The sequence below is a fragment of the Panicum virgatum genome, chromosome 8K (genome assembly GCF_016808335.1).
Source record: "Panicum virgatum strain AP13 chromosome 8K, P.virgatum_v5, whole genome shotgun sequence".
NCBI classification, from domain to species: domain Eukaryota; kingdom Viridiplantae; phylum Streptophyta; class Magnoliopsida; order Poales; family Poaceae; genus Panicum; species Panicum virgatum.
In genome coordinates this window covers 19,560,837-19,632,925 of record NC_053143.1, presented here as the reverse complement: position 1 = coordinate 19,632,925, position 72,089 = coordinate 19,560,837, and the positions used below count along the sequence as shown (strand labels likewise).

Genomic DNA, 72,089 nt, shown 5'->3' with positions numbered 1-72,089 from the left:
ACCCTGAAGCAAGTCGAACCCCCTTTGGTAGTTCCGCCATGAACCTCTAGCCACCATGACTACAAGATCATGCTATGCGATCTATATCGATAATAGATCTAAGATGAAGCAAACCCAAAGAAAAGAACGAAATCGAAAGAGAGAACATGATCGCTAATAGATTCGGAAGACATGATTATCATTACTCACATAATAGATTCGTTTGGATCGTCACCATCGAGTACATACCATTGACGACTCCAACTAGCTCATGAACTCCACCATGGTACAACCACGCAGGGAGGCCATGGCGGCTAGGGGCGGCTTAAGCCATCTCCTAGACAACTTCGAAGACTTGCGGCGGCCGTCGTCTCCCTCCGGTCCTGGCCCTGGGTTTTCGTTGAGTTCTGGGTGGATGGATGCTACGAGTTGAATAAGGTGCGAGCTATTTATAAGCCGAGGAAGCCACCGGTCGAAGGGGAGGCCGAACCGCCTCAGAAACGGGCTAGGCCGGCCGGCCCCATGGGCCTAGGCCGGCCGGCCTACCCCCTTTCGGGCTCGCCTCGGTCTCATCTTTCGCGTGCAGACTCCTCGCATCTTCTAGAGTTTATGCCCTTCACGATTGCACCCCTTTGGACGTCGTTATCTTGGAGATATCTTCGAGGAAAGGATAGGATAGGGAATCCTTCCTCAAATCTTCATTTGCTTTGCTTTATCCCGAAGTATCTTGATCTCATCTTCGTGGATGGATGTGCGTGAATGGGCTTCGAATCAACATGGGCTTTGGTCCTCCCTTTGGGCTTTGGCCTTTGTCTTTCTTCGTGTTAGTGCTCGATCACGGGCCTCATCATTTCATGCTCCAAAATAGGCCAAAAACCTGCAAAAACAAAGTTCCTCCAAAATATATGTGCAAGTGTGAAAATGACCAATATTAGGCCGGGGTTAGGACGGTTAGTGATTTTGATATTAAATTTATGTCATTATCAAGGATAAACAGGGGATAAAATGGGTACTTAAGGAGCGCCAACAACCATGCAGTCAATCGACGCTTGTGCTCTCTCGTGATCCAATCATCCGAGTGGCCATTAGATTCGGCACGAATTATGCTCAAGTGTTCATTGAGTAAAGGTGTCATTATCATGAGATGCTGCAAGATGCTATAATGTGCTTGTTGCACTCCTTTAAAATTCTTGTCAATAAATGTTTTCCTCCCAACTGTCCCAACCCCTTCCAACCTCCCAAAAAAGCGTGGAACGGGCAAACCAATGGATACTTTATCATTTAGGTAACCAAGGCAACACTCGATTACTTCTTTAGTACTGTATCCCTCGATCATGGAACCCTCAAGGTAAGCATGATTTAGTATGTACCGGTTTAGAATGGACATGAAACGCTCGTACGTCCAAATTTCGTGAAGGTAAAGAGAACCAAGTGCACGTATCTGGTCGACCATGTGAATCATTAAGTGCTCCGTTATATCAAAAAAAACCAGGAGGGAAATACATCTCGAGTTGTGCCATAGTCTCCCTAATAAATTCTTGGAGATCATTCAATTCATCTTCGTTGATCACCTTTTGAGAAATTTTGTTGAAGAAGTAACACAGCCGAGTGATTACCATCTTCACGAATACTGGCTTGATCGCTCTTATTGCAATAGGGAGGAACACCATCAGCAAAACATGACAATCGTGATAGTTATAGCCGCATAGCGATAGATCTTTCATCGAGACTAGTTTCTTTATGTTGGATGAAAAACGACTTGGGACTCTGACCCCCCGTAAGCTCTCACACATTGCCTTCTTCTCATCATGTGTCAAGTAGTAGGAAGCCGGGGGAAGTTCATATCTTCCATTTCCTTTATCTATAGGGTGAAGATCCTCCCTTATCTTCATGGCTACTTGGTCTTGACGTGACTTTAAGGTATCCTTTGTTTTTGCTGATGTCTCCAGAAGGAACCCAATCATGTTACCAAACACATTCTTCTTTAGGTGCATACCATCGATTGCATTGCGGACTTCAAGATCACCCCAATATGGCAAGTACTTATAGAAGATGGGCTGTTTCTTGAATGGTACGCCTTCGATTGGTGCTTTATCTCTATTTTTCTTCTTTCCATCTTTTGTCACCTTCCCATAGCTAACCTGGATGGTCCTCACCATTTTGAAAATATAGTGCCCGTCTCTTTTTACTAGAGCAGAATGTAATTCAGCCTTGCCATTAAAAAAGGTGTAGAACTTCTTACTTCGGTATCAATGTCCTTCCACCAAGAAGCGTCTGTGGCCAAGGTAAACTAACTTTCTAGAACATTCCAGGAAAGATGACACAGTCTCATCCACGCAGACCGTGCATCCCGTCCTACCTTTGACCTGTCCCAAAAGGACAAATAGAGCCTGGTAATCATGGATGGTGGCGAAGATAATAGCTCTTAGATTAAAGGTCTGTCGTGTGAAGCCGTCAAACATATCGATACCCTCCTTCCATAGAGTTTCCATCTCTTGCATCAGAGGCTCAAGGAAAACATCAATATCGATGCTAGGATGCTTGGGTTCTTATATAAGGATGGACAACAGAAGATATTTCCTCTTCTGGCACAACCATGTAGGTAGGTTGTACATCGTCAAGATCAACAGCCAAGTGTTGTGAGTGCTAGTCCTGTCACCAAATGGATTCATTCCGTCCGTACTCAATGCAAACCTAACGTTCCTTGGGTCCTTTCCAAATTCCAAATAATACTGCTCATCGAATTTCTTCCATTGCCGAGCATTAGCTAGATGTCGAAGCTTTCCATCGCCCTTCTTGCGCTTATCTGAATCCCACCAGCGCATCAGCTCAGCATCATTTGGGTTGGAGAAGAAACGTCTTAGGCAGTCGGCAACCGGGAGGTACCACATAACCATCGCCGGAATTCGCCTCTGCTTCTCAGAGATGTCTAAAGTAGTATCTGGTGCCTCTACAACACTATTTGTTGCACCCTTCCTCTTTCTTTTGTTCCTGTCTCCTGGACCTTGATTATCGCCGTCACAATAACTAGCATTGTTTTTGTACCTATTTGCAGAACATACAGGGTATTTATCCAAGTCTTTGAATGCATCTCCACGATACAAAATACAATGATTCGGGCATGCATGAATTCTTTCCACACCCATTGTGAACGGGCTGACAAGCTTTTTTGCTCGATATGTGTTCGCAGGCACTTTATTTAGCTTCGGAAGCAACCAGGCCAACATACCCAGGAGATCATCGAAACTACTGTCTGACCAGCTGTGCTTAGTCTTTAGGGTCAACAGCTCAAGAACAAAACGAAGAATGGTCCAGTGTTTCGGACATCCTTTAGACCGCTCATATATATTGTCTTCTGCTGATTTCTTCACCGTCTCGAAGTTTTCTAACCCCTTTGCACTACCAATCAACAGCTCTGCTTTAGTGTGACGCAACAACTGGCTCAGAAAATCACCATCATCAAGTTCATCGCTATCATTATCACTGCCAAGATCGATGGGACTCCCGTCGACACCATCAAAATAACCACCTCCAACACCTTCATCCTCACAACCAGCATCATCAAAATCATCAAACAATATATTAAACTCGGGCTCTTGCATTATTTCATCGATTGAATTCTCTCTCTGATGTTGTTCTTCTTCACCATGTTTATTCCAGATCATGTAGTTGTCTACAAAACCACTCATCAACACATGCGATCTAATTATAGTTGTGTCGCTGAATACTCTCAAATTTTTGCAGGTTCTGCATGGGCAATGTATCATCAATGTCTTCTCAAATCTTCCATGGTTTTCCGCAGCTTGAATGAATTTATTAACTTCTCCACAGAAATATGCATCCGTCCTTCGTGCTTTGTACATCCAAGTTCTATCCATCTCTAAACACCAACAATAGAAAAACAATACATGATTCAAACGAAATAAAACAAGCTCTTAAATAATTTGCGAAATATATGCCAAGTAAATCTACACATAAGCATAAATATTGGAAAAAGTCAATTTACTATGTCATCCGATATAATACAACTTTGAACAAGGGTTAATCCTAGGGTTAAAGTCTTGCATTTTCTGGATGTATTTTGTTATTCTTTCGGATTTCACATAATTTTCAAAAAGGGAAATAATTATTCGTGTGAAAATATAGGATGGAAAAAATATCTTGCATGTGTATAAATATATGAGGGAAATCATATCATTTTCTCTCTCCTCTATATTTTTGGAAATATGTTTACTTCTAAATGAGACTGAAACTTGAAGATTGGGCCCAAATAATTACCTAATCATGTGCTCCAACTAAAATAGCGTAGATTTATCCAAAAAATTAAAGCAATTCGTGGCTTAAATGTTAAATCCACCTAATTTAGATCTACATCTAGCTAGAGGAATGAGAGCATAATTTGAGCATTAAAATTAACCCAAAAGCTTAGGAAAAACATAGAATTAGGTGCTACTTACCTCCTAGAGCCTCCAACTTCAAGGAAATCGAGTTTAAAACCTTCCCTTCCCTATTTATGATGCATGGAATTTTCGAACAGCACCTCCCCCGAGAGAGCACTGTTCTGTCGGGAGGAGGAAGAAGGGGCGTGCTCATATATTTATGGCGCTTTTCAGGGGCGGGTGGCATTACCAACCGCCCCTAGAAATGGTTTTCCAGGGGCGGCTGATGCCACCAGCCGCCCCTGAAAATAGTGCTCATTTCCAGGGACGGCTGGTGGCACCGGCCGCCCCTAGAAATCGGATCTTTAGGGGCGGGTGACGGCACCACCCGCCCCTGAAAATGAGCCCTATTTTCTGGGGGCGGGTGGTGCCGTCACCCGCCCCTGAAGATGCATTTTCAGGGGCGGGCGAAATGCTACAGTACCCAGCTCCTTTTGAAGGAGCGGGGTACATTTGCACCCGCCCCTGGAAAAAAAATGAGGCGTCCCTGGAAATCGTTTCTGTAGTAGAGTCGTCGACGAGAACGTCGCTTACCACTTAAAGCATAATGCCGGAAAATCCTAAAATAAATCCAGGAAAATGCGAGCACCTGTGTCAAGTCGAGGACATGAACCCGGGTGGGTAGGTTCCACCACAAGTGACCTAACCATCTGATCTATGATCAGTTCGCCATTCGGCTGATTTCTGTTTGGGCTTCGATCGATTTTTTCTCGACCAATCATATGATGCCTGCACAAAGTGGAAATAGACAGGAACCCGATAACATGGTTTAGGCCTCGTTCGGGAGCTCTGGATCGTTTCCTACCCCCAGATCCGATCCAGACCAGGATCTAGTGAACCGAGTGGATCCACTCATTCCTGGCCTGGACTGATCCTGCCCCTGAACCAATCCTGCTGGTGCCGTTCGGTTCGACTGCTGGGTCTGGAACCATTCAACAGCAATAGCAGAGTACAACAATGGTTGAGCATTACACATATCCTCTTTTAGGCCTCGTTCGGGAGCTCTGGATCGCTTCCTGCCCCCAGATCCGATCCAGACCAGGATCCAGTGAACCGAGTGGATCCACTCATTCCTGGCCTGGACCGATCCTGCCCCTGAACCAATCCTGCTGGTGCCGTTCGGTTCGAATGCTGGGTCTGGAACCATTCAGCAGCAATAGCAGAGCAGAACAATGGTTGAGCATTACACATATCCTCTTTTACTGTTTCTGAAATTTTGCTGCTGCCATAGTTGATAAATATATATTTTGGATTTGATGCAAGTAAAAACATACATTGAGCACATGGTACAAGCACAAGCAGAACGAGTTTTCGCAGAGCGCCATATTTTCAGAAGTTTTTCCATTGGCTTTGCTCGGAACCAAAAGAAAGGGCAACGCAACAGAGCTAACAAATGAAAAGAAGCAACCAAACTACGAACAAATCATGCCTAGCCATCACAAAATGATAAAAGTCTAGTCTACTGGCTATGCGGGCTTCATCAAATGCGACAAAGCACTATAGCTACTTGATGCAGCATATCATTGCCTTCCTCAACCTGCACGAACAAAGATTACAAAGGTTAAATGTTGTTGCTCCAACAAATTTACTTTTCCAGGCATCCTAGATAGATTAAACAAAGAACAAGATTTCGAGCCTGACACATGCATATGAACATAATTTTTTTGTACTACAACAAGTCAGCTCATTTGTTCTAACACATCACGATATAATTGGCGGTTTTATGCTGCAAGCAGGCTAGCTTGTCACAGTCACAATTACAAAAACTAGAACATAAGAATTTCTAGAAATCTATGCCAAGCATGTGCTAAGGTCTTAGAAGAATGACACTTTAGTTAGTATTTACAAACAATAGGACGTACATGCTCACATAATAGCAACTATGTGCTTCAACCATAAACACAAACAATATACTTAGAGATATTTCAGTATAGCAATAAAAAGTAAGATGCAAGTAAACTGAATACCAGTTTAACTAGGCTAGAGCTCAAATACCATGGATCAAAATAACAGAAATATTCAGGCATCCATGAATACCAGTTTAACTAGGCTAAAGCTCAAATACCAGATCTACACAAGCTCACATAACTTAAACACCAAAGGACGGGCAACCCATAATCAGGATATTAATCTGTAATAATCTAATCCCTTGAACTGACTAGCAGAACTTGAGCCAGCCAACTGGGCCACCTGCAATGATAAATAAAATCCCTTGAATTATGTATAAGTGAACAGAAAACATTAATAACCCATCTGATTAAAAAGTGTGTTTATGTGTGAAGGGATGTATAATAGATTCTAGGTAATGTTGTGGAAACAGTGCAGAGGATGTTATTCTTTCAAAGGGGATCAGAACTCAATTAGTCAGCCAACAATCAATCATTCTCAGAAAAGTAAAAATCACATGTAAAGAAACATAATGTAACGTGGTGAAGCATTCTCAACCCCAACCACTAAACTCCAGTGGCCAGGAGCTGGTTTGCCCATCTTGACATGTGCAGCTGCTAAACTTACTGCCTTGCATAACTAGCGTGAGGCACCTCGGCCAGCTGCAAGAATAATAAAACATTATCGCAACTTACAGGTAAGATTTCAAGTGTTAAGAGCTGCATCCATGTTCCAGACACCGGAACAATCTAATCTACATCTTGCTACTGCATCTTCATGGGGTAATGGGGATTATTCGTCATGGCGGAGAAGGCAAGCCAACAAAGGAAAAGAGGAGGGGAGGAAGGGGAGCGACGGAGGCGGCGGCGGCGGCAGCAGCAAGCAAGCAACGGACCGATCTGAAGGACGGTGGCTAGGACGGCGCCGGCGCCACCCCCGCCGCGCACGAAGGCCCAGGCACTGAGCGCGCTGGCGAGGAGTGCCCCTACGAATCCGGCCCCCGTGGCCAGCGAGGCTGCACTCCCATCACCAGCAGGATCCCATGGCGGAGACGGCGTGGCTTCACAGCAGCGGCAAAATCCAAGAACCCTAGAGGAGGGAGAGAGGAGGAGGGCGAAGGGGAGAGCGAGGGTATCACCGGTGAGAAGGAGGTCGCGCCGTCGTCACCTCACCGCCGCTGTGAAGCCACGCAGTCTCCTCGCCCCGCCTAGCCGTCGCCTCGCACACCACCAGTTGTGCCGGCATCGCCTCCCTCGCGCGTGGAGCCGGATTGGAGCCGGAGGATAGGACTCCTGGCTCCATTCCAGGCCGTTTCCAATGGGGGAGGAGCAAAACCGGGCAGGCTTCCTTCCCGGACCAGGCCGAACCGAACAGCTGTTCCAAGTCAAACCTGACTTTGAGTTGGGCCAGGCCGATCCGGCCGCAACGGGCCTCGTTCCGGGCCATTCCGGCTGCAACCGAACAAGGCCTTAATGGGCGACCCTGGCGCTAATGCTTGCGGCCATACGCGAGCCCGACCATCTCTGCTCCCTTTTCAGCTTGTGGTCGCAGGTGCTCCTGCTGCATGTGGCTGACGCCATGCATGTATGCTGATGCAAGCTGGCACATAGGAAAAAAAAGCAACACGTTTTATTTAAGTTACTATAACTTTTGAATGATACATCCATTTTAAATTTTGTTTGCACCGATATGTTTTACGTGTCGAGGTGAACAAAACTAGACCTCATTTGACTAAGTTTTGAGAAATTTTATTTTACTAGCAATTTATGTGTAAAAATATGTTAGGAGATTAATGAAAAACGTTGCTATAGTGGAATACTAAATTTGTTACTCCAAAAATATACTGAAGTTTTTACATGGTATGCACATCGATTGTTACCGTATAAATATAATAAATTTGTTATATAGTATTTACTAAAGGTACTAAGCCCTAAAAAGAGTGAAACAACACAAGTTCCAACTTAGAGGGACAAATTATTAAAATAAACATTTTATAAGCTACCAATTAGGGGGCATGTTATTATACAACACATTATAAAAGCTAGGAAACAAACATTTTATAAGCTACCAATTAGGGGGCCATGTTATTATACAACACATTAAAAAAGCTAGGAAACAAACATTTTATAAGCTACCAATTAGGGGGCATGTTATTATACAATACATTTAAAAAGCTAGGAAACATGTTGCCAACTAGAGGCACTCATTTAAAAAATAGGGTAGAAATACACAACAAGACAAGATATAACCTGAGGGCAAATTATTAGAACAAACATTGCATAAGCTGCCAACTAGAGGAGCAAGTCATTATAAAACCCACCTTATGAGCCAGAAAATATAGCTGGCTGAAAATTAGAGGGACATTTATTAAAAAGACAAGACTAGGGACCCAAATAAGACAAGCTGGGGCAAAATATCACAAAAAAACATTGCATAAGGTTAAAGCTGCATAACGAGCTGGCTCGGCTCGGCTCGGCTCGTTCTAGCTCGTTAAGATTATCTTAACGAGCCAAAAGTCCAGCTCGGCTCGGCTCATTAAAAGCTCAAGCTGGCTTGTTAAGCTCGCGAGCCAGATATAAAAAATACTTAAAATATAATATTTATATTTATCTAAAGTTTGAAAATAGTAATATTACAAAAAGTAATACATCTGGCCACCTTAAATTGAAAAAAACTTAATATGTGCTAAAATATATAATGCATGACATGAAGTAATACAAAACTAATATAAATTTTGTTGCCTTTTTCCTGAATGTGTGGCTCATTTGGCTCACGAGCTGGCTTGAGTTGGCTCGTTATAGCTAATGCGCTAAAATATTGGCTCGGCTCGGCTCGATTCGGAGCCGAGCCGAGCCAGCCAATAGCCGAGCGAGCTAACAAGGTTCTGAGTTTTTCGTCCAGCTCTGCATAAGGTGCTAACATAGAGGGCAAGCTATTATATAACTAATATATAGAATTTAGGAATGCATTCGAACCTAAAACAAACAAAGCTGAAAAATGAAACTAAAAAAGATTAAAAAATTGACTGAAAATTGAAAAAACTAAAAATGAAATAAAATTATTAAAAAACTTAACTCATTTAACTAAAACTAAAAAAGAATAATGAAACTGAAAAAAAGAATACACAATGAAAAAACTAGTAACTGAAATTGACAAACAAAAAAAAGGCAAGAATACTAACAAACAAATAAAAGAAAAAAATGCGGCACAAAAAGGAAAAAAAGAAAAAAAAAACACAACTTGGCAGGTGCGTGCTAGGGGTCGCTCAGCGTGACCTGGACGCTGTAATTTGTGGCTGCTGCTGCTTAATGATGAAAACACAAAATTAGGCTGAGCCCACAAAAAACATAACAGCCCACAAAAAAATTTGACCGACGTGGGACAAAAAAACAGCCGATAGATTGTTAGAAATTCCGATTTGTGATTATATAACGGTAATTGTTTATGGAGGACGTCCGGACCATCCGGACCGCAGAAACAAATCACCCGTGCCTCGTGCCGAACGAACCCAACAGACCCGCCCCGCCCGACTCGACCCAACTGGCACGCTGCATCGCTTACTCCCACACCCAGCATGCTACCCCATCCGTGCGGCGCGGCCATGGCTGCCTCCCTGGCCGGCGGCATCGCCCCTCATCCACCCCGCTGCCCAACTCTCCCACCCCGGTGTCCTCCTCACCAACCCCAGCAGCCCCTTCCCCCATCCCGCGCGGCCCCTTCTTCCCCGGACCCGGCGATGCCCTTCCCTCTTCCCCGGCATCCTTACCCACCAAGAGTGCGGATCCGGTGGCCCTCTCCCCGACCCCGGTCAGATCCATGGAGCACGAGCGAGATCCATGGAGGTGGCCGAGCTCCCCCTACCCTGCAGGTGGCCATGGTGCTCCCCGTCCCCCATACCTCATCGTCGCCGTAGAGCCAAGCCCAGTTCCATTAGCGGTGGTGGTGGTGCTCACGCGTTGGCCAGAATCAATCGGCCTAGGCCCTCTTCCCCATATGTTGCAAACGTATGTTTCAATTGTTTCAGGTGTTTATATGCATGTTGCAATATTTTCATTTGGATGTTGAAGTATATCGGGGGATGTTGCCTATGTGGCAAGTGTTGGAGATGCATGTTACAAACGTTTGTTTAAACTGTTTCATTTGTTTTCTAGACGTATGTTGCAATCGTTTTAATCTAGATGTTGCATGGTGTTTTTTGCAAGTGTTTCATATGTATGTTTTGAGTGTTTCAGTTGTTTTCGTATGTATGTTGCAAGTGTTTCATCTTGTATTAGAAGTAGATCTGGTGTCGTAGCTAGTGTTTCAGATGCATATTTCAAATGTTTCATCTGCCTTCAGACGTATGTTGTAAGTGTTGCATCCGGATGTTTCAAAAGTGAATCGAGTGTTGCATCTTTGTCTTCGTTTTTCTGCTGCCTTCACCTTTGCCTCGGTGTCTCTTCCTCCTCCCGCCACTGGCTAGGCATCTACCGCGCTCTCCCCCTCTTCTGGATGCGGGCTTAGCCACCCGTTGTAGTCACCTGTAGCTGCTGGCCGCGTGCATGTGAGCGAGCAGCGGATGGCTGTGTGCATGCGAGTGAGCAGCGGAGGGGTGCATGTGGGGAGTCCCCGAGTGCTGTGGGGCGCGCGGGGTGGCTCCGGGCAATGCGGGCCCGCAGGGGCGGGCGCGGGATGCAGGTATCAGGGGGGTGACGGAGTGCAGGCGTTGGCGTCTTGACGCGGGCGTTCGTCCGGACGTCCGGGCGCTAGGACTGCCGATTATATAACTATCCTAAATCAAGTCTTCTTTTTTTCGAAAGATTTATTTAAATCAAGTTTTTCTTCGAATCTAGAATCAAGTCACGGACGTCGATTGAGGGTTTCAACGTGATAAAAAACTGGTCTGCTACAGGTGACGAAACCCTAAATGTCTGAACGTCCTGACGGGAGGTAAAATATATTATTAGCCACAATCACTCACTGGCAAATGTCAGCATAAGAGTGAAGCACACATTTATGGGATCACCAACGTCACTGTCATTTCCCTGTAATACAGCTAACCACCAAAATCAGGGTATCGTAGTAATAAAACACTGTCAAACTCCCTCCCCATGCCCTCGATAGCTACAAGCCTACGATACAGTCATAGACTTGATATCTGCCTACTCAGCTCGTACATGAATGTAGGGTGCCATGTAAGGCTGGACGAAAAATTCGAAGGTCGTTAGCTCGCTCGGCTCATAGCTGGCTCGACTCGACTTGGCTCGGCTCGTTAGCCAAGATTTTAGCTCGTTAGCTATAACGAGTCAACTCGAGCCAGCTCGCGAGTTCGCGAGCCAAACGAGCCACGGTTTCAGGGAAAAAGTTTTCATAACTTATATTAGTTTTGTATTACTTCATGTCTTGTACTTTACAAATGGTTGATATGTTAGCACATATGAATATTTTAATCAATTTAAGACTTTTGGATATATTATTTTCGTATTATTACTATTCTCAAGCTTTAGATAAATACAAATATTATATTTTGTGTACTTTTTATACCTGGCTCGTGAGCTTAACGAGCCAGCCAAGACAGCATTCTGGCTCGATAAGATAATAACGAGCCGAACCGAACTAGCTCGCTATCCTAACGAGCCAGAACGAGCCGAGCCGAGCCAAACAGGCAGCCTTAGTGTCATGGCATGTACTTTTCATCCTATGGGTATGTCCAGCTCTATAAGACTACCCACAATGTGCTCGATGCCAAAAATATTAAGGACCTGTTTGGAATAGAGGATTAAAAAAGGAAACGAAGGAAAGAAAGGAAATACAGGAATAGGAAGGTAAGGTAGGAGTAAAACAGAGGATTGTAAAAACGCAGGAATTTCATAAGAGAGGTGTTTGGAACGCGGGAACGGAAAAGTAAATATTGATGAATTGGAAATGAATGTCAAAGCAACTTTTAGTATTTCTTTTAATAAACCTTGAAATGACAAACACTACTAATCGTATGGTCCATGAATTATTGAGAAAAAAATTGAAGCAGCCTGGAAGAATCTCACGGCGCACAGACCAAATGCATTGCGTGGGGGCCACTGAAAAGGCAGGTGCCCGTCTCCGTCGCATGCTGTGTGCCTCGGGCTTCCGCCAATAATTCGAGTCGGAGTAGATGTTCTAGTTCCCGTGTTTTGTGAAGGACACCCAGCCTTTCCTCCGGAACGGTAAGATTCATTCCTTCGATCCGAACACCACGTGACGTTAGCCATCCAAAGAAATCAGTTTTCTATAAAATTCCTATAAGAATTCTCCGTTCGAAACGGGGCCTAAAGCGCATGCCATCAACACCGATGCTCAAAACTTTTCCTGCTGCACAACGGAGGTTTTTTTATTTTTTATTTTCATTTTTACAAAAATATATTTTCGTTTTCGAAATTTACAGAAATATACCCCGGCCGCCCCGCTGCCGGGCGGCTGGCACCTGGTCGCCCCGCTGCGGGGCGGCAGGAGCTTTTGTGCAAAAAACTTTTATAAAAATATTTACGCGTAAGTCCCTGGAAGCCGGTCGCTCGGCAGCGGGACGGCCGCCCCCAAGCAGCCCGGCAGCAGGCCAGCAGCTGCAGGGCAACCGCCTCAATCACTTCTTTTTTTTTGAACTGTAGGGTGGCACTACAGATGATGTTGACGGGGAGGATTGATTTGACGAGTGGAAGGGATCTACATGCGCCCCACGTTCTCCTATTTCTTTTTTTTTTATTTTTTTGGCTTGATGCCATTTACGTTTCTCGAAAGCTTGTTGCCATTCATGTTACCTATTTCATTTTCTTTCACTATAAAAAATAGCGCGCTATAGCGTCAAAATAGTGCCACTGTAGCGGCCGTTAAACAAATAATCTTGATGTGAAAAAAAATATACTAAACATTAACAAAATATTATATAATAACATGGACGAGTTTTTTTCTACACTCGCGTGTAGCTACTCTCATCATCAGTATACCATCGTGTGTATGTTCGTATACTTATTTATCACTTTGAGTATGTTCATATACTTATTTTAAGATACTTCAAAGGTATATACATGAAAAATTTCAGAAGCAGCCCTATTTTTTAAATATACTATGATTATATCTTAGTATTAGTATATAAAATAAGTGCGTACATATACTCTATTTTGACGCTACAGTATTTTGACGCTATAGCGCGCTATTTTTTATAGTGAAAAAAAATGAAATAGGTAACGTGAATGGCAACAAGTTTTCGAGAAACGTGAATGGCATCAAGCCAAAAACAAATTGAAAAAAAGAAATAGGAGAACATGGGGCGCATGTAGATCCCTTCCACTCGTCAAATCAATCCTCTCCGTCAACATCATCTGTAGTGCTACCCTAGAGTTCAAAAAAAAAAAGTGATTGAGGCGTTCGCCCTGCAGCTGCCGGCCGCCCCGCTGCCGGGCGGCGGGGGCCGGCCGCCCCGCTGCCGGCGACCAGCCTCCAGGGACCTACGCGTAAATATTTTCGTAAAAGTTTTTGCACAAAAGCCCCTGCCGCCCCGCAGCGTGGAGACCAGGTGCCGGCCGCTCGGCAGCGGGGCGGCCGGGATATATTTTTGTAAATTTCGAAAACGAAAATATATTTTTGTAAAAAATAAAAAAAACCGCCTGCACAACGTTGGGCATCGAGGACATACAGGTGCACAAGCACGTGGGCCAAATCTGTAAGAGGACCATCAATGTTTCGTGCACTCGGTTAATTGTACGTGAGCCGACTAAGAATTTTTTTTATTTGGCAAGCATCGGCTCATCTACATGCCTTGATGCCACGAATTTCTAACTCGGCACCACTCCCTACAACGTCATGATCCAATGCTTAGAGACTCTCTTCTTTCAGCATAAGCAATTTCATACGTTGTGGCCAGTCTAAGGGCGTCCCCAACAGCGGGAATAAATCGCCAGCACCTGCCCTGGCCGGAGTTAGCTAGAAACAATAAAAAAAGAAGAAACGGGCTAGGTAGGGGATGCGGTCAGAGACACAGAACAATTGGGAAACATGCAAAGCTGGGCGCTTCTGTCGTCGCTAGCATTTTAAATTTATTTACTCATCCTCTCTCCTTGTGATGGGATAAACAGTCCTCCTAGTTATCACTCAGCCGTTGGAGACGCCCTAAGGGCAGTCCCAACCCATAGTTTCTATGGGTAGTTTCCATGTTGCCATATCATAAGACACTACTTATAGACCCAACCTCCCCCAATGCATAGTGTCCATGGCAGTTTCTATCCAGAACAACATTTAATGTCTCGTCCCTCGACTCGGGAACGTCGTTCCGATTCGAGGGTCGGGGTCGAAGAGGGTCAGTGTCTCATTCAAGGTTGGATCGTGTCCCGGTTTGAAAGGGATCGCAGCCCCATTGCTAGCAGATTTAATTGGGATAAAAAGGTTAAGGACAGTGGATTGGTGTGGTTTTTGTTAGACAATGAGCTGAGTACGTGTAGCATGGTCTAAATGTACTCTTTTATATGTTTCTTATATGCTTGTGCAGATTAGTTTCTTCATTAGTAGCATATATATAGTTTTTGTCTTTATCGACCCGAAGATATCGACCCCGATGAATCAGGGTCGCGTCCCACATAATAAATTATCGTTCCATAGATGTATACCCCCTTCGTACCATAATTTTATAAAGTGACAACCCTCGACCCTCGACTCCGTTCCTCGACCCGGTCGACCTAGTATGTGCTCCAGAACACACAGCAAGCAACTATTTTAGTAGCAAAGTATCTGTAGATTATATCAATCTAACCATAACTTCAATGCAAAGACATATCAATTTAAATATATAAAGTAGGTGCCCATCCTAATAGTAAACTAAATTAGGTCCAGATACGTAATAACCATGACAAATTCGGTAGCATACATTTAAGTAATATTTAACCATAATATATAGCAATATTAAGTGCAAAACAACTATCACATAGTAGTCCAGCCTCATGTGCCCAGAACTTCACATGAACTCCATGCGCACAGCAACTCCAGTTTAGTGCAACTTCACATCCCGCTGCAAGAAAAAAATGAGAGCCAAGTGTCAAAAAATAGTAATGGAACATTGTAGTATACAATTATTAAACAATATGAATTATACTAGTATATGTAACACAGCTTTTAAAATGATGCACAATCACCTAATTAGTTTGGATTCCCAAACTTGTGCCAGATATGCTCAATTAAGCCTGATTGAAGTTGTCTATGAGTACTACAAGCATTAGCTGGCGTTGCAGGGCTGCTCTTTTCCTTGTTAAGGCTAGCTCCAACGGTGCTCTCTATACGTCCCCCACCCCACGTAGGGGGAGGTTTGGGGGGAAATCCGATCCAACGGTTCCCCCCAAAGCTCCCTTTATATATGAGGGGAGTTGAAACTCCCCTCATATATAGGGTAAGTTCCAACTCCGTCTATATCTCTAATCACACCGTTTCTTCGCGATATTAATCCTGTTTGAGCCCCGTAACATGATGATAATGCGTATTATAACAGTATAAATACTGTATGATTTTTTTAAATTCAAAAATATTAAATAAATAGTTAGTTAATGAGTAATAGTATATAAGGGGAATAGATATGGGGGAATGGTTGGAGAGAAGGAGTTATAGGTGAGGGAATCTTTTGGAAGGAGGTAGTAAAATATAGTAAAAAGTACATAGGGGGAGTTGGATGTGGGAATGGTTGGAAGTTTCTTCACATATGCAGCCCACTCCATATATGTTAATAGGAACCGTACCATTCAGAGCTGCTAGGACTTGAATCAGGCATGAACGATCCGCCAGGAGACATCCCTCCCAAAAATGCAGTTGGAGCTTGATGGGCGCTGGTTCCACCACCAAAGCTTGGAGGCGCAGCACCTGAACCGCCGGTAAAGGTCCCAGACGCTGCGCCCAGACCACTGGGTGGAACACCAGCACGCGCAGAAGCAGTGGCAGGAGCACCGGTGGATGTCCTTGAGCTCGAAAGGGGCTTTCTTGATTTCTTTTGCTGTGAACGTTGCCTCTCTGATGGATCCATCTCGAACTCGATTTCGCTCTCCAGGGGAGGGATTACGGATTGATTTGGGGCTAGGGCTGGAGGTGGCTGGCGCTATGAGATGGGGGGAGATGGAATCGAGCCAGGAAACATAGAAATTGGAGCGCACCTCTCATCATATACGCGGGGAATTATAGCGGGAAACGATTTGCGCGCGAGATTGGAGGGGAAATTTGGCCTTTGCCGCGCAGGAAAGTGCAGGCGGGGCGGAGATGCCATGGCACCTGGAGCAGATGCAAGCGCTAGGGGAGGGAGAGCGGCTATTTGCGCGGGCGTCAGGGAAGTTTTTGGCGCGCGCGAGGGAGGAGCGGAGGCGCGCGCGGGAGATCGGCGCACGCGGGAGAGAGGAGGAGCGCGCGTTGTGCGTCGCGCTCGCGTGCCGGCGTACGGGCGGAGGGAGAGCGCACCGGATCTGAGGAAGAGGGAGGAAAACGAGGATAGAAACGAAGGGGACGCTCCAACGCTATTTTTGCGGTGTCTACGCGCTTTGGTGCACAGCCGACTCTGTTTCTTTCCTGAGAAACGAAGGACCTAATATTTGTTGTTTTAAATTATTTTAATACTTTAGTTAATTTTATGATAAATATTTATATAAATATAATATTGATAAACTAATTGATATTTTTAATTATTAAATATTTATTAATAACCACTACTACAGGATTTCTTTTGCAAGGCGTTTGCCAATTCTTAACCGTGGTGGTTTTTTATGCAAACCGCCACGGTTAATGAAGGCCGACCAAGCCGGGCCGGAGGGCTGGCAACCGCCAAGGTTAATTGCTTAACTGTGGCGGGTAACTTAAAAAAACTGCCACTGTTAATGCCGATTAACCATGGCGGTTACGTGTTATTGCAATAACCATGGTGGTTTTTGTAAGGTAACCGCCACGGCCATTAACCGTGGCTGTTTTTGTTAAGGCCCCACCATGATTAAGTCTGGGCTATGAAAGGCCGCCACCCAACCTTCTTCCCCGCGGCTTCTCCTCCATTTTTAGGGTTTTGAGCTCCAAAACCCCCCCAAAATTGGCCATTCCTTAGAGAAGAAGTTTTGCCCTTGGATTTATCGAAGAAGGGCACCACAAGAGGTTGAGTCTTACTCTCCTACCCTAATCTCTCTCTCTCTCTCTTTTCCATGATTTAGGTGTTTTTTCTTTAGTTCTAGATCTAGATCCAAATGGAGGAGAGAGAAAAGTAGATCTAGATCCAAATGGAGCATTTTTTTGCTAGTTTTTTGACTTTTCTGTTGCATTTGCAAGGTCAATAGGGATTGGATGTACAAGACTTCGAGGATTGATCTGTTTTTCCTGGAAAATGTGAGGAAAAAGTTTCTTCTCATTGCACAGAAGCATCGGCTGAGTCTGGGTCGGGAACGCATAAATTGTCCATGCAATGACCGCAAGAACCGGCTTGCCCAGCAAGATAATGTGGTGATGGCACACTTGGTACGGTTTGGTTTCATCAAGGATCCGAAGCACACTGTGTGGAAGTATCATGGTGAAAAAGATCCGAGTGCCGCCGGTGCATCTGGAGGACCCTCATCGACGACATCGATGGCGGCGGTGAATGACGGAGGACAACAACCCTCATCATCATCAGCAGCAGCAGCCAGCGATGACAATGCGAATCGTGATTACATCACGATGAATGATCTGCTCCAAGACATGGCAGATGATGATTGGGATGGGGATGGCGATCTACCGGCTGATGTGTTGCTGCCCGAGGATGCAAAGCTTTTTGAGGATCTTGCTAATCGTCTCGATGACGATGACATTCTGTTTGGGAATCCACAGTGGCTGGAGAATTTCAGAGAGATGAAGTAGGCGTCAATTGATCCCCTCTATAAGGACGGCGGCAATTTTCTGAAGCATTGCACGACGCTGCATTTGAACCTGCAGATGTTGATGCTGAAAGCCTGCCACAGGTGGTCGGACACTAGCTTTAATGACCTGTAATGGATCCTTGCTGACTCATTAGCAGAGGGGAACAAGGTGCCAGCCAATGCCTATTGGGCGAAGATGCTGATTGGGCCAGTGGCGATGAAGCTTAAAAAGTTTTATGCATGCCCTAACCACTATATTCTATATCGGGGTGAGTATGTGAACTTGCAGTGCTGTCCACGCTACGGTGCGAGTCGATATAAGAGGAATGCCGGTTGTCGCGCCGATGAAGAGGGACCCTAGAAAGGGCCGAAGAAGAAAAAGACGGGCAAGAAGCAGATGCCACCTCCTAAGGATGAGGAAGAAGAGGGTTACATGCAGAGGAAAAGTTTTGCCCTATCGGTGTGGTACCTGCCCGTGATCGATCATCTGCGTGCACTATTCAGGAACCTAGAGGATGCCAATCTGATGTCCTGGCATGCATCAGCCAAACGCAAGAAGGACGATAGCAAGCTGCGACACCCCTCGGATGGCAAGTAGTGGAAGTGTTTCGTCACCAAGGTCCTAGAGTTTGGGGACGAGCCCAGGAACGTCAGGTTCGTGATGAGTACTGACGGGATGAATACGTTCAGTGACCTTAGCAGCTCGCATAGCACCTGGCCGGTCACCCTCACCATCTACAATCTACTTCCCTACCTATGTCATAAGCATAGGTATGACCATGCTTATTTTCAAACTGAGGCAGCCAGGCAATGATATAGATGTGCTCCTAAAGCTGATGATGGAGGAAATGCAGAAACTATGGGACAAAGGGGTCAAGATGATGGATGCATTCCTAAAGAAGACGTTTACTATAAAGGCCATCATATTTGTCAACATGACCGATTACCCTAGTCTCTTTTCATTATCGGGGCACATTAAAGGGAAGACCGGTTGTGTAGTTTGCATTGATGGTACCTACTACACTTACCTTAGTGGATCCAAGAAGCTGTTGTACATGAGGCATCAGCGATTCCTCGTCAAAAAGCATAGGTACCGGCATCCTTCGATGAATCAGTACTTCGACAACCAGGCTGAGCCTCAAACTGAGGAGCCGGAAAGGACAAGATACGGGCAAAAAGTGTTTGAATTGGTGAAGGGCATAACCTTCAAGTTTGGAAAGAAGAAGAAAGCGGAGGAAGACGATGTGCCAAAGCCAAGGAAGAAGAGAAAGCGGGATATGACGGAGGAAGAAGCAGAGCCCGTCCCGGCCCCCATGACATTCAAGAAGCAGTCGTGTTTCTTCAAGTATCTGGAGAAGAATGTATTCAAGAGCACGATCGGGGTCTTGCTAGACATCAAGACTAAGATGAAGGATAGTCTCAAGTCACTTCAGGATCTTGTCAACGTGGGCATCAGGGCCGAAATTCACCTGACACTAGCGGTGCAGAGTGGAAAACTTGACCTTTCGAGCATGTGCTACAACCTGACGTGGGATGAGATGAGGGCTTTGTGCCAGTGGCTTAGGGCTATTAAGGTGCCGACCTATTTCTCTTCCAACATCAAGAGCCTGGTCTTGATGAAAGACCTCACACTGACCAACTTCAACTCCCAGGACTGCCACGTCATGCCGATAGTGTTCCTTCCAATTGTGATAAGGGCTATCGGTCCAAAGTACATGAAGATGGTCATCACACGCATGTCCTACTTCTTTAACCGCATTACACAGAAGGTCATCGATGAAGCTGAGCCTCCTGGCCTAAAATAGTTCATTGTGGAGACTCTTTGCCAGCTTGAGATGTGCTTCCCATCGTCTTTCTTTGACATTATGCCACACCTGATGATGCACATGGTTGATCAGATACAAGAACTGGGGCCTATCTACTTGTACCAGATGTGGATGTATGAGCAGTTCATGTCCACCCTCAATAGATACGTCCATAACCATGCTTACAGGAGGGCTCTATGATCGAGGCATACAGAGCAGAGGAGGTCGTTAACTGCTGCATCAAATACATCCTAGATGAAAATGTGATTGGCCTGCCTGTCCATTTGCACGAAGAACCATGGGGATGGGCTGCACGGGGAGGAAAGTACACATCAATATAGAGTACGCAATCATGCAAGAAGCTCATCACAACGCTCTTAATCAGGTAGTGTCAATGGACAAGTGGGTTGAGCAGCACCTGAACAAGATTTGTTGTGCGAGTGATGGACGCACAGAGGCATGGGTACAGAGACATCACAAGATCAATTTCACTTCATGATAAAAAATAGGGCATACCGCCATATGCACAAATCGAAGAATCGAATGCATCCGGCCTATCCAGCCAAATCACCACATGGCAAGGGTATGACATCAATGGATACAGGTTGCACATGAAAGACAAGGACAAGAAGAGCATGTCACAGAATAGCGGTATTCGATATGACGGCATCGACAAGGTGACCGGGGAGATCAAGACATACTATGGGCAGATCAAAGAGATATGGGAACTTGACTATGGCGGTGACCTACTGATACCCATCTTCCGCTGCTAGTGGGTCAAGCCAAAGGCGATTGTCGTGGATGAGTATGGGCTAACCACCATTGAGCTCGAAAGTGTCAGCTACAGAGATGATGAGTGGGTACTCGCAAAATGCATTGCACATGTAGTGTACTATGCAAAACCCAAAGATGCCAAGAAGCATGTGGTTATGTCAGGAAAACAGAGGATCGTGGGAACCAATGGAGTCCAGAGTCCCAAAGAGTACAAAAACTATACAGAGTTCTCGCTCTTTACCATCCACGCAAGATCAAGGCCACTGAGACCTGCATCAACAAGACCAAGATGAAGCCCTGGTTCCGCCCCGACGGTGAGAAGAGGACCATGGCAGCGCCGGCACCAAAATGAGTTGTCATGACACACATTTATGTAATAAGTAAATGTTGTGACTTATGTAATGCCTTTACATTTATGTAATGAAACCATGCATGCCTTTACATTTATACTACCGCTACTACTACTCCATGTTTTGTAATAATGGAAACATATATGCCTCACATTTATGTATGCATCACTACTACTGATCTCTACTACTCCTACACCACTACTACTCTACTACTACCACCACCATCACCACCACCACCTCTACTACTACTACCACCACTACTACTACTACCACCACTACTACTACCACCACCACCACTACCACTAGCACCACCACCACCACCACCACCACCACCACCACTACCACTACTACTACTACTAATACTACCACCTCTACTACTACTACCACCACCACCACCACCATCGCCGCCTACTACTATTACTTTTCTTCAATTTTTTTGCACCTCCTCCCAATGTAAATGAAAAAAGATGTAATCATGTTTTTAGATGAATACAATGAAGGATTCCTTTATATATGTTTTGAGATGTATGTACTTCACATTGTCTTCATGTTCTCATAGAATCCAATGCGGCCCAGCCAACCGATAAAAGGCGCGAGCCTTCTCTGGGTCTGAGTGGTAATGAAGACTCATCGTCTTCATCATCAGACGAGAGCATCTCTTATGAGAGCAAAGAGGTAACACTGAGGCCAATAAGAAATGTCGTACAGAGGAAGAACAAAACCCAACCTAGACATCGAAGGCCAAAACATGGGGTTCTCGCATGGAAGATCCCGTTGATGATATCGAAACTCAAAGGCGCAATGTAAGTATACAACTAACATAACATCGTGTGCCTCACATAAGTATACACCTAATGCGAGTTCTTGTCCTCGACAGATACCGGTGGTGCCTTTGTGTCTAGAATTCTGGACCGAGTAGGAAGAAGAGGATGGGCATGCATTTGGTCCTACCCAGGGACAAGAGGAGGGGCATGCATCCGGTCCCACCCCGAGCACTTCAGCGGCAAGTGGCAAGAAGAAGTCAGATTTGAAGAGGGTCCAACACGGGAGGCACCAAGTTTTCGACAAGGTGCATGCTATATTCAAGATAGGGCCGCATGGAGAGCCCTTGGAGCCGAGTACTATCATCGGCACCTTCAGCAACTAGTGCTCCTGTATAGTCAGGGAGCACGTGTCGATCACATACAAAGACTAGAGGAAAGTCCTAATGGAACTCAAGAGAAAAGTGTGGGATGGCGTGTGGAGCCGGTTCCAGTATCCACCGGACCAATATAATGAAAAACTATGCAAGAAGCATGTGCTGTTTATTACAGTCAAGCACTTCACACCATCCGGAATAAACTTAACACTGAGTATGTGTAGACAGGGAGGACACCCTTTGAAGACTACACCTTCATCAAGCGTCACATCTGGGATGAGTTTGTCAAGATGGTGACTAGCAAAGAAGCGAAGGCCAAGGCCAAGAAGTTCTCAGAGCTTGCGAAGAGGAACAAGCTCAAACACAACCTAGGCATGATAGGGTACGCCGGTAAGAGGGAGAAGCGGTGATGGCAAGAAAGGGAGGCAGCTGAGAAAGGGCAGAAGGATCCATTGCAAGGCCTCGATGAGAGGGCACTTGATTTCTTTTATGCCCGTCAGCCGAAGAAGCCAAAGAAGGGTAGCAGGACCAAGTATAATGACCCAAAGATCAAGGAGGTGGAGAAGGCTATGATCACGGTCAATGAGGCCAAGGAATGCGGGGTGTTCAAACCTCACAGGGACCACGACATGCTGACCGAGGCGCTAAGAAAACCCGAGCACCGCGGCCGTGTCTGAGGCAAGGGCTCAAGGCATAGCTGGAAGAACGTCGATTCATGGCAATTCCATGCAAACACTTACCACACGAGGTAGAGGTACATGGAAGGCCTCAGATAGGAAGGTTATGATGAAGCCATAAAGAAAATGATCGACAAGCCGATACAAGATGCATTCACAAGCATGGACCCCAAGCTAGTAGAGCTGCGGTGTGGCAGAACCGCCTAAATTATCCCGGCTCAAGTGCGTAAACCATCACCATAAAGGCAACATTAGCTTAAACGCACTTCAAACGGAACAATTTTTGGTCTGTCGGGTAACGTCCCGATACAACCACCGATTCTCGGATCGAACAAGCATACCTCGCACGAAGGCGAGTCCAGAGATATTACAACCACAAATTTTACAACACAGGCAAGTTCAGTAGTGATTACAAAATAGTTCAAACCATTATTACAAAACCAACTTAAGTAAAACAGTTATACAAAACATAAGAGTAAGTTCAGAGTTTAAACAGCGGAAGATAAAACACGACGGCTACAACACGTCGCAAAAAGGATACCAGGTTAGCCCAAGCATGGTATCACTCGTCATGGTCATTGCCGGCCGAAGACGTATCCCACTCTATGGACCAGCCAGGAGGCAACGAGCAAGGATAGGTTAAGCTAGCGATCTGATCCTCAAAACTCATACCTGAAAAAGGGTTTCAACAGCAAGGCTGAGTATTCTAATACTCAGCAAGACTTAACCGACAACGGGTATAAGTAGCCCACCTTAGCTAGACTATGCAAGGCTTTGTAAGGCTCTGGTTTTTCCTTTGCTGAAAAGCAATAAAGAGTAGGTCCTTACTTTCAAGTTTTAGCTTCAAGATTCTAGTTGATTAACCATTCTATGTATGCATCTACTAACCAAACATGGTGGAACTTCTAAGCAAACATCAAGATTAATAAGAATATTGTTGCTCTTATTACTCTGTGTGGCAAAGAGATCAAGCAGTCTCATTTCATCGTGAGAGGCGGACGATTCTGAATCGAAATTCAACCTTGCAAGGGTAACCTAGCACACACGTCTGGAATACCGTCGGGTCATTCCCAAACAACCGTTGACCTTTCTTTCCGGCTCGTGGATAGGAACACTCTCCCCGACTACAGGGCTCCAAGGTCCACCCGTGCCCGGTCCACCCTTGTCCCTAGAAGTCGTGGTGTTGCGCAACATAAAATAAAACCTATCTCTAAGAGAGAGTGTCAGGTATATCCACTCCCCGGTCCAATCGGCTACTAGGCTTGCCGCGTACCATATTTACGACATGTGACTAGTACTTTCAAAAACTTAACCAGCACTACCACACACCGCGACCTTAGCAAGTTCATCAACACAGACGGGGTATCACATAAGGTCATGATATCGAACACAACCCCGTCTGTAGTCCTTATATTGATAACAGAAAATAAACAGGAAATTCCTATAAAGCTCGCGAGTGACAGGCAATCACTCGACTTTTACCGGTCCTATAAGCTTAGCAATTATTCGAACTCAAGTCTAGTGTTCAGTACATAGGTTCCTAGGATCATGCATCTAGAGTTTCAATTCAATTCCTATGAACTGTAAATGCACAAGTAAAATATTACAGTAAATAAAATTAATTTGAAGTATAGGTTATGTCCGGGGCTTGCCTTCTCGGTAGTTGCTAACTATTTCAGCGCTAGGCTCTTCCGAACTTTGGTTCGGGGCTTCAGTTAGTTCCGCAGTGTTTACTTGAGCGTCGAGATCACCTCCGTCAGACTCCGGAATCAACTCGTACGTCCCGTCTGACAAAGTAGTCGTATCTATATGTAATGCAAGAACAACATTAAAAACAAACATGGGCAATCGTTTATAGAGTAGTTAAATAACAAATTTAACTACACAAGGCATCATGATCAACAGCACAAATGAAGTTGACTAACTTCATAAACAAGTGGGGGTGATTTCCTATACAATTAAGTCACGGTTTACAAATAAATCAACAACTCAGAGTACAAATAGAAATAAATTATACCAAAATTACACTAAACATAACATGAACATACTAAGCTACCCTGCAAAAATAATATGAAGACATGTAACCATTTAATCACAATAAATCATTTATGCAGGCAACACCTAGCACAAGCTTGAATTATACAGACTAAAAAATAGCAAAGTGGAAGCTCAAAATTTAACAGGAGATCTACACAGGGATGATTTATCTACTGTGAATTTCTCACGATTTTATCTATACAGAAATAATTCTTAGAAAATAAACAAAACAGACATCAGTTTAGAAAGATTAAATTTTAGCTCCTGTTCTAGCCATTAACTGATGCTCAAACTTCCTGGACAAGTTAAGATATTCTAGATGAACACTCAGGAATATTTTCAGGATTTAACAAGAACAGAAACTATTTATCATGATTAAAGTCTACTAAACAAAGATTAAATTAAATAAATAGCTACACAAGAGAACTGATCATGAAATTTTTATAGCAAATCTAGTGTAACATGATTCAACTACCACAAAAATTTCAGAGCAATACAAGCTTTTAAGCATCAGATAAGAAAAAGATTAAAGAACAAGTATTTATATACCTATTAACACAAAACCATTTATACAGCAAAAGTTTGCAACTAAAGCCTAACATTTTATGGTTCTACTGCATAGAGCTCTTCAAGAGGATTCCAAAACATCAAGATTTGATATTTTACGAATTTTCTACAAATTGATATTGAATTTCAAAGATCACAGCAAACTATTTCAAACAAGTCCTTAGAGCACTATTCCTCTGAGTCACTGACATCGCAGACAACCCCCTGAGCTTTCTCAAATTCAAAACCGAGGTCCTCGGGTCGGGTCAGAGGGGGAGGCGAGGTTTGACCGGCCGTTTCCCGGCGAGGGGCTCACCGGCGGCGAGGGTGGAGGGGTGCGTGAGCCTCACAGGTTCAAGGCGCACCTCTGGGTGCTTGGAATCGAGGCTAGGGCGGTCGGAGAGGGGGTGTCGACGGCGAGCGGCGGCTTGCGGGCTCGGAGCACGGCGGCGGGGTGGCTCCGGTGGTGTTCGGGTGAGGGGAAAAGGCCTAGGAGCTGCGCGAGGTCGAGGCGGTGCTAATGGTGGGGGATGTAGGGGTGGAGCGGGTCTGGGTTGGCGGCTCCGCGGCGGGGTGGAGCTCGCCGGGGTTCAAGCGGGGCGGCGATGGTGTTCTGCAGCGTGGGAGCGAAGAGAGAGCAAAGGAGCGAGTGAAATCGAATCCTGGGGTTCTTGTAGTGCTCAGGCGCGCGAAAGATCGAGAGCTAGGCCTCTGGTTTGGGCTCTCCACGGCGGCGTCGCGGTGGCAGCCGCCGGGGAGGTTCTGGGCGCGGCGGGGGTGCGTGGCGAGGGGTGGGGGCTCCAGCGCGAGGCAACAGGAGGGGGAGGAGCTCGCCGGCGACGCGTGGAAGCCAGCGCACGGCGAAGTAATGGCCGAGAAAGCCGGGAAGGCGCTCCACGGCGACGCTGTCGGTGGCCGGCGGCGAGAAGCAGAGCAGGGAGGGGGAGATGGTCATAAGGGCGATTTTGCAATTTCCAAAAGTTCCAGGGACCTTTCTGTAAACAAGCAATAACTTTTAAACTAAAGCTCAAATGAAAAAGTGCCCAACATGAAAGTTGTTCAATTTTTCAAGAGCTACAACTTTGATGTTGTGCAAAAATTTATTTGACCAAAGGATAGAGAGCTAAATTTGAAAACACAAGAGGGATTTTAAATTCTAGGAATTTTGTCTTTTTCAATGCAAAATCACTTCAAATGTAGACTTACAAGCAAAATGACTACCATGCATTAAATGCACTGAAATTTTGCACAAACACCCTCCACTAAAACTATAATTACACAACCCATTCAACACAACTTCAAAAAGGACCTTGCATAGAATCATAATTACACATATAACCTTTCATAATTACAAAAAGATCCTTTTTACGCATTTCAAGCACAAGATGCATAGCAACAAACACAATTACTGTGCAGACACCTATTTAATTACTGTGTAAACACCCGGGGTGTTACATGCGGACCCAGATGCTTTGCCAGGATGGTGTGCTGCTACATCCATAGAGTGAATCCAGAGCATAAGGGTCCACGACTGGCGGAGTCCACAGGTACCCGATCGGTGACATTGAGACTGAAACATTATGCTCTCTCTAGATACCCTACGGCAGGACGTCGAGGAAGAAGGTAGTAGCCTAGGGACTTGCACAGCCTCCCGTAAAAGGCGCCATGTACAAAAACAAGCCGATCCTGCCTGACTATGCCTTGGTGGAAGTGGCTTGGACCCACAATGACTTTGAGGATGAGGAGATCGATATTCCAAGTTAGGCCAGGGAAAGGTACATCCGATCTATTCTCGGCTCTAAAATCCTATGGAACAAGGGAGACATCATCTTAGAGATGCTGACGCCTCGGTTGTAATAGCCCTCAGAGCCCCCAATGTCTCCCCCGGATGATGATGACAATGGCGGAGACGATGATGACAATGACAATGCTGGCCCAGGTAGAAGAAGTCCTCGACACAGCCCGCCTTCCGACACGGGAAATCCACAAGGAGGCAAGGTGCATCATCACTAAGCAACAGAACACTATCTCCTAGTCGTCCAAAGGAGGGCCACGGTCCATGTCCTCCCGGGCCAAAGAAGCCTACAGAAGGAGCGGAGGCTGCAATGATGGCCGCCCAATTAGCAGATGAGTACCATTACTCAATGAAGATCGATAGGTACATATATATGGTAATGGAAACCAAACTTAGTCAAACATATTATGTATGTGCAGATGATGCTAACAGCTCCTCTTGGTCTCAATTACAGGCCACGATCACCGCCGGGAGGTTGGCCCCTAAGCCCAGATTGCCCCGATTAGTTTGAGAATGGCAAGTGGATGTTTACCTTGGGCCGGCTCGTCAATGATGAGCCATGGGAGGTTCAGAGGTTCCACATCTGCTATATGCATGCTGCTCAGCTAGGGATGAAAGAATTCATCGCCAAGGTCCCCAAGGAGTATTTCCACTTGGACGAGGATGCTTTTTTTTCCTATTATCCTTCAAGGACATGCATAGGCTATTGTGGTGCAAGGACCTCGACGTCGCCCAAGTCACCGTCTTTTCCATGTGAGTTGTAACACCCTTGCATCGTTGTGCATACGTTGATTAGGATCAAACTAACAATGACCTGACGACTTATGTGCTTGCAGGATGCAAGCATATGTAAGCAAGGAGCTGAACGAAGGTGTTATCTACATATCTCCCATGCATATTACCTAGAGGGCCCTAATTGGCTATGATATACATTATGACCATCTCGATCTGGTAAACTGGATGGGGTTGGATAAAATTATGTTCTAGAATCAGATGCAAAGCGAGATCATGAAAAGAAAGACAACGTACATTTGCGAGGCCATGAAGAAGATCCGGGGAAACGGGTGTATCCTTGCGGCCCACCATTTCGGGTAAGTCAAAGGGCTACCGGGTTCACTACTTTTCATGTTTCAAGATCTGAAATCCATGTCTGTTTGAATGGTGTAGCTTCTCCATCATTGGCCACTGGGTTGTGTTTGTGATCTATCCTTAGGATGGAATGGCCTGTATATTTGACTCCTTGCGGGATACCAACAAAGAAGGGTACAGGCATTTCGAATCCTGTATGCAAGCGTAAGTGAAGATACTTATTCTTTCATACACTCAACGTACGTATCAAGTTTGACCAAGTTATGGACACTATTGGATATCATACAGCGCTTACAAGGACTACTTGGTCGATCCCGACTGCTACGATCAGAGATCCGAGACGCGGAAGAAGAAGCACAAGAACCTCATGAAGTTGAAGCGAGATTTCCCAGTACATAGCAAGACTCGTGTGTGCTAGTACATATTGAATGCTCTCGATATGGTCTAACAATTATGTGTTACATATATCGTGCATGTAGTGTGCCAAGCAACCTGAGTGCTCACTCCTATGTGGATACTACACTTGTGAGTACCTCTAAAAAAAACTCGATCGGGGGGGGGGGGGGGGGGGGTTGAGACGGTCCCCACCCGTGTTTCATTAAGAGGAAGCGACTGCCTCGGCTCTTAACCCGACCGAGAAACCCCCCGAACCCTGGCCCACCAGCGAGGGGGATTTTTTACCCCACGGCATCGGAAATTCGCGTCCCCCAGGACTCGAACCCGCGCCGCGGGGGTGCCATCGGGCTGGGCTAACCAATTGGCCGCCCAACCTCAGGGCTTGCATTAAATACAGCAACAATTGGCGGCAGCTCAAGAGTTCCAAACAAAGCTGGGAATACTCATCGGTGGACCTGAGCTTCAATCAAACAGTTGCCGACATTTGTAAGTGCGTCACAGACGATTGCACTGCTATTGATGGAAAGTTCTTCAACGCCGAGAGCGAGCTGGGGAGGGAACCCAAGTACGAGAGGCTACACAACTGGAGAACCATGCTAGACATGAACGACTACAGGTTGCCAGACATCTAGGTGCCCTCCCCATGTTATGAACTAAGTGTTGTAATATGAATGAATGTGATATGAACTAAGTGTTGGAGGTCGTGGAATGACAAGGACGAGGACATATGAATGAATGTGATATATGTTTATCTTTTGTTTTGAACTAAGTGCTTTGTCATTTGAATGTAATGTATTGTAATATTAACAGAATTTTCAAAATGTTTTCGAAAATGTTTTTTTAATCTGGAAAATCTTAACCGTGGCGGTCGCGCAACAAAAATCGTCACGGTTAATATATTAACCGTGGTGATCGCCTTAAACAAACCACCACGGTTAACATATTAATTGTGGCGGTTACCTTTAAAAACCGCCAAGATTAATGGATTAACCGTGGCAGTTGGTAAGCCGCCATGGTTAAGGCTACGATTAACCGTGGCCTAAGCTTCATGGCGGTTGCAAAAACCGCCACGGTTAAGAAAACCAGTACTAGTGAACTATATTATTTTAATGAGCTATCCTTGTCTATGTTATATACACAAATAGTTTAACCTCTACTTGTGTAGTAATTTTGTAATTCCAAAAATATTGATAAAGCAAAATGGCTATTTGTTTTCTACACTTTTTATTTGAATTTCTTCACTTGATCTATTATTTTAGTAAATAATATCCATTATAATTTAGTTTACTTCGATATTGGAGATTATTAGAAGTGTACATTCATTTAGTTAACCTCAGTTAATGATGAACTAGTAGTAAAATTTTATTCATATATGTTGAATTTAACAATATACACATTGAGTTGAGTCGAGTAAATATCCGAATAGAAATCCGAATCCAAGACATCCATTTTGTATTCGTATTAAAAAATATTCGTATCCATATTCGTATTCAATTAAAATATGGTAAATGGTGATAGCGGATGTGATTCCATGTGAATCAGCTATCCCCCGGGGGTACGATAGCGGGCATATGAAACAGGTGCCGCTGCCCACCGGGGGTGCGGTAGCTGCCCGTCGTCCACTAAAATGGCGAGGCAGCTCTGTCTGACAGGACCACGCCGAACCCATCTGCTGTGCGCAGACAAAAGCAGGCCCATGCACGAGGGCGCTAACACTCGCAGTGGTTTCGATGTACTCCCTATGTTTCAAAACAACCATGCAATTCTAGAACGGTATCATGGTTTAGTATCTTAATTTTGATTAATTATAGATAAAAAACTATCAATATTTATGTTATCAAATAAATATCATTAGATTCATTATGAAATGTATTTTTTAATAAATTAATTTAAAGTCATAAATATGAATAATATCTAGTAGAAATTTGATCAAATATACACTACTTTTAACGTCACGCAACCTATAGTTGCATGTTTTCTAGAACGGAGGGAGTAAATAAAGTGATGGACATATACTAGAAAATATTAAGACTATTATTCACATAATGGAAATTATTACTACTTGTAGTTTTCAAAGATACTTTTTTCTTTTCATCATAAGTCACTTTTATTTCCTCTCTTTTTTTAGTATGGACCACTTTCTTTCTAAACAAATGTACTTCTGCACGCAGATATAACAACCATGGAGCACCTACTTTTTCTACTAGTATAGCTAACGCCAGGCCATGCTAGATTCCGGGCGACCGTACGGGAGTGCTCCGTACGGTCGATTTTCCAACAGTTTGTTTTTCCTTCTCTAGCAACTTTTTTGTCGTCTTTTGATTTCTAAAAAAATTTGAAGAGAAAAATTGCAGAAACAGAAAAAAATTTGACGAGAACAAATTTGTAATAGAAAATTTTGAGAAATAAATTGAGAAAATTTTTGCATCCAGGAAAAAAAAGGCTCGGGTAAAAATTTTTGCATAAAAAAAGCTAGAGGTGAAAATTTTGCATCCAAAAATAAAAAAGCTCGGGACAAAAAGTTTTTGAAAAAATTGCATCAAAAAAAGAAAAAAAAGAAAAAAAGACTTTCTGGGCGAGCAGGGCAGCTCACCCCGTCTCAGGGGAGGGTCGCCGCCGCTCCTCCCGAGGGCGCGCCGCTGCCGCCCGTCCTCTCGAGGAGAGCATCGCCGCCGCCCGCCGGGAGCTCACCCACTGCAGCTCTCCTAGAAGCACGCCGCCGCCGTTGCGGAGCTCGCCCAGGAGAGGGTCGCTGCCGCTCCTCCGAGGGAGCGCGCCGCCGCCGCCCCTCCCGGGGAGCGCGCCACCGCCATAGGTGGTTGTCGGCCCGCTGCATCCTGGCGCCCCAGCATGCTCCAGAAGAAAGTGAAAGAAAAGGACGATGGTTCTGGATCTGAGAAGACCGAGAACGAAAGGACTAGCAATAAAAAAGATGTGTAGTGGCCCCGCCATGTGAGAGCGTTGGACGAATCAACCGGTGGGAAGAAAAGTTACGGGCGACGGTAAATTCAGCATCGGGGCTAACGCCACGGCTTCATTTCATAGGTGCTCATAAAAAAAGAACCAAACTATGTCGTCACATAAACAGAGTACAGCAAAACAATTAAGAATTGCATCATGTTCATATAGAAATTTTATCATGTACACACAACACACACAAATACACTATTCAAATTATACAGATAAATTTAACAAAAAAATACATTTGAAACATTTAGCCAACTATAACAATTTCTAAATGCCTGCACTCATGAACCCAGAGTGACAATACATAAGTCAGAGGATTCCCATCAGTTCTTCTCATTCCAAATAAAGAATATCATTTCCACTTCACTTGCACAAAAAAGAAGAAGATCAGATTGAATTCAGTGGTCCTGCTAGTACAACACATACATGCATCCATGATCTATGTTTGGAATCAAACAAAAAACAGCCTGCATAAAAAACAAAATATATATGCAGCCGTATGGCAGACTCACACAGTGGGCAACAATAAAAATACACAGAGCTGTATATACCACTCGGTTTTGTGCCAATTCTGTAATGAGAACATCCACCGAGATGGCATCAATCATGCAGTACACCTGCAAAACCTTCAATGCATCCATGAATTCTTACATGTCATGTGTCCCTGAACCTGAACTGAAAGAGAAATGGTGTTAGGTTTCTCAAGTGATTGGTCTTCATTTTTTTTCCTTCATATCCAACTTTAAGCTCATAGTTTGTCTGAATCTACTATCACACTGAAACCTAGGGAACAGATAACCAATAAGCAATCGAATAAGAAATGGAGCTACTGGAGGGCTATAACACCCAAAGGTACCATGTTATCATCTCTGAAATATTTGCATTGTCACCTCCTCAACCGGCTTTGAGGCCAAGCTCACGGAGATGGGCATGGTCTTGTTTGCTTCATTTGGCTGCACCATTGTCATGTATGCCGCCTGTACACAAATATTAAACCGTGATCAAATTAGAGTAGCAATTATCACAGTTGAAATTAGTCCATTTGAGTCTGTTTTCATTCGGTCGAGAAGAGAGGTGGGGACTCACTTTCACAGCCTTGAAGAGAAGATCCCTGCTGCAGGAGAGGCGTTCTTTTCTGCTCAGCTTGTAGGCCAATGAGAGGAATTGGGCACACTCTGCTCTCCACCAGCAGCAGGCTCCACAGTAAACTTGACACCACTCCCAGAAGTATCAAGCCCACCTACCTTAGTCTTGAGCATGAACTTCATTATGTGAAGACCATGGAAGCATAGGTGTCAACACATCAGGTACACGTGTACAATAGACACAACTAAGAAAACCATTCCACCTTTCATCAAACTAATGCTCAATACAAGAGATGTTACAAATAATCAATAGATACATGGTTACTTAAAACATGATAATGAGCTTGCTTGAAAATACACACTTAAAATCTCAGTTGTCGGCCTTTCGCACATTCTGCTGCTTGGATCTGAAGATTGCAATATTTTCTAGGCATGTCAGTTTGAAACGCATAAAAGTTTCTATGGAACCTACGTAGGACTGAAGAACTCAAAAAAAAAAAGAACTCAATAGTTTACCAGTGTGGAGCGCAGTATGACCAAATAGAGGGCCAACAAAGCTACCACCTATTCCAACTGACGCAACATTCGTCAGTGGTTTTCCAGTTGCTCCAACCTGCAGTCCAAGCCAGGAAAAACAAGTACAGATTCACTTTTTTTTTTTGCGAAACAAGTACAGATTCACTTTGACTTGCACTGCAAATACGCTAACATATATTTGGTTTTCCAGTTGCTCCAACCTGCAGTCCAAGCCAGGAAACACTAACACAAATATTGAAGAAACTATACGTTTGGAGAAGAACATCATCTAATTTGAAATTGAGCACTTACAAAAAAGAATTCAAATCTTGATGAAGAGGTCATGCACCATGCCTGGCCTGGGATCACCGCGGCCGCGAGCACCGTTCCTGCAAGGACAGCCGCACCGCCACCAGGTGTTGTGCGAGATGCAGATGGGGAGGAGAGAAGGTTCGGGTAAATCGAGTTCGGTGATTCGAGTTGCTGCATAGACGGAGGAGAACACACACGATTTGGGGAAGGCCATATTGCAAGGATCTGTTCCATTCCTGCCGGCACGCCACCCAGCTTCGGGCGGCTAGGGTTAAGGTGCGTGCGCTCACCTGAGGGGCACAAGGAAGATGCGGTCAGCCTCCTCATCAGCGGCGGCAGGCGGCCCGTGGCGCGGAGGCAGGGGATGGGACATTTGGGTGGGCGACGCGCTGGAATCGCGGTGACGACGGGGAGGTCGAGGAGGCTGCGGCGGGGCCGACGGGGCGGGACAGAAAGCACGGCCAGGGTGTGTTGACACTTGTTATCATATAAAATTATATGGTCAAATAACATGAGAAATGGACAAGAAACATAATATCTTGATAAGATAGGGTTCAGACTAACAGATTCCATGAGTTTTGGTGATTATATATTTCTGCAGGGGTTATCCAGGAAAACAGCGAGAGTTATCAAGCCATACGAGAAAATCACGTATCCAGATCATAATCAAATCGCAAAGGTGGTCAAGAAGACTCTAGAAGACACGAGAAGATCACACGTGGAAGATCAGGCCAAGTGGCAGCTGACAGAGCACGTCCGTGCTCTCATAGAGCACGCCCGTGTCCTCCACGTGGCCACTCCTTCCCGTGTTTGACCAGGACTTTCCACCGACCTTGACGCTTAATCGAAACCGTCCCTTAAGTCGGTTTGATCCAATGGCTCATGTTCATCGCTATGGACTATATAACCAGACCCTGGGCGAAACCCTAATTCATAATTCATATACACAACACAAGTCATCAAGTCTTCAAGATCTCAAGCCCTAGTTCCACCATAATTAGAGCATTAGCTATCTAGATTAGAACTAGAGAGTTTAGCTCGAATCCCTGATCGAGAGTCATCAAGAAGCTAGTTCTTCTCCATTGTATCTACTTGTAAGTTCTTATTATTATGCTACAATGGTTATGACTTTGATCTATTCAATGCTTATATTCAAGATTATATTGTTTGGTGTTTATTATGATTATATGCTTAGCATAGTTAGATTGTCCTTATATTCAAGCATGAAGTCGTATAGCTCTCATTCAATGGATCCTTGGGTGAGTGATGAACATAGTGTAGGCATGGTGCCTATACCTTGTTTTCCTACGATTGCACCCTACATTCCGGGTTTAGTGGTAGATCGTGGATGTCACAGAACCATTGAGTCCTTTGTACTCCACACCCCAGTATGTAGGGCTAGTTGAGATTTATTATTATGGGAGACTTGCTCTGTTCTTGATCTTTCTTAGTAATGTTCATTATGTGTAAGCGTAATTCTTTCTTGCCATGATTGCTAGGTGTATTGCACTGATTGTAGTATTCATTGACATATGATTAAGAATAACTTAGGGTATCTCATCTATCTTTCTATACCATGCTATTATTGCTATTATGATACGAGCTAGTGGCCTACTATAATATTTGACTTGATAGTTATTACATTATTATTATCCTTTATTATGTGACTTGTTCCTGTTCTGAGTAACTCGATACTTTATGGCTTACTCTACATTACTCTACTGCAAGGAGATAAATCACTAAAACTCAAAGGTTTCCCTTCCCTGTGATAAAATATAAATAACGATACTCGGTTTACTCCTAGTTAAAATGCTGCAATGGTATTTTCTATCTGTGCGCTTGCGGATATCATCTTTATTATATTTAGTTTACAAGTGGCATATTCATGAATATATCCATGCATTCCCTAGGCGTTGCTAATGGGGATGACAACCTAGTTCTAGTAGTGCTGATAATGTAGTGGATTGACCTCTGAGCATATCGTGGGTGAGATTAACTCTATCCATGGTAGTGATATTCGAGTAAAATCTGATTTACTTATATACCATCGTTTCTGGCGCCGTTGTTGGAGATAGGTTTTATATCTGTTTTTAGCAGCGACGTTAGAAATGCCAACAAGCATTTTTGGCGCAGTTGCCAGGGAAGGGTGAAAGGCAAAACAAAAACACATCACATAAAGTTTAATGATATCTCCTGGCATCACGTAATGTATTGAGAACCCCATCTATCGTTACTCAAACAGGCTTACCCTTGTTTTGTCTACTTTTGTTTATCTTATGCAGGGTAATATATGAATAGAAATCTTCCGAACAACTACCTTTCAGATCTAGAATTGTTACTAAGAAGGGCGAGAACCAAGTTTAGAAAGACCCCATCACCTTCAAAGTCGGAAGATACAACCATCAGGCAAAGCTTAATACTAGAGTTTGAAGACATGGCTAACAGGACACTCCGTGAGTTCTCTGCACCAACTATGGCCAACATCTGTACTGGGCCGTATGTTGATGTGGGAGACAAAGCTTTTGAGCTCAAACTTGCCTTGATCAACATGGTACAAGCTAGCCAGTTTTGTGGAAAGGCACACGAGGATGCTAGTGCTCACCTCTAACACTTCCTGGAGATATGTAGCACCTTTACAATCAAAGATGTACCAGCTGATGCCATACTACTCTGCCTCTTTCCATTCTCACTTTTGGGAAGGGCGAAGCAGTGGTTCTACGCTAATAAAGACAAACTTACGACATGGTCACTTTGTTCTACTGCCTTCCTAGCTAAATTCTTTCCTATAGGCAAGACCAATGCCTTACGGGGGAAGATAACAAGTTTTCAGCAACAGCACGATGAATCTGTCCCTAAAGCATGGGAGCGCTTTAAAGATTATATTTCTGAATGTCCACACCACGGGATGGAGAACTGGTTACTTATGCAAACAATCTACCACGGGCTGACTAATAGCACCCGTGAGACCATGGATGCTGCTGCTGGAGGTGCTTTCTTATCGCTCACTTTGACTCAAGCTACTAATCTCGTGGAGAAGATGGCCTCTAACCAAGGTTGGAACGAGGAATGTCAACCCCGCAAGAAAGAGAGAGGAATGCACCAACTCAATGAGGTAGACATGCTGTCTGCCAAGATGGACCTATTCATGAAGAGGCTCGAGGAAAGAGCCCCAAAAAAGAAGAAAGTCATGCAAATCTACGACTCTCGCATGACATGTGAAGAATACGGCAACACAGGGCACATAGGCAGCCACTGCCCTGAACTTGAAGAGGCTGTGCACTACATCAACAACAATAACAACAACTACCATCCTCAACAGAATCAAGGATGGAACCAACAAAGGCCAAACTACCCAGGCAACTACTCAGGTAACTACCAAGGTAATTATCGAGGTAATAATTCTTTCAATAGTTTCAATCAACCACCCTTGAGAGAGCTAGTCATTAATCAAAGTAAAACTATGGAAAATTTATTGAAGAAACTAGCTTCTAATGATAAAATGTTAGAAAACATTAATAATAGAATGGATAGGTTTTCTTCCACTATTAAGAGCCAAAATAGTTTCAATAAAATGATAGAATCTCAGATCTCTCAGCTAGCTCAATCTATTCCATTGACCACATCAGGTAAGATTCCGGGACAGCTGAAAGAATTAGAATCAGTAAATTTTGTCCATATCTTTAATGCAGGTTTCTACTATAAGCAACCATCGCCAGGAGGATGGATTGACGACTCGATGCCCACCAAGAGAGGAGATCCAGGGAGGCCATTCATCACCATCTCTGTTGGACCCTACACCTTCGAGAATGCCCTCTGTGACTTTGGATCAACTATCAACATTATGCCTAAGGTAATCTATCAGAAAATACATGGTCAACCTTTATTATACACAACCATGTGTTTGCAGCTTGCAGGTCAGTCACTGTGCTACCCCAAGGGAATACTAGAAGACGTATGTGTGCAAGTAGGACACTCCTACCTACCTGCAGACTTTGTAGTAGTGGAAACCGGAGGAAGTGAAAACTCCCCAATCATTTTGGGACGACCATTTTTGAGCACCGGAAAGGCCATCATCTACGCTGACAATGCGAAGATCATCTTCGACATCAAGGGGAGAAAGGAGAAGTTTGCTTTCAAGAACAGAAGATTAGAAGCTCCAGCTCACCCTCAAACACCATACTCTTACAAGCTCAAACCAGTAGAAGAACAGAAAAAGAAGAAGAAAAATAAGAAGGAGAAGTTTGCTTTCAAGAACAGAAGATTAGAAGCTCCAGCTCACCCCCAAACACCATACTCTTACAAGCTCAAACCAGTAGAAGAACAGAAAAAGAAGAAGAAGAAAAATAAGAACAAGAGCAAGACGCAGACAGTGGCAGTCAAGATGATAAATTCATACCATTCAGAATGGGACTATGCTGCTGAGCCCATGACTCTACCAAAGCTTGAAGATCCAGGAGCTCCGACCATAGCATGCGCCATCAATCAATTTAACTTTTACAATGTTGTATGCGACACAGGATCTGGCATAAACCTCATGGCTAAGGTAACATATGAACTAATATTTGGTCAATTACCTTGGCATCAAACGTATACACAGCTGCAGATGCAGACCAAACATTTCGGAAGCCAGAAGGAATAGTCAAAGACGTACCAGTAAGAATCGACCGTCATTATGTCTTCGCTGACTTTTTAGTCATGGACATGGGAGAAGAAGAGTACGATCCACCCATAGTCCTGGGAAGGCCATTTCTAAACACGACACAACCTATCATCTATGTTAGGACAGGAGAGATCCACTTCCAATTCCCCAAGGAAAAGGTACGTTGTAATTTTATTACTTATAATGCATATGAATTACCTAACAAGAATAGGGTAAGAAGACGCCGTTGTGCTGAAAAGAAGAAGCTGCTCAACAACGAGGAAAAAGAACCGGAGATCGTAGATGTAAGCAAATTAATCAATCAAGACGAATAACCGAAGCCCGTAGAGGTAAGCGACAAGATTGAAGAAGAAAAGGAGGAATGACAAACCACTCCTGAGGTAAGTCCTCCATCAAAGAAGAAGGCTTGGAGAAGAAAGAAGAAGTCTAGTTCATCATCGTCTACATCATCAGTGCCACCTTGTGTGACCACTGATGTACCATGGGAGTAGGTAAGACTTCAACCTTTGCCGAAAGGTAATTCGGTATTTATCTGCATAGCATATTTGCTTAGTCATTTTTGCATTAGTAATTTTTCCTTTAGTATCATTACCTGTTACATTTGCATTAGAAAAGAAAATAAATATGTCTTTACATTTGCATACACTTGAAGCCCCATGTGAGTACTACTCGCTGTGGTGTCATAAAAATGAAATAAATATGCATTCATTTAGAATAGTCCTGTTGCATCTTGATTCATTGCATGATAAAATATCAAAATCTAAAAATACTAACTCTGCTGAATTTATGCTTAGCATTAATGATAATCTCAGGCAACCAAAGTCTAGGTGGTTATATTTCTAACGCTTAACTAGTTCCACTAGCTTTGTTGTCTATTTGAGTTCAGCAGAATTTAAGGAATAAGACATGATGAGGTGAAGGAAACCGACCACTCAGGAGGCACTCAGGCGCCATCCAAAGGAGGCCCAAGTCATCATCAACTCTGTCTCACTCCTGCTTTATCAAGAACCCCTCATAAAGATCCAGCTTGGGGGAGAGCAACCCCCATTTATCCCGATAAGTATCACTATATCTTACAATATTATTAGCTATATTCACATAAGTTTGCTTTAGGTTGAAAAGAAATAAAAAGATGCATAACCTTTTGAAACCTAATAAAAAGTATGAGTCTTTATATATGCCGTTATTAGAGTGTGAGAATAAAATAATGGAGAAGTGCACTAGTTTGTTTATGCTCAATTTAATGTGAACTCTAAAGTAATATGCTTGGAGATGATGAATATTTTCTCCGTTGTAATTCCTTTCAAGTACCTAGCTTGCAACCTTAGAATCTTCTGAGAATTAGATAAAACTGTTTTGACTTGAGATCATGTGCACCCCACTCCATTCCACTCTATTTCCATTCCAATCCACAAATATGCTGATTCTAATCCGGAAGTATGCAAAGCCCACATAAAAGCCCATGTAATCCCAATGAGATCCACCCAAAAATGTTTTACTCCTACCCTGGGAGTAGACACCCAAAAATATTCCCTATATTTATCCACTACCCAATCATTCCATTGTTCTATTAAAGTTCCATTTATCTTGTTTTTATCTCTCCAATGATTGTCATAGAAAGAAGCTTGGGGTTGCTGAAAAAAGGAGAGAGAAAAGAAAGAGAAATAAAAAGGGACAAGTGTCCGGAACTCTCATAAAAAAAAAGAGAAAAGAATAGAAAGTTATGCAGCCCAAGTACTCTCAAAGTTTCCAAATTCCCAAAAGAGAGATGTATCTATTTCAAGGAGCTAAGATAGAATTAGTCTTTCATCCTCATTCATTACCACCATAGGCATCATCATATTCATTCCACCTCATTTAGCCACCATGTACATCATATCCCATACATCCAGCTATACACATGCACACCTTGATTTGATTGTATGACTCATTGCTTTGGATCCATTGTTTGACTTTACAATATATGCTTAGTAAGTAAGTATGAGAGCCTCCCACCTATGAACTCCATATATCAGCCATTAGATATAGGGTGAGCCATTAGATATAGGGTGAGGAGAGAGAGAGAGAAAGAGAGAGAGAGAGAGAGAGAGAGAGAGAGAGAGAGAGAGAGAGAGAGAGAGAGAGAGAGAGAGAGAAGGCAATGTACTACTGCCTTATTCCAAAAATACCACATATATATTTTTCATTGAGAGGAGAGAAGGCATAACATCATTATTGCCTTAGAGAGGATCCAAAAATACCACATATATGAGAGACAGAGAGGGTCATACAATTGTGAACTCTGAGTTTTATTTTGAAAACTTACAAAAACTCCAGGATAATAGTTGATCGAAGACTGGAAACACAGTACTTCACTTGTCTATTCTATCTTTCAATTTCTCAAGACCCGAGAAAAGGCTACTTGTCCATGGTTAAAATGACTGAGTTGAAAGTTGAGATAGTCTACTTTGATCCGGAGGAGAATCTTTGTTTGAAAGAATGTGTACTTTTGAGGCGTGTGAAAGTGTAGTAGCAACTCCTGATCCAACTCTAAGTTTAACTTTGCTAGGGACTAGCAAAGGGTAAGCTAGGGGGAGTTTGTTGACATGTTATCATATAAAATTATATCATCAAATAACATGAGAAATGGACTAGAAACATAACATCTTGATAAGATAGGGTTCGGACTAACAGATTCCACGAGTTTTGGTGATTATATATTTCTGCAGGGGTTATCCAGGAAAACAGCGAGAGTTATCAAGCCATACCAGAAAATCACGTATCCAGATCATAATCAAATCGCAAAGGTGGTCAAGAAGACACTAGAAGACATGAGAAGATCACACGTGGAAGATCAGGCCAGGTGGCAGCTGACAGAGCACGGCCATGCTCTCATGGAGCACGCTCGTGTCCTCCACGTGGCCACTCCTTCCCGTGTTTGACCAGGACTTTCCACCGACCTTGAGGCTTAATCGAAACCGTCCCTTAAGTCGGTTTGATCCAATGGCTCATGTTCATCGCTATGGACTATATAACTTGACCCTGGGCGAAACCCTAATTCATAATTCATATACACAACACAAGTCATCAAGTCTTCAAGATCTCAAGCCCTAGTTCCACCATAATTAGAGCATTAGCTATCTAGATTAGAACTAGAGAGAGGCGAGTTTAGCTCGAATCCCAGATCGAGAGTCATCAAGAAGCTAGTTCTTCTCCATTGTATCTACTTGTAAGTTCTTATTATTATGCTACAATGGTTATGACTTTGATCTATTCAATGCTTATATTCAAGATTATATTGTTTGGTGTTTATTATGATTATATGCTTAGCATAGTTAGATTGTTCTTATATTCAAGCATGAAGTCGTATAGCTCTCATTCAATGGATCCTTGGGTGAGTGATGAACATAGTGTAGGCATGTACATTGTTTTCCTGCGATTGCACCCTACATTCCGGTTTTAGTGGTAGATCGTGGATGTGACAGAACCATTGAATCCTTTGTAGTCCACACCCCGGTATGTAGGGCTAGTTGAGCTTTATTATTATGGGAGACTTGCTCTGTTCTTGATCTTTCTTAGTAATGTTCATTATGTGTAGGTGTAATTCTTTCTTGCCATGATTGCTAGGTGTATTGCACTGATTGTAGTATTCATTGACATATGATTAGAATAACTTAGGGTATCTCATCTATCTTTCTATACCATGCTATTATTGCTATTATGATACGAGCTAGTGGCCTACTATAATATTTGACTTGATAGTTATTACATTATTATTATCCTTTATTATGTGACTTGTTCCTGTTCTGAGTAACTCGATACTTTATGGCTTACTCTACATTACTCTACTGCAAGGAGATAAATCATTAAAACTCAAAAGTTTCCCTTCCCTGTGGTAAAATATAAATAACGATACTCGGTTTACTCCTAGTTAAAATGCTGCAATGGTATTTTCTATCTGTGCGCTTGCGGATATCATCTTTATTATATTTAGTTTACAAGTGGCATGTTCATGGATATATCCATGCATTCCCTAGGCATTGCTAATGGGGATGACAACCTAGTTCAAGTAGTGCTGATAATGTAGTGGATTGACCTCTGAGCATATCGTGGGTGAGATTAACTCCACCCAAGGAAGTGATATTCGAGCAAAATCTGATTTACTTATATACCATCATTTCTGGCGCCGTTGTTGGAGATAGGTTTTATATCCGTTTTTAGCAGCGATGTTAGAAATGCCAACAGGCTGCCGATTTATTTATTTTTTAATTTCGGAAGATAGATGGGAGGGGAGGAGGAGGACCATACAATTGATCGTGATCGTTGGACTGTGAGCGAGTAATGAGAGAGAATATGTTGAGAACTAATCTTGGCGGTTGATTTGCATGCAGTTGGTTTTCTGTGTACATTTTTTGGGGTGCATTTAGAAAGATCATCTTGTGGGGGAAGTTTTTCTAGGTAAACCAAACGTTGTTTAGGTTGGTGCATTAGTACGGTAGATCCGATGCTACGTAGCTTGGGGCTGCGTTGGAGAAGGTCTGAACACCCACCCAGCCGATGCCCTCCCCTGGCACCACGCCAATCGATTTTTTGAGCGCAGATAAAAGGAGGTGCTTGTACGTGTCAAAACAGTCACGGGTGGAACATCCAGTTAATTACCAACTCAGAAACAATTCCTAACTCCGATTGGCTACTATACCTCTCCACATTTTGGGATTACGAAACTTTGAATCATCATTTTTATGATTTATTTGCACTATAATATTTCTTGCAATTAAATTTATAAAACAAGATCCCATTCGACTATGTTTTCATGAAATATTATTTTTATGGTAGTTGTAGTATTTAAATAATAGTTGTAGTATTCACACATAATAAAACGTGAGAGCTAATATTATTAAGCTTCGATTGCTAATATCTACGTAACTATATATCCGATTTGTAATTTATTTACACTATAATATGTTGGTGGAGGATACCCTTCGAAAGTGAAGGAGTATCACAACAGCCCGGACAACGAGGGCGAAGCCTTGAAAGAAAGTTTACAACCACAGTAGCAGCACAAAAATCAATGCACGGGAGAAGTTGCTCTATATTCAACGTCCCATCACACAGTTACATGGGGTATTTAGTTACATGGGGTATTTATAGCCCAACGGCCCACCTACTCAATGGCCTAAAAACCCACAAACGCCCCTTAACTGCCAGCATCTAGGAATATTCCAGGGGTATTCTATTAATGTTACAAAACCGACAATGTGTAGTGGATTACGGCTGAACTCAACATTCCGTTCATACTCCTGACAACGGGCCTGCTGCGCTTCACGCCCCTTCGTCGCCATAGCCTTCATCGGCTCACTCTTCGACTCCCTTCCGAGGGAGTTCCGTGGGACCGCTTCGCTGCACGCCTCTTCGCTGGGACACCCCGCCTCTTCGCTGACCTCCGCCCTTGGGTCTTCGGACGTGCCCCCTTCGGCTTCGATGCTTCACCTCGCAAGCGGTCGAGTCCCTTCGGCGACGGGCGAAGGTGGCATCGCCAACAGTAGACCCTCGGGGCCGCGACCGTTCCTCCGAGTGGGCGCGGCTCCGACTCACGCGCGTGCGAAGCAACGCGCTCGAAGCGCCACCCCTCAAACGTTCGCCCGTCACCGTTTGGAGTACCTGCAATTCAACATGATTCCGAGGGGTGTTGTGTAACTAATTATAATTTTTATTTCTGCTTTTTGTTTTTAATTTTTTGTTTGGATCGAGGAGCCGCCTTTTTGTGTAAAGATGCCGATACCCCTGCGCGTGACCATTGGAGGCCTCAACTCCGCTGTTTCATGACCGTTGGAGGCGAGGGCAGCACCATCTTTTCACGTGCCCGAGCGCGTTCTCCGACGTGCGACTCCGGCTATAAAAGGGGCTGGGGGGCGGGGTGGGGGCAGGCGATCACTTCCGTGTGAGCTCTTCTGCCCTTGCGCTTGTCCCTCGCGTCTTGCTCTCTCGGTTTTTCCTTGTCGCCTGCTTTGCCTTCCCAGTCTTCATTCTTCCGTCGCGATGGCTTCGCTCACCGACATGGCACCCCGCTCAAGTGCGAAGCCTCCGCCGACCCGAGCCCTGGGTCATAGCCACATGACCCGCGAAGTCCTGGAGGGGATGATCCTTCGGGGGGTGGTTGCTCGTGACCAGGTACGGGCTCCGCTCCCCTGGTCAGGGCAAGGCACGTCCCGAACCCGACGAAGTGGTGGTGTTTCGCGACTTCTTCACCGCGGGTCTTCGCTTCCCGCTAGATCCGGTGGTCGTGGACATCTTCCAATTGTTCACGGTCTACACCCACCAGATGACGCCCACCTCCTTCGTCAGGCTCAACCTGTTCATGTGGCTCACGAAGACCGGCAGGGTCGCGCCCACCGCTGAAGCCTTCGCTCGAGTGTTCCGCATCCACTACCAGCTGAAGAGCATCACAGTGCACAAGAAAGACGGCGGTAGCGGCGAGGGTGTTGGTATTTTGCAACGTCACGAATAAAATCCGCAAGCGCACGGATACCGCTGTAGCTTTCACCCAAGAGTATTCCAGGGTATCGTATCCACTGAGGAGCGTGAGTACGCTATCTACAGGTTCAGGCTCATCCAAGGACACACGCGCCGGTGTGGAGAAGACAGAAGAGAGGGCTTTCTATATCTAGAATCTATGCCTAGAAGAAGAGATCACGTCGCCGTTATACTTCGAGCTAAAGGTATCGACCGACTTATGCAAACCGGTAGTTCCAATATGTGCTCTATCTGATATCCGAACATGGAGGATTACTAAAAGGCTTGAACAGGGTTGTCACCACCTGCCGGCTACCTCTACAAACCGTGGGACTATCAGACAACTGAGTGGTATAGTCCAGCCTAGACACCACGTCTACGCCTTTTCCTACTAACCTTAGCCCTGTCCAAGACTACCCTTTTCTATCCGGGGTCTTAAGCTAAGATCAAATGCTACTCCCTAGCATACACATCAACTAATATAAGGCAGAGATGATAACTTGCGATCTAAACTCTAATTCCAAATAAACAAACAAAGAAAGTCTCGAACACTTACAACCGAATAAGTATCCGTCAAGGTACAAGCGGAGAAGAGTGCTGACAGACCCGGCACTTCCCCCGACTCCTCCTCACTCTCTTCTTCTACACCTTCTAGTCTACCTAAGCATCTAGGATGAAGGACTCAAGCTCTAAGGGAGAAAGGTGAGTTGAGAGGGTGTGATGTGTGTGTGTCCATTCCTCTACCCCCTCCCCTTGTATTTATAGGAGGGAGCCACAGGCTGAAGCACCTGGAACCGACTTAAGCAACTAGAAGGGAGACGCCACATGTCGAAGCTGAGGTGGTGGGGCCCATGGGCCTGGTCGGCCGACCAGTTGGTCGGTCGGCCTGCCAGGTGGGCCCACCGCCCCCAGCTTCGTCCAGTAGGCTGTCCTCGGCCTCCTTGTCTTAACCCAGTTGGGCTTGGCCTGTCTTGAGTGGTCTGAACTGGGTTCTTGGGCTACACTTGGTCCATTTGAGCCTGAATCGGTGCTCTGATAATTTCTGCGAATTATGTCGGGCCAAAGTGTACTTGAAACCTGCGAAATTAGTTCAAAACCACCTGCATACATTCTCAAGCACCATATGTGGAATTTGTTAATAAATAAACCCTATGCTAGCATTTATTCCACTTTGTGGTTCCCTTTTGTGCAGGAGTTGACGGTCAAAATTGGTCGTTAATGACCGACAACAGAGGGGGAACCTCAGTTTGGGTTCTACACCTTCGCCTTCAAGCAGACGGCTCCGAGCCCCGTGCAAGCTTACCGGAACAAGTGGCCGGTGGATTGGGCCAATTATTGGTTCTACCACAAGATCCGCCTAGACCCGGAGACGAACACCAGCCCATTGTGGGTTGGGAGGATTCTCATGCTCGGGAAGACGCCGGTGGTCGCGGCGCCGGAGATCGCAAAGGCCAATGCCTTCGTGGCTTTGCTGCGGGAGGTCGCGAAGAGCTTCAGCACCTGAGATCATGGCGAAGAGTTCTCGGCGTACCAATGCTTTCCCGTCCAGGAGGGGTGGGCCATGACCTCCTAGGCGCCCGAAGAGAAGTGGATCGAAGGCATCCCGATGCCTGATTTTATAGCATGCTTTAGCATTGGTCGTGATGGTACGCTTCTCTCTCTCTTTTTTTAAAATTGTTGTCTTCGACTTTATTTGCAGATGTCGACCCGAAGGTCATCGAGACCGCTGCTGATGAAGCCGTTGGTCCTGTGGCCAACGTGGAGTACAAGCAGCTGGTGGAGAAGCTCGGGGGGCACTCGAAAAAATCGAGTGTTAAGCTTCTTTGGGATTGTTCCGCCCTGCCATGAAGCCGAAGTGCTGCTGGCGAAGGCCAAAGAGAATAAACAGCAGAAGGCTGCCGGTGGCACGGGTGCCACCATCGTTCTTGAGAAGAAGAAATGGCGAGGAGACGCATCTAGCGCGGGGACGTCAAAGCGCCTGAGGCTGCTGGAGTCCCTGTTGGGCGCGGATCCGCTCAAGTCCAAGGGTGACTCTGAGGATGATGAGGAGGAGGAGCATCGCGAAGAGTCCCTCCCTCGTCCGGCTCCGGCTGCCGCGACTCCGATCGCCGCGAGGCACGCTCCTTCTCTAGAGTACAACGCGATGGTAGAGGATAGCAACGAGGACGAGGGGCGCACTGCCTCTCCCGACCATGCTGAATCGTGCCCCCTGTGGCGGCTCCGACGCTAGCCCCGACGAGCGTAGCCACTGAACCGAATGTCCAGGATGAAACCAAGTCGTTCTCGACATATGGCGAAGACAGCGCTGACGGTGGCGAAGACAAGACTAAGGGTGATGATTCGGAGAAGGCAGCCGCCGCGGCCTCAAGCACAAGCTCTGGGTCTTCGAGCGAGAGCAATGGCTACCTCGTCGGCAGGTCCGACCCTGCTGCGGTGGCCGAAGCCCACGGGGCCTCCGGGGCTAAGCTCATTGGGGGTCAAGTCATCGGTAGCCTCCGCTTTGAGAGCCGCGACAGGGAACCCCCGTAGGGGCTGCCCTTCGGGCCTTGCTACGCCTATTTTCTCTTTCTCTTTGTCATCACTTGAACCTAAAAGCCTGAGAATGATCATCTTAACAATCATATTAGTCCAAGTGTTATGTTGTCATTCGATCACCAAAATCACTCGAAATGGCATAAATGGTGCCATGTTCGTTACAAGCACCCCCCCTCTTGCGTTCTTGGAGGGCGACGCTTTTCATTTCATGAGTATGGGTCTTCGACTGTGCGAAGCCCCCTTTGTAATGGTGATGTAAGTGTATTCAAGATTTGTATGTAATACATTGGGCGAAGCCCCCATATTCATTATGATTGATTAATTGCGAAGCACCACCCCCTCTTTGTTTTATGGGGTGACCTAAAGCTGCAAGTACGCAACATATTTATTCGCAAAGCGCCACCCCCCCCCCCGTTTTGCGTACTTGGGGGAGCGGGGCACGCCAGGAATCGTCGTTAGAGATTACGAAAAGCCTTCGGCGCTTTGCACTGAAGGACTTTTGATAGGGGGACCTTCGGCTCTTTGGCTCGTTTAGGTGGACCCTAGCCTTTGGCTTTCGCGCGATAGGACTTTCCATGCCTTTAGCTCTTTAGCACGCTTAGGCGGGCCCTAGCCTTCTGCTTTTGCACGATAGGACTTTCCATGCCATCGGCGCTTTGCGCGGAAGGTCTTTTCTGTAGGGTACCTTCGGCTCTTTAGCACGTTTAGGCGGGCCCTAGCCTTCGGCTTTCGCGTGATAGGACTTTCCATGCCTTCGGCGCTCTGCGCGGAAGGTATTTTCGACTGGGAAAAATTAAGAATTGAGACCCAAGGGTGCTGCGGGCCATTTAGCTTCGTGAGCCCTTGTCTCATTTATCCAAGTGGTGTTCATGCATAATGCACCGATGACTCCCCCTTTCGCTTTGACGAAGGGGGATAGACGCTTCGGTGCTTTCTCAGATACATGTTGTTCTTTTTTCTGGGGACCTTGTTTATATTTCATAAGGGGTTACATAGGGTTAACGCCTCATTAAAAACCTCACACCTTCGACAATCACAGCTATTGTGCGAAGGCTTCCCATGTGAGGAAAAGAGTACGGGCCCTTGAATACATTGTTCAAACTAGTTGCGAAGAGAGAGGTTACAATTTATTACAAAAATTTGAGAGAATCTAAACATAGTAGCACTGAAGCATGTCCTTGTTCCAGGAGTATGGGTCTTCGACTCCTTCAAGTGTGCGAAGTCTACATGCCTCGGGTCTTGCCATTGAAGTGACCAGGAATGGTCCTTCCCATTTGCTGTACATTTTGCCCTGCATTTTGCTCTTTGGTATGTGGCGAAGAACAAGGTTGCCCTCTTTGATCTCCCGAGGTCTCATCTTCTTGTTGCGCCACCTTCGGGTCTCTTCCTGGTACTTGCCGAGGTTGATGGCTGCTTGTGTTTTAATGGCTTCGATTGTGTCAATTCTTGGCTTGATATCTTCGTCGGGAGCTTTTGTTCTGTAGGACTCGTGCCGAAGTTCTTCTGGTGTCATTACCTCTTCGCCATAGAGGAGCTTGAAGGGTGTAAACTTTGTTGCTTTTGACTCTGTTGTGTTATGCCACCAGATTACCATCGGTAGCTCATCAACCCATTTGCCCTTCGGCTGCTCAGTGATGTTTTTCTTGATTCCGGAGAAGATGATGCCATTCACTCTTTCAACGGCTCCATTTGATTGCGGGTGGTACACTGAGGCGAAGCACAACTTGGTGCCCAATTGATGACAGAACTGTCTGAATGTGGTACAGTCAAACTGCTTGCCATTGTCAACTATAACGTCTTTAGATACGCCGAAGCGGCATAGTATGTTTTGCCAGAAAAATTTCTGCAAGGTTGCCGCTGTGATGTCTCGAAGCGCCTTGGCTTTGATCCATTTTGAGAAGTACTCCACCACGACTGCTGCATATTTGAAATTGCCTGGAGCAGTTGGCAGAGGGCCCACGATGTCGATGCCCCAACGCGCGAGGGGCCAGACCGGAGGTATCAGGTGGACTTCTTCTGGTGGGAACTTGCTGTAGTGAGCATGTTTTTGACAATTGGAGCATGTGCGTACGATTTCATGGGCATCTGCCACAGCTGAAGGCCAATAGAACCCTTCACGAAAAGCCTTTCCCACCAGAGCCCTCATGCCAATTTGTGAAGAGCACATGCCCGCGTGTATTTCTTGCAGCAGCTGCTTGCCTTCGACTTGCGAGATGCACTTCAACAAAGGTGCGCAGACACCCCCTCGATATAAAGTGTCCTTGATGATTGAGTAGCTTCGTGCGCAAAGGGACATTCATTTTTCCTCCTTTTCATCCTCTGGGACGAAGTGTCCCCGAAGGTAGGCCATTAAAGTGGATCTCCAATCTTCGCTAGAGATGGCATTGACAAATTTTGTTGGCTCTTCGGTGCAATTTACTGAGCCGCTCTTGAGTGTTTCGAAGAACATGTCCAAAGGCAATGGATCGTTTTCTGCCGTGGCCTTGGCCAAAACATCTACTTGTTTGTTCTGCAGTCTGGGGAAGCTTCGCACGCTGAAACCCAAAAAATACTTTTCCTTGCTTCGGACTGCTGCTAGATACTTCGCTTGCTCAGGTTTGAGTGCTCTGTAAGTTTTGCCAATGTAGTTAGTGATGAGCATGGAGTCGGATTTGATAGACAGCCTCCTAGCTCCAAGTGCTTGTGCCTTGCGAAGGCCTAGAAGCAATCCTTTGTATTCAGCGATGTTGTTTGTGCATCCTGGGAAATCCAGCCTTGCTACATACTTGAGCTGAGTCCCCGAAGGTGCTGTGAGGACTGTCGAAGAGCCCGAGCTGTTCTTGCAGTATGCTCCATCACATTCTAACTGCCAGATTGCTTCGATGATTGGTGGTTTTTGCGAAGGTACTGCTGGTGTCCAGTCCGCCACGAAGTCAGCCAGAACTTGGGATTTGATTGCACTTCGGGGGACGAAGTCAATGGTGTGTGCCGCCAAATGTGTTGCCCATTTCCCGATTCTTCCGAAGGCCTCCCTGTTCTCAAACATGTTCCGAAGGGGGAAAGATGTTGGGACCTTTATTTTGATGCTCTGAAAGTAGTGGCGAAGCTTCCTAGCTGACATGACCACGGCATATGCCATCTTCTGCATTTCTGAATATAGCAACTTTGATCCGCTAAGGGTTTCAGATACGAAGTAAATTTGGAACTGCTTCAAGGTCTCTTCGACCATTCTCTCTTCTACTAATGCTGCACTCACCGCAGAGCTTGAAGTTGCAATGTATAGCAGCTGTTCTGCTCCAGGCCAAGGGCTTGTCATTACCACAAGGTTCTCCAAGTACTGTTTCAGGTCTTCGAACGCTTTGTCTTGCTCTGGCCCCCAATGGAAATTTTTGGAGCCCTTTAGCACCTTGAAGAAAGGGAGCAACTTCTCTGCTGACCGCGAAATGAACTTGTTCAGCGAAGCCAGACGGCCGGTCAACTTCCGTACCCCCTTCTTCGTCGTGGGCGGCTGCATTCTTCTGATGGCCTCAATCTTTACTGGATTCGCCTCGATTCCCCTCTCTGTGATCATGCATCCCAAAAGCTTTCCTCTTCTCACGCCGAAGACACACTTCTTTGGGTTTAGTTTGAGCCCGTGTTTGCAGAGGTTGGCGAAGGTCTCTCGAAGATCTGAGATGTGATCTTCGCGCTTTTTACTTCGTACGACGACATCATCGACGTACGCTGAGATATTTCTGTCCAGCTGGGTGTCAAGTACCGCCACAATGGTTCTGTTGAATGTGTATCCTGCATTGCGAAGCCCATAATGCATTCTTACATAACAGTATGTGCCGAAGGGAGTTGTGAAGCTGGTCTTCTCCTCGTCAGATTTCTTCATCACGATCTGGTGGTAGCCGGAGAAGCAATCTAGCATGCTTAACATTTCCGACCCAGCTGCTGCATCTACCAGGGTATCAATGCGAGGCAAAGGAAATTCGTCCTTCGGGTAGAACTTGTTGAGGGTGGTGAAGTCAATGCACATCCTCCAACTGCCATTCTTCTCCGGGACCATGACCACATTGGCCAGCCATTCTGGGTACTGCACTTCGCGTATGACGCTTGCATCGAGCAATTTCTATACTTCACTTTGTGCTGCTTTTTTGCGGTCTTCGGACATTGTGCGAAGGCGTTGCTTCCGTGGCTTGACCTTCGGGTCCACCCTCAGAGAGTGTTCCATGACTTGTCTACTGACTCCTCGCAGGTCCGAAGATGACCATGCGAAGACGTCCTGGTTGTTCCTCAAAAACTAGCTTAACCTGGCCTCTTCGGCTTCTTCAATCCCCTTGCCGATCGTTACTGTGCGATCAGGGACATCTTCGCAGAGCGGAACTTTCTTTGTGTGCTCGCCCGACGTGACTCCCTCTTTGTGGGGTTGGTCAAACTTGGAAGGCTTCGCTTCCTCCTCTTCTTCTTCAGTGTCAGCAGCTTCGATTGCGTGCACATTTTTCATGGCACACGCCGCATTGTCTTCGCACCTTCGTGCTTCTTCTTGGTTGCCGAGGATCGTGATGACTCCTCTGGTTGTTGGTATTTTCATGTAGAGGTAAGCCTGATTTATAACTGTCGCGAACTTGATGATGCTATTGCGGCCGAAGATGGCATTGTATGGGTAGGCTATATCCACCACATCGAAGGTTATGAGCTCCATTCTTTGGGTATTGCCTTCTCTGAAAGTCACATTCAACTCTATTTTGCCGAGGGCCTCAATCCTTTTGCCTCCGAAGCCAATGAGTGGGTACTGAGATTAGTGCAGGTTCTTCTCTGTGAGCCCCATCTTGACGAAGCATTGCCAAGTGAGAACATCTGCGGAGCTACCATTATCGACAAGGATTCAACCTACGTCTTTTCCCGCAAAGTGGATAGAATTTCTGCCAATGTTGGTGCGGATGACGAGGGGGTCGTTGTGTGGGTAATGTTGAAGCCTGAGGTCAGCTTCAAAAAATGTGATTGGGACGTGGGACCAAGGGGTGCGGAAATGTTTGCCTTCGCACACATGCAAGACTGTACGGAGGTATTCTTTCCTCTGCCGCTTCGTCTCGTGCACAGGCTCGTTGGACCCGCCGGATATGGCATTAATGACATTTACTATGCCTCCGACGGGGTCGTTTGCTCTTTCTGGGACTGTGCCGGGTTCTAGTTTTGGTGGTGGGGAAAGATAGGTGGGAGCTTACGGTGTGAGTGGTGGATGCCACGCTTGATGTGGCGCCGAAGGGTTTGGGATTTATGGGAGTTGGGGTGCCGAAGGGGCCGGAAGAGCTGGGGGGGGGGTATATGTGGGGTTGTAATGAAAAGTTGGGAAAGATGGGGATAATATCGGATATGCCGAAGTCCAATGAGGTTGTTGCGAAGGCTGCCACTGGATTTGTGGGGGTGGGCCTCGCGGCTGATTGGTGTGAGTGTAATTGACCGGCTTCAGCGGTTGGTTGCTTGTGCTTCGATCAAACTCTTCTTTCTTTTCTTTGACGAGGGGGCAGTCACTCGTCCAGTGGCCGTTATCTCTGCCATGAATGCAACGGTATGGTACTTTCTGCCTTCGGCCGGAGTTTTCTCCGCAGCCATGGTTGGAATTACTTCGGTAGCTCCTCCCTCCTCTATTGCCTCGAGGCCGGGAGACATGGGCTTCGTAACCGGAGACCGTGTTCATGGCCTTCGGGGTCTTTGTCTGTTTAGCCTGGTGCGGCTTCGATCGGTCGCGATTGCGCGACCTCTTCTCATTCATCTCTTCGATTCTTCGGCTCTTAACCTTATCTGAAACACAGTATTCTTGCATAATCTCGAAGAGCCTGTTCAGGGTCTTCGGCTTGCGGCGCTCGAGGTACTCTCCGCATGGGCCAAGGGTTATGCCCAAGATGGCGGCTTCGATGATGGTCTTCTCTGCAACATCTGGGGCCCTTGCACGAAGCCTAACGAGGCGGTGCAGGTACTCTTGTAGGGTAGATCCCTCTTGCTTCAAGTTGTGGAAGTCACATGAGTTGACTTCGTTGGGCTTCGGCGCCCGGAACACAGCAGTTAGCTCTCTTCGCAGCTGGTCCCAGGTGTGAATGTGGCAGGTTGGGAGATTGGAGTACCAGTGTTGAGCGGGGCCCTTCAACGAAAGAATGAATGCTTTGACCTTGCAAGCAGGGCCGCCTCCAGTCGCTTCGATTGCTGCTTCGAACTTGAGAAGGAAATCTTTTGGGTCGGAGTCTCCGTCAAACTGTGGGAGGATTGTTGGGTTGAAGCGTGGAGGCCACAGAAGCTCTTCGAACTCTGCCGAGAGAGGCATGCCAAGGCCTTATTGTGGCCGATCCTGATGCGGCATTACGTATTCACCCTCCTCTTCATCTGAGTACAGCTCTTCTTCGATGAAAACGGGATGTTGGCGAAGCCTTTGGGGCTGAGGCGCTTGCGGCACGGGCTTCGGGGCTTGGCGAGGTGGCTGCAAAATCGTCAGACAATCACGGATGGTTTGCCGCATGGCCTTGCACCGAAGCTCTTCTTCTCTGAGCTTGTTGTGTTGCTCTTCCAGCTCTTGCGCAGTGAGTTCCCGCTCTTTGCCCTTCGATCTTGTTGTCATCGGCACGTTCGAAGTGCCAGCTTGGGTTGCTTGTTGCACGTGACGCACATGCTCGGACAGGCGCGCGTCGATTCTCTTCATGGCTTGTATGTCTTCGGTGGAGATGCCCAAGTCAAGGAGGTCGACCTCAAACTCTCCTTTGGTGAGGTCTTCGACCGAGACGTCTTCGCCGTGGTCTTCTTCGTTGTTGTTGCCATTCGTCGCCGCGACGAGGGCGTTGTTTGTCGAAGGCCGGGCTTCAGTCGAAGCATTGGCCTCCTCCGATGTGCCGGGGTTTGGTTTCTTCTTTGCTGCCATGTGGTCGCTTCGGAACAAACCGCGGGTGGGCGCCAAAACTGTTGGTGGAAGATACTCTTCGGAAGTGAAGGAGTATGACAACAGCCCGGACAACGAGGGCGAAGCCCCGAAAGCAAGTTTACAACCACAGTAACAGCACGAAAATTAATGCACGGGAGAAGTTGCTCTGTATTCAATGTCCCATCACACAGTTACAGGGGGTATTTATAGCCCAACGGCTCACCTACTCAATGGCCTAAAAACCCACAAACGCCCCTTAACCGCCAGCATCTAGGAATATTCCAGGGGTATTCTAGTAATGTTATAAAACCGACAACGTGTAGTGGATTACAGCTGGACTCAACATTCCGTACAGACTCCTGACAGTGGGCCCGCTGCACTTCGCGCCCCTTCGTCACCATAGCCTTCGTCGGCTCCCTCTTCGACTCCCTTCCGAGGAGTTCCGCGGGACCGCTTCGCTGCACGCCTCTTCGCTAGGACACCCCGCCTCTTCGCTGACCTCCGCCCTTGGGTCTTCGGACGTGCCCCCTTCGCTTCGATGCTTCACCTCGCGAGTGGTCAAGTCCCTTCGGCGACGGGCGAAGGTGGCGACCCCAACATAATATTCCTTATGAGTTTATCTACAAAACAAGATCCCACTATATTTACTTGAAGGAAAAAAACAATGGCATATGGTCCCTACATGTCATACTTATCCAAACATTTTTTTTACTGCTCTAGATTTTGGCTTCCTCAGAAACCAAATATCAATTTTTGTCCATATTTTGTCACGCCTTCAGTTTGATTTGACCAACAAAAATTACAAACCAAACAAACAATTAACTTTAAAAATAACAGGATGACTACTGAATGCAAGAGTACTACTGGACACATGCAGACCCGTGCGTGAAAAAAAAATGGGAGCACGAGCAGTGGTCCTTCAGGAGCGAGTGCGCCTAGCTGATTCAAATTTTGTTTGGGAACGGTAGAAAAGATGAGCCGCGGGACCCGCCACTACCTCTTTTCGCTGGAAAAGATGGGTTACGGGAGCATCCCAAAAGCACCCTATTTCTCTTCTCGATCCTTGGTTTTTGGCAAGACGAGAAAAAAAATCCCCCTCTAACAATTTCTAATCCTTCCTCCTAAAATTTACGCACTTAGGAAATCCTCCCCCGTCGCGCCTAACTTTGCGCAGAGTCGCAGTCGCGCGGATACATGTGTATTCTCGGCCAATTAGAGGTGAAATGGTGGAGAAAGAATAAAGAGTATGAAAGAGTTCCAGATACAAATATACAAGAGAGAATGAATATATAAAATTAGTTAAAATAAAATAGTATAGGATTCCAAATTTCAAATTATCCTCTATATTTTAGAAGTGAATTATTAAAAATTGTTAGAGATGGACTTCTTTTTTCTCCTAATATATTTTTAGGAGTTAGAAAACATGGATTTTTTTAAGAAAAATTTAGGATACTCTTGGAGATGCTCTAGCTCTCTCCTTTTCACCGTCCTTTATCTACTTTTCCAGCAGCCATCTCCTCTCTCGCACGTTCATCCTTTTCTTCTGCTCTCCCTCATTCTCTAGAGCAGCAGCACTCAAGGCAGTATCCATGGCCGGGCGCAGCCTCGGCACAGAAGTGGCAAGCGCGGAGCAAAGCCATAGCATGGGGAGGTCGCAGCGAGGCAGCAGCGGGTGCGTCCCCAGTGCGGCAGTGGCAGGTGGAGGTCCTCGCGAAGCGGCCATGGCCGTGGTGAGGCGCAGAGGCCCCGCTGCGCCTAGGGAGGCAGATTCAGACTCGTCGCGGCAAGCGAGGCAGCCATCCACGGGGAGCTCCATCATATCCATGGCTTGGGACCTGACAGCGTCCTTTGGGACGGCCCCAGCAGATCTCCAGCAAGCTGCCTCGATGACGGCGGCCGATCCCGACCAGCGGCCTCGACGACGGCGGCTGACCCCGACGACAGCCCTGGCGATGCCTGTAGACTAAACGTGCTCGGTAGTCCACCGAGGGATGTCCCACGATGGTAGATTTGTCGAGGGATGCGCGAAGACAAGATCAGGATGGCGACAGAGACACAAGTGTTTATACAAGTTCAGGCCGCCGGCGTGGTGTAATACCCTACTCTTGTGGTCTGCTTCTGTATTAGCTACCTTATGGCATGAGGTGTCCAACAAGGGAGCCCCCTACCCGCCTTATATAGCCGGGGGATGGGGTTATAGATATGATCTCCCTGAGAAGGAAAGTATCAGTCTGTTACAAATTACACGGGATCGAGTCTATCCTATCAGATCGCGCATCTTCAGGATATCCTCCGGATGTCTTGCGGTGCGCGGCGAGCTGGCCTTGTTCCGCAATCCGTCTTGTCATGGGGCAGGCAACCCTTGGAGGTGCGGCCCATGTAGACCGCCGTGGGTATCCGGGGACGTCCCCCCCACAGCTAGTCCCCGAGCGCCTTGTACCCGCTGAGCAATGTCATCCATACCGAGGTTGACGAGCAAGACCAAGAGGTCGGCGATACATTTGCAGAGGTCGGTGAGCCGTGTGACAAGGCCTCCGAACTGCTGGAGAGGTCAGCGAGTGGTGTAGCATTATCCTCGAGCTGTCAGAGAAGTCGGTGAGCTGTACCACGAGGTCTTCGAGCAGTTTGCCGAGGTCGTTGAGCAACGTTGCGTGTATCCCGAGTTGTGTGGTAAAGCTACCGAGCCCTAAGTAACCTTAGCCGAGCTCGATCTCGTTGATGACTTGCAAGAAGGTTGTAAGGAACTCCAAGTTTTAAAATTTGAAATGCTTCGACTTTGCCCAAGTGTGCCCACTTTGACAAGGAATGCCAAGAGTTGACGTGCTTGCCTTGATCGATGTGGAGATGCCCAGAGCGAAAAAAACGAGCACATTCACCGCAAGGTAAAGTGTATCCACTTAGTCCCTAGGCCTAGTAGTAGGTGACGTAGTCACGTGGTGCCAGGTTCAAAAAATTGAGAGCCTAAAAATACTGACTGAGCCGACAGCCAGTCCCCGAGTATAGCCGAGAAAATCTTTCTGCACATTTATCGCGAGGTGAAGTGTGCCCACTTAGTCCCTGAGTCTGGTAGTAGGTGACGTAGTCACGTGATGCCAGGGTCAGTTGAGGATAAGCGTGAGAAATCCATAGAGAAAAACTATAGACCAGTCCCTCGAGCGTAGTGCATGGGCAAACTTGTAATACGAAGCAAACCCGTTGAGTAACTAGCAAAGATAGCGGCGAAGACTGAGGGGTTGCCTATGTTGTGTTGGGCCGAATACATTCATAAATGGGCCATGGCCCAGTGACGGGGCAGAGCATTCGAAGGAGCATGGCATGGTTCCCGAAATGACCTAGGAGTATAAAGGCGCTATGCCTGTAGTGGTGTCAGCCACAACCGCAGTCCACCGCTTCCACTTCCCCCAACCTCGCGAGATCCATTCGCAACCGGCGGAGGCGGAGATCAAAATTTCCCTAAATCCTCCGTTCAAAACCCTAGATCTGAATCCAATCCGAACTTGGGGGATTGCAATGGCGCCCAAGGAGAAATCACAGAAGGCCCCTGTGTTGTTGAAGGCGGAGGGGGAGCAGCAGAAGCTGGTGGCTATGCGGAAGGCGGAGTGGATGCCGTCAGCGACAGAGGCGGAGTTGAAGCGTCTTGTCGCCGACGTGTTCTTGTTGGACAGAGCAATATCGCGGTATCGCGTCCCGCGCAAGGAGGCGTTCCCGATGCCAATGACCGGTGAGCTCGTTGTCGTCCAAACTTTTTTCTATCGTGGGCTAGGGTTACCGGTGAGCTAATAGGTTCGGCAAGTTGCTTGGGTATTTGTTGACAGTAGTTAACAACCATTTAAACCGTCAACAAAACATGAAAATGGACATAAAATGAATATCAACATAGACTTTGGGGTTAAACTAACAGAGTTCCACAAGTTTTGGTGAATATATGTCTTTACAGGTATTAAATAGGAAAAGACCTAGAGTTTGCAAAGCATACGAATCAAGGACGTATCCCGAATGTATTCCAACTCAACTCCAATGTAGGAAGACTCTAGAAGGCACGAGACCACCACGCCAAAGCAGACTATGAGACGCTCACAGGTGGTGCCAGTCGGCCCCACCACTAGGCCGGCGGGCCTATGGGGGCCACATGTAGGCTCTTCTTCATACGTTTGTTTCCCACCACCTCCTAGATTGCATCTCAACCATTGGTCAAGGTCGGTTTGATCCGAGGGCTCCAGTGCATCCAAGGCTACTATATAACCAGACCCCCTGGCCCCTCGGTGAAACCCTAATTCATTCAATTCATTTTCTCATTTGATTGAGGAGGCATCCCGTGAAAGGATAACCTCTCTCTCTCATATCAACACTAGGAGGATTTGGTCTAGACTCTTTAATGTAGTAGATTAGTAGCTTGGGAGCGAGGGTCGAGCCAGGCTCAGGTTCTGGATCTAGTCTTAGAGGCTTGGTCAAGCCTTGTATCTTCACTTCAATATTCTATAAGACTTATTACATATTGTCTTATTTACATGGCTATGCTTGCTTTGAATATATCTTGCTAGTTAAGGTTATCATTGCTTTTGTGTGCTAGTTCATAGAGCGCTTAGCCTTCTTTGTCGACTAGGCTTGGTAGCCAAGCCTTGTGTAAGCGTGGTGCCTACACGATGCTCTGCCTATGGGTACACCCTGTTCCCTAGTTGTATGGTAGCAGTAGGGGGTGACTTTATCCCGTCTATCCTTTGTAGTCCATACTGAATTGAGCAGGTTCTTAAATTGTAGGACTGTAGTCGCGTCAGTAGAGATATCCTTATGAAGCAACTCTATATATAGTAAGTGTCGTTAATCCTCTATAGTCCACCTCCCGTCTGTAGGACAAGTGAGACCTGGTTACTAGGGAGAGCATCCTCTGTTGTTGTCTTTCCCTAAGTAATGTCCCCAGACAGAACAGTAGAAGACATATCATACCAAGATTAGAACTAGATATCTTAGTGATCACCTCTACACTCTTAACCTTCTTAAGTCTTGTGCTGCTCTGGGTTAAGTTAGACCACAGTCATCCTCACACGTTTCCCTGTGGATACGATATTTAAAACCCTCCGGATGAAAGCTACAACGGTTGTGCTTGCAGATCTTTTCTGTGTGCGTCTTAAAATATACCAATAGATACCCAGAATGAAGGTCAATCTTGGAGAACACTTTTGCACCAGCTAATTGATCAGACAAGGTATCAATGCAGGGCAAAGGGCACTTATTCTTAATAGTTACCGCATTAAGAGGGTGATAATCCACACACATCTGAAGAGTACCATCTTTATTCTTCACAAAAATAGTTGGACAACCCCATGGTGACGAACTAGGACGGATGAATCCTTTCTCCAACAATTCTTCCAACTGTTTCTTCATTTCTGCTAATTGTTTTGGAACCATATGATAGGGATGCCTTGAAATAGGAGCAGTGCCAGGTTCTAACTCAATAGTAAACTCCACTTCTCTATCCGATGGTAGTCTAGGTAAATCTTCAGGGAAAACATCAGGGAACTCACAGACCACAGGAATAGAGGCAAGATCAGGAGAAGCTTTAGCATGAGCAACAACATGTAGGGAGGGAACTGAAGACATGAGAAGAGACATCCTATCCTCAGAAAAGGGAAGCCTTAACTCAACAATCCTCTGCTTTAGGTTCAAAACTACCCCATAGGTACTCATCCAGTTCATTCCCAATATTGCATCTATGCCTTGCCCCGGCAATACCATGAACTGGAGACAATAAGGATGAGTTGCTAGCACTAGCCTGACTGTGTCTGTCCAGGTATTAATGCTCACTAGTGCACCCAGTGTTCTAATTCTATAGGCAATAGAGATAGCCATAGTAGATATACCGTGCCTCTGTGCAAACCCTGCACTAATAAATGAATGTGATACCATAATCAAATAACACATATGCTGGGTGGGAGTCAATGGTGAACATACCAGCCATCACAGGTTCCCACTATGGGATCTCCTTAGCTGCTGTGAAGTTGACTTGTCCCGAGCGACTCACTGGTACTTTCTTCTTAACAAAAGTCCTCTTGACCAGACGAGAATTGGCTGAAGGTTGTGTATGCTGGAAAGACTGGTACTGCGAACACTCTCGAGCAAAGTGGCCTTCCTGACCACACTTGAAGCAAGCACCTGGTTTCATCCCTTGCATTGGGCGGGGCAGAAACTGCTATCCCTGTGGCTGCTGCACCTGCTGAGTAGGTGCATGGTATTAAGTAGGCTGTGACTGGTAAGTCTGATGAGGCTGGCGAGACGACTGCCCACCTGAAGGGTGATAGGGCATCCGCCTCACAATCTGTACCTTCTGAGTATGCAGGTGGCTAGAAGATCCAGTGACCACCCTCTTACGCTTCCACTCAGCTTGAGCATCACGCCCAAGTCCCTCCATGGCAATAGCGGTGTTCATCATAGCACCAAAGGTCGGATAGCCTCCTGTATACAACTTCTCCTGTAAGGCACACGAGAGACCACGATAGAAATAGTCCAACTTCTTCTCATCATAATCTACATGCATAACAGCATACTGAGCCAAATGGTTGAATTTGTTCACATAATCTAGCACTGACATACTGCCTTGCTTTAGCTCTAGAAATTCATTCAGCTTCCTTTTCAACAACCCAGCAGGAATATGGAACTGACGAAAAGCAGAAGTGAACTCCCGCCAAGTCACCTAATGGTTCACAGGCTGCGCTACCTTGACAGTATCCCATCAGGCGGTGGCAGCCCCATGAAGCTGTTGTGCGGCAAAGCGCACCTTCTGCTCTTCGGTGACATTGAGAAGCTAAAATTTTTGCTCAAGAATGCGAAGCCAATGCTCCACGTCCAATGGCTCAGAGATCGATGTGAATGTGGGTGGGTGTGTCCCCAAGAAGTCCTGGTAGGAACAGGCACTCTCATGACCAGGTGCACCACCCACGTCCCCACCATTGCCAACTGGACCTCCACGAATGAACCTGCTGACTGCCTGAGCCAGCAACTCCACGGTGCGGGCTGACTCACAGCGAGTGGCTAATATCTCGGCCATCATCTCAGCAGGGGTCATCGGAAGTGGCGGTGGTGGAGGAGGCCCCAGACGTGGGGCCTCATGACCGTCCCCACATGGGCATTCATTGTTGTCGTTGGCACCATGCCCATTCTCTCCTTGCTCTTCCAGAGGGACACGGCCTCCCCCAGCGCTAGAGCTCCCATGCACGGACCTCAGGCTCAACTATAACGGATAGGAACCAACCATTAGGGATGAGGCATCCAAATCATGATCAAAGCTTTAGAGAGAGACTGATAAGGCCTGATAAATTGTTGTATGATAAGGATTTTTATAAAAATTCTGAAGCAGTTTTTTTACTTATTGTACTATCCTAGTTACTACCCAAAAATTTCGCATGAAGGGGCATTAAGATAAATTCTCTTTTCATGAAGCATGATTCGACCTATTCATCACTCAGGCTGGAATATAGCGGCACATGCATAAACGTTGGCACATCGAACACTCACTTCCATACACTAATGATTCTTACATATTGCAAGTTAGTGTACCTACAGAAAATTTGATTAGATAAAACCAATGCTACTATCCTATATATATATATGCACACCTAGCCTATCGCATCCTAATTTTTGCAAAACTTTTGTTGGTCAAATTTTTAAGTTTCGAAAAGGGTTTTAAAGCTTGTAAACTCAACCTGTCTCTGATACCACCTGTGGCAGAATCGTCCGAAATAACACACTATTGAGGCACTTGTCTTCCTCTAGACACTAAGTACTCCCAAAAGTGAGTCATTCCAAACAATTCCGTCGAGTAGACCTGATCATGGGCCACCCGACCCGACCCGCCCGAAAAAAGCCCGACCCGACCCGACCCGATCAAGTGATAGGTCGGGCACGGGCCGAAATTTTTGACCCGAAACTCAAAAAAACCCGATAGAACCCAAAAATTACACATAAAAATGCGGGCCAACCCGACCCAACCCAAACCCGACCCGACCCGATGGATGATCAGGCCTACCGTCGAGCACACCAATGGGAGAACTCGACACAATCCATGTTTACATCTAGAATCCAATAATAAGTACAAGCTTACAATACTTGGTCCATTTCATATAATACAGAGTCTTGAAAATTATTTATTACAATACCAACATTCCGAGTGCGGAATTTAAACAGCAGAAATAAAATAACATCTAGCGATGACGAAGATACAAGGATCCATCTGTGCCCACCAGAAGAATCCTCCGCACAAGAGATAGCTCCTTAGACTGCACCTACAACAAGGGTAAATAAACCCTGAGTACACAATGTACTCGTAAAACTTATCCATAGGGAACATATATTTTTCGACTCTCAAGGAATATGATAGGCTTTATGGCTGGTAGTTTATTTGTTTGCAGAAAAGCATTACTAAGAGTGATTCCTTACTTCTGATTATTAGCCGACTTTTAATTTATCATCTATCAAGTCTATGTAAGCACCTGTTCTAATTTCAAGCAAGAGTTGAGCAATCAGATCCATCTTAATTCCATCTTCCGTATTTCACTTCTTACTATGGTGCCAGCTACCAGTCAAGTCATACCGCGTCGGCGGTGATTCGCGAATCAATATGCCCAGCTGGGTATCCCAAAAAAACACACGTCTCGATTGCACCCCAGGCACAACCAAGACTAACCCCTTCTGTTCCTGCCAAGGGTTCCAGATCCCTGCCCCAAACTTGGACTCCAAGCCACCGCAACTGAGGCCGGGCCTCAATGCAGTGCAAGGACCTCCAACCTTTTCCCGCCTCCATTTAGTCGACACGGAAAGAGACGAAAACTAAGGCACGAAAAGAACGGGTCTTCCCGCTCCCATAAGCAAGTATGTGCTCGGGATAATAAGATCTGTGACATGAGTACCATTCCATTGCAATGAACGGTCCTTAATTGACACGGACAGGGAAAATAGTGCAACCAAGGTATATATATACCCTATGCGGCGGTACGGGGACAGCGGGCTTGAGGAAAGGAACGACCACGACACGCGGCTGTCCACGGCGGCGGCGCTGCCGTTCCGACGATATAAAAGCATCACCGGCCTCACCGACCGGTGCTAGAGCCTCAGGAACTTACCCCGATCTCGGCTACGAAGAAGGTTGGAGCTACGGCTAGCCGAGATGATGTGGCCGCGTGCGACCCGAGAGCACGGCGGTGCTCCACGGCGTGCACGGACACGTCACCAGCCAAAGGAGGGTGGAACGGGCTCAGAAGAGGTGCGCATAGTGAAGAGTGGAGTAGGGTGAGGCTATTGGTGCAGAAGGTGGGAGGCGAAGGGCTCTGGAATGTGGTCAATTTAACCACGCGGTCGCTAATGGCTCCATGGTACCAGCGAAGGGGAAACTCCAAATTGGAGCTTGGCTTGGCACGACTCGGGGCGAGGTGGGGTTGGGCGGCTAGCAGATTATGAGGGTGGAGTTAGGTTCGAGGCGAATAGAATCGAATTGCCTTACCGTGCCAAACTTTTGTCGCGCGGCACGGAGAGCGGAGCAGAGGACGGCATCATCCTTGCCATGGCAGGATGCGGCTTTGGCCGCAAGCACTGGCCCTCATGGCATCTGATGGGTTAGGCAGGACAACTGTAGTGCGATGGTGCGGTGCCAAGCACGGCCATGCATAATAGCAGCGGCTACGGCAGCGGCATGGCACGGCGGGCGTGGCCGAGCAGCGCTCATGCGCACGAGAGAAGGAGGGAGGGAGGGGTGGTCGACCATGGCAGCGCGAGAGACACAGGGCGACGGTAGGATAGCAGGGCGCTACGGGCATGATCGAGCAGCGCGAGCGCGAGCCGGCAGTGCAGGCCAGCAAGCAGCCGCACGCGGCATGAGCTCGACAGGACCGACCAGCCGAGGCTATGCCCTTGCACGAATATTAAAGCAAGCTCAACCCCTTTTTCTTTTTAACTTGATTTTATTTATCCTTTTACCAAGTTACCAAAGCACTAGCTAACAAAAGCATTTTTCAACAGCACAAGTTGCATTGCAATCTATAAAGTTCGTACATCAACTTTTATTTAGGGTCACATATATGTTTTATAGCATTTTTATTCAATAAAAAGTACTTTAGAGCCATAAGTGATAAACATGAGACATGAAAATCATTTTTCATTTACCATCTTTATTAACCATATTGAGTTACAAGGAACATTCAAACACCTTTCATCACATGCATGATCACATAAACATGATGCTCATGACGCGTTTTAGTAAGTGATTAACACGGTAACACTGAGGGTGTTACATCTGCGGACGTGGCCAACGTCGTTTGGTCCGCTTGTCTGCAGCGCCGCCACCGCCCTGGCCAGATAGCTTGGGCGCAGCGCGAGCAGTGTTCCAGAGCACGACGGAGCATAGTCACGGCTGTATGGACGGCGGCTGTGTGGGGCGGGGCTGCCGGCGGACGACCTCAAGGTAGGATGGACTCACACCTGGCTCGTCCCTATCAGAAGATTCCTCGGCTCATCAACGAGACTTAGGACGACCACTCGAGCGCGCTGGGGATGCCACCGATTCTGGTCCCTCACTGGCAGCCGTGGATCCACCGTCGATAGCCATACCCACACCGGCGGCTGCACCATTAGCACAGACAGCCACACCTGCGACATCCTCTGGCGAGGACTCCACGGGGTGGCGAGCTGCGCCATCAAAAGCCACACCGGCGGCCACACCATCAGGGAGGACAGCCCGCGACATCCTTCGGTAAGGACTCCATGGGGTAGCGCCGAGCTTCGTAGAATGGAGGCTTGTCAAGCACTGGCGATTCAAGAACAACGCTGATGGGGGCTTGAGCTACGTCGATCTCGTTGCGGGAATGGGTGAGCGGGGGATTGTGACCCACCAGCGTGTAGATCAAGTGGAGGCTACTGCGGATCTTGCGAGGGAGGGCATGATGGTGTTGTGGATGCTGTGGATTTGGGTGGATTTGGTGGTGGGGCGATGAGGAAGGTGAACGGGTCGGGGTCCGTGTCGTCCATCCGGCCCTATTAATGCTTGTTGATATAAGTTATGCCCACAAAAGAATCAAAGAGAAATAATCTGCAAGCACACGGATACCACAGGGAGAATGGTGAGAGAGTGGTTGAGGCTTATAACTGATCCCTCAGCTGCTATCAAGGACTAAGAGGATAAAGAGGTAAGGGAGATCACTATGGATGTCTAGTTTCACTTTTGCAAGCTATGTTGATATTATTCTTATGGGGACATTAATCATAAGGAAAGACACTAGCAAAGAGTGCAATCCTTAGCAACAGGGCCCTGCTAGTCCTACAGACGGGAGGTGGACTACCAAGAATTAATGAGGCGAGAGGTCACCCCCGTTGGTTACCACTGATCCGGAAGGTAGGGTGCATCCACGAGCTGGCTAGCCTAAGCACCACGCTTACACTAGACACAACAACTTCAACCCAAGAGCGATAAGAATTGAAGTACTCTAATAAAGAGTCGCAAACCTTAATAATAATAAGAACAATGTTACTTACTCGAATAAGAAGTTGATCCACCACAGTGCCTCAGAAGCAAGCTCCAATGAAACTTGATCCTAGAGGTACAAGCCAAAAAGGAGGCACCGACAAGTCCGGCGCTTCCTTCAACTCTTCATTCATCCACGCTTCTAGATCTCTAAACAAGACTGGTTCTAATCTCTCTTGAAGACTACAAAACTAATCTCTCAACTTGATGCTTGGTTCTTCTAATTCTATTCTAGGGTTTTTTTCCTTTATTGGATTGAAGGTATGGAGTCGAATGAAATAGGGTTTCACCCAGGGATCAGGGGGTCTTGTTATATAGTAGCCTTGGATGCACTGGAGCCCTCAGATTAAACCGACCTTGATCAATGGGGTAGATGGAGTCTCAATGGCGGTTTGTAACTGACCTAGAAAGCTGACGCTGACAGGTGGGACCCACAACTCGGCCGAGTTGTGCTAGGACTCAGCCGAGTCCTGGTCACTGCCATGTGGGCCCACCTTCTAGGGGTCATCTTTTGGTGTCTTCTAGAGTCTTCTTTCATAGGTGTTGGATTGGAATACATTCGGGATGCGTCCTTGATTCGTATGGCTTGATGATTCTCGGCATTTTCCTGTTTCATCCCTAAAAATATACAGATTCACCAAAACTGTGGAATTCTGTCAATTTGGCATTCACTTTTATCCATTTCTCATGTTTGGTTGACAATTAAAAATATATGTTAACAAGTATCTACAAGCTCCCCCCACAATTAAGCTTTTACTCATCTCGAGAAAAGGATGGATTAGACATAACTGTAAGTTAAGACATCAATCATAAAACAATTTCTTAGTCATACCTGTACTGTGGGATTCAAAGTGTCTACCATGAAACTTTAGGCGGTTGAAGGATGGAACATCTTGAAACAGATTACCTTTCTTCCTTCAATCAAATCAACTAGAATTGTTGTATAAATTTTTGAAACAAAACATAGCTTACCTTCTCCTTTTTGTGGTATTCTCAAGCCATTCAATATATGTGGTATTTTTAGATTCTCACCAAGGCATGTATGGTAAATGCCTTATAAACATCCTACTTCTGTAAAAGATTATCTGGGGCTTTGGTATGTCAAAAATGTAGCATACTCACCATGCATATATTGTAAAGTCAAAACTAAGATCCATGAAGGGTTATGTCATACTCTAAGATCAAGATGTGCATCTGTGTGGATAATATGGTGGCTAATCCTAATTCTACTATGCTCTTTGAAACTTCTCTCTCTTTTTGAGAAACTTAGAACACTTTTGCAAATGAGGTCATGAGCTATCTTTCTTCTCTTTTTTCTTTCTTCCCTTTTTTTTCATAGCCGGGCATCTAAGTACCCATTGTTTTAAATGCTTCAGACACTTGTCCATTTTTTCTAATACTCATTTTGTAGCTCCATTCCTTATTGCTTACAGCAAAAACTTGTGTATATAGAGAGAGATCAAAACTTAGAGAATTTATTAAATCCTATAAATCTTTTTAATTCTACTCCCAGTGTAGGAATAGAATTTTGGATGAAAAAGCATATTTTTACGTACTCTCAGTGTAAGAGTAGCAGATATATGTGGGTGTACGTGATCTTGATCCTAAAAGTATGATAAACCTCTCTTCAAGGGTCACAAGGTTTGACAAAAGTCAACACAAAGCAAGCAGCTTTTGGGCTAGTTTTCAATGTTCAGATCACGTATGGCTTTGGTAGGACATAGCATTTACCACAAAGGAGAAGTGTAGCTATTAATTTTAATCTTTTTTGAAATAAAAATCTCTAGTGATAAGATCTCAAGAATCAAGTTCTCATTATTCTTACTATCTCACATTCCACAATAACTTAAGTAATCATGGGGTCCCTATAATTCAGGTTCCCAACAGCAACAAGATTTCGAGGAAAAGTGTTATGTGAGTCTATACTTGAGTCATGACTAATCAATCTTTTCTTCCATGTTGTTAATCATGTCATATCATAGGATTTTCAATTTAATTCAAAAAAGAGAGCAAAATACGTAAAAATAGAGTGTTTAGGGAGCAAACCGAGCCGTGGACGAAGGGTGAGATGAGAGGATGTGGGCCCAGCTTGGCCGAGCTGATGAGGAGCTCAGGCGAGTTGTGGCTGGCTCACCTCGCGGCTCGCTTCGCCGTGAGTGGTTCTGGTTCCGTCTTGTTCTGTTTTTTGTCAATTTTGCGATCGGATTTTCATAAATCGTCGACGTTCTTCTCCCCCACACTTATTTTCTACTAAACTTTATTCAAGCATGGTGGAGACAAAAACATATATCTAGAGATGAGTTCCTGTATGACAGAGAGTTAAAATTCCTACCACAGCCATATATACATGCTTACTAGATTAGGAAAACTGTGAGGAATATTTATTACTGCTTGCTTTGCATTGAGTGCTGTCGAACTCTGTTGACCCTTAGAAACCTGTCATGCTTTTAAAATCAAGATCATGTGCACCCCACTCCATTCCACTCTATTCCCATTCCAATCCACAAATATGCTGCTTCTAATCCGGAAGTATGCAAAGCCCACATAAAAGCCCATGTAATCCCAATGAGATCCACCCAAAAATGTTTTACTCCTACCCTGGGAGTAGACACCCAAAAATATTCCCTATATTTATCCACTACCCAATCATTCCATTGTTCTATTAAAGTTCCATTTATCTTGTTTTTATCTCTCCAATGATTATCATAGAAAGAGGCATGGGGCTGCTGAAAAAAAAGAGAGAGAAAAAGAAAGAGAGAAATAAAAAGGGACAAGTGTCCGGAACTCTCATTAAAAAAAGAGAAAGTTATGCAGCCCAAGTACTCTCAAAGTTTCCAAATTCCTAAAAGTACAATTGTGAACTCTGAGTTTTATTTTGAAAACATACAAAAACTCCAGGATAAAAGTTGATCGAAGACTGGAAATGCAGTGCTTCACTTGTCTATTCTTTCTTTCAATTGCTCAAGACCCGAGCAAAGGCTATATTCTCCATGGTTAAAGGTAATATGAGTGAGTTGAAAGTTGAGATAGTCTACTTTGATCCGGAGGAGAATCTTTGTTTGAAAGCATGTGTACTTTTGAGGCGTGAATGCGTAGTAGCAACTCTTGATCCAACTCTAAGTTTAACTTTGCTAGGGACTAGCAAAGGGTAAGCTTGGGGGAGTTTGTTGACACTTGTTATCATATAAAATTATATGGTCAAATAACATGAGAAATGGACTAGAAACATAATATCTTGATAAGATAGGGTTTGGACTAACAGATTCCACGAGTTTTGGTGATTATATATTTCTGCAGGGGTTATCCAGGAAAACAGCGAGAGCTATCAAGCCATACGAGAAAATCATGTATCCAGATCATAATCAAATCGCAAAGGTGGTCAAGAAGACTCTAGAAGACACGAGAAGATCACACGTGGAAGATCAGGCCAGGTGGCTGCTGACAGAGCACGGCCGTGCTCTCATGGAGCACGCCCGTGTCCTCCACGTGGCCACTCCTTCCCGTGTTTGACCAGGACTCTCCACCGACCTTGAGGCTTAATCTAAACCGTCCCTTAAGTCGGTTTGATCCAATGGCTCACGTTCATCGCTATGGACTATATAACCAGACCCCGGGCGAAACCCTAATTCATAATTCATATACACAACACAAGTCATCAAGTCATCAAGATCTCAAGCCCTAGTTCCACCATAATTAGAGCATTAGCTATCTATATTAGAACTAGAGGGGGGCGAGTTTAGCTCGAATCCCTGATCGAGAGTCATCAAGAAGTTAGTTCTTCTCCATTGTATCTACTTGTAAGTTCTTATTATTATGCTACAATGGTTATGACTTTGATCTATTCAGTGCTTATATTCAAGATTATATTGTTTGGTGTTTATTATGATTATATGCTTAGCATAGTTAGATTGTTCTTATACTCAAGCATGAAATTGTATAGCTCTCATTCAATGGATCCTTGGGTGAGTGGTGAACATAGTGTAGGCGTGGTGCCTATACCTTGTTTCCCTATGATTGCACCCTACATTCCGGGTTTAGTGGTAGATCGTGGATGTGACAGAACCATTGAGTCCTTTGTACTCCACACCCCGTATGTAGGGCTAGTTGAGCTTTATTATTATGGGAGACTTGCTCTGTTCTTGATCTTTCTTAGTAGTGTTCATTATGTGTAGGTGTAATTCTTTCTTGCCATGATTGCTAGGTGTATTGCACTGATTGTAGTATTCATTGACATGTGATTAACAATAACTTAGGGTAACTCATCTATCTTTCTATACCATGCTATTATTGCTATTATGATACGAGCTAGTGGCCTACTATGATCTTTGACTTGATAGTTATTACATAATTATTATCCTTTATTATGTGACTTGTTCCTGTTCTGAGTAACTCGATACTTTATGGCTTACTCTACATTACTCTACTGCAAGGAGATAAATCACTAAAGCTCAAAGGTTCCCCTTCCCTGTGGTAAAATATAAATAACGACACTCAGTTTACTCCTAGTTAAAATGCTCAATGGTATTTTCTATCTGTGCGCTTGAGGATATCATCTTTATTATATTCAGTTTACAAGTGGCATATTCATGAATATATCCATGCATTCCCTAGGCATTGCTAATGGGGATGACAACCTAGTTCTAGTAGTGCTGATAATATAGTGGATTGACCTCTGAGCATATCTTGGGTGAGATTAACTCCATCCATGGTAGTGATATTTGAGCAAAATCTGTTTTACTTATATACCATCATTTCTGGCGCCGTTGTTGGAGATAGGTTTTATATCTGTTTTTAGCAGCAACGTTAGAAATGCCAACATCCACCACCAACCGCGTCGGTGGACAACGGGCTAGGCACCGCATGGTCCACCATGGACCGAACTCGTAGACCGAGCCCCGAACTGAGCCCGGATACATGTCCTGGGCTGGGCCAGCCCAACCCGGCCCATGTCCGGCCCAATCCAGCCCACTAAGGACCTGATAAGCTTTGACCATTAACCAGGTCAACGCTGACATCAGCGTGGCATCATCCGGCCCCACCTGTTAGTTGACTGATGGAGACCCGGACTGTTGATGTCAGCATGACATCAGATCACGCCACATGTCAGCCCTATTTTAAAATCCTATTTTTCTTTTTCAAAAAATGATTTAATCTTTAGAAATTCATAGAAAATTCATACGAAGTCAGAAAATGTGAACTTGGTATCCAAATTTTTCTAAAAATAAGATCTACGTCCTAGGCTTGTCCATGAGTGCATTAGGGTCTTCTATTTTCGATTTGCTTCCTTGTGAATGTCTATAGAGTCGCTTATCGTGACTATACGTTATGTTCTGCAGCACCAGAGGAGGAGGAGCAGGAGCCTGAGGACCCGGAGTACTACGTCGAGCTTGGGAGTGACTACTCAAGTGCCACGACTCACCTACTCTCGTAGAACCTATTAGGCATCTCACTGTAGTTGCTAGTGCTTTATATTCTTGCAGCTGCTATATATTGTGATAGGTTGCATGGTAAATGATTTGTGAGCCTATACCTTGATGCAACACTACTCCTGCTGACCCACGTGTAGGATAGAAGCACGCTTCGCTTGCTTAGCGCGATACTTTTGTATCATTTAATCTTATATAAAATTTTGCTATAACTTGACGATGGATAATGGAACTGGATGATGCGATGACTTTGGGCAGATCTCGCGTGTGTTTTGGGTGCGTGTGGTGAGGGTTGTGTCGACTGGACAGGACAACTGGATGAGTCGTGAGACGAGTTACGCCGTGGGGTGTGGCCTGGATACTCCTTTGTGTGATACCTATGGCGGGTAAAGTTGTGTTGTTGAGGAGTCCCCGGGTCGGACGCATGTGATGGGTTGAAGTCCGGGAAGGAGGTGCCGCCGAGGCACGGGGTGTTGGTTATCCCCTATGTGAAGATGTCCTGTCTAGTCCTACCTAAGGACTGGTATCTTGAGGGAACGGCCCGTAGGGAATGTTTCATGCACACCACTCATCCCCGATGGGTGGGGTGCGGATACCCTTTTAGTTGGAATGGTGCCACTACTACTAGGTTGTTAGTGGATAGTGTAGGGAGGTACGGGCGGTATAGACCCACACCCTCCTTAGACAGCGTAGTGCCCCACCTGGGCCCGGGACTATGCCTCACAGTCTCAGCTGCCGGTGGCCCCCGGCTTTACCAGGAGTTGAGTGGTAGGGTGGCATTGTTCAGCTAGGAGGCTTCCGTTATCAGTCTAGGTGCCGTACAACACCGATGATGGCGATCTTGTGGCTACGGGTGTACATGCTCTACAGAGTTGATAAATCAATATGTATTGTCCTACCTTCGGGCATGGTCGTGTCCAGGACCTGGACGACCGACGGGCATGCGCCGACTTTCAAGTCTGGA

The 72,089-nt window shown here is 45.7% G+C and overlaps 1 protein-coding gene, 2 long non-coding RNA genes and 1 other non-coding gene across 5 annotated transcripts; all 4 read right to left on the bottom strand.

The window, feature by feature from the left end:
* Positions 1 to 15,021: 15,021 nt before the first annotated feature.
* LOC120644148 lies at positions 15,022 to 16,835 on the bottom strand. Its single transcript, XR_005663455.1, has 2 exons — positions 16,034 to 16,835; positions 15,022 to 15,315 (listed from the first exon to the last, which is right to left on the bottom strand). It is a non-coding gene; the product is annotated as an uncharacterized LOC120644148 (long non-coding RNA).
* Positions 16,836 to 33,056: 16,221 nt separating this feature from the next.
* LOC120644147 lies at positions 33,057 to 34,072 on the bottom strand. The gene is made up of 3 exons (XM_039920708.1): positions 33,639 to 34,072; positions 33,327 to 33,423; positions 33,057 to 33,217 (listed from the first exon to the last, which is right to left on the bottom strand). The coding sequence occupies exons 1-3, from the start codon at positions 33,963 to 33,965 to the stop codon at positions 33,132 to 33,134; spliced, it is 510 nt and encodes a 169-aa protein (XP_039776642.1). The 5' UTR covers positions 33,966 to 34,072; the 3' UTR covers positions 33,057 to 33,131.
* A 2,365-nt stretch (positions 34,073 to 36,437) lies between these two features.
* On the bottom strand, positions 36,438 to 36,545 carry LOC120646594. Its single transcript, XR_005664496.1, has one exon. It is a non-coding gene; the product is annotated as a small nucleolar RNA R71 (small nucleolar RNA).
* A 483-nt stretch (positions 36,546 to 37,028) lies between these two features.
* On the bottom strand, positions 37,029 to 39,685 carry LOC120644146. 2 transcript variants are annotated; one of them, XR_005663454.1, is made up of 2 exons: positions 38,035 to 39,685; positions 37,029 to 37,717 (listed from the first exon to the last, which is right to left on the bottom strand). It is a non-coding gene; the product is annotated as an uncharacterized LOC120644146 (long non-coding RNA). The 2 variants fall into 2 exon arrangements; XR_005663453.1 differs by having other exon boundaries at positions 37,029 to 37,712; positions 38,035 to 39,684.
* Positions 39,686 to 72,089: the final 32,404 nt, after the last annotated feature.

Excerpts from the sequence above, each read along its gene's own strand:
- LOC120644147 (XM_039920708.1), bottom strand. The coding sequence starts at position 33,965 with ATGAGGAGGCTGACCGCATCTTCCTTGTGCCCCTCAGGTGAGCGCACG. Across the intron at positions 33,424-33,638 it reads CAAGATTTGAATTCTTTTTT|GTTGGAGCAACTGGAAAACC; the intron begins GTAAGTGCTCAA and ends CTTGGACTGCAG. Across the intron at positions 33,218-33,326 it reads TCATACTGCGCTCCACACTG|ATCCAAGCAGCAGAATGTGC; the intron begins GTAAACTATTGA and ends TGCAATCTTCAG.